We start from the raw sequence: 72,089 nt of genomic DNA, 5'->3' as shown, positions 1-72,089 counted from the left end.
AAGGCGCATTGGTCATTGCTAATGTCTCTCCGTCCAGTGTGGGATGTTGGGGTGTGATCTTTAGGAGGTAGATCTCTGGGGGTGGTTGGTTGGTAGTTCCCCCTTTGGTGTTCCCGTCCTAGCGCTATACCCTGTATCTGGGCTATCATTACCCTCTCCTTTAAATCTTTCTTCTTTTTCTCGGACGCCCTATCATTCTCATTCTTTTGGTGCTCGTAATACTGAGCCATCTGAAGGATAGCTGCGGGTTTGGAGGCCCCCCAACTACTCTCACTCGTCTGCAGTTTTTGGGAGACTTCTTGTGTTAGTCCCTTTACATAATTTTGCACAAACAGGTGCTGTTCGGTTGCGGTGGTCATGTCTTGGCCACTGTAGTCGGAGAACACTGTCTCAAATCGGGAGAAGTATTCTGACACATCTTCCTGGGGTTTCTGTCGACAGGCCGTGACTATCGACCAGTCTACTTTTCTTTCCGGGACCAGGGTTTTTAACTTCTGAACCAGTTTGTCTGGGAGTTCCAGTATGTCCTTCACTGGTTTACTCCCCGGCTCTCGCTGTCTATCTAGTTTACCGAGTTGGTCCCAGGTATGTCCAAACAGATCCGTGTGGTCAGCCTTCCGGATTTGCTTCCACACATCAGCTGGCAGGCATAACCCAAAGAACAAGTCAATATCTGCTAAAGTCATTATTGTCGAACCCAAGGCTGTGCCTAATTCGGTATAAAATGCCGTCGGGTTCTTTCTTAAGTCGGGCAGGGTTTGCTTAAAGGTTAGGATGTCTTGTCGGTCCCATGGTTGGTAAACCCAATTGTACACAACCCTCCCCTTTGCATTTTCATTATTAATATCATCGCTCGTTCCCTGGCCCCGTGGCGGGATCCAGTAAGGAGCCGCTTCTCTGATAGGCATCATAGTATTGGCTACTTCTGCCGAGGTTGTTTCAGGGACCGTAACCTTGGCTTCTGGCTTCTGTTCCGCGAGGTGGCGGAAGACCTCAAGCATTTGCATGAAGAGCTCCGTCGCCTCACGTTCAGTCCCATCTCCAACATCAATCTTCCTATACAGTGTTGTTAGTTTAGCGGGACCCTTACTCTGATACCTATCTTCATACGCGCTCAGGGTGTGGTAGCTGAATCGCAAAATGAAATGCCGTCTGTGGCTGTCGGCATGTGAATTATATATGCTCATTGTGTATTCTTCGCTCTCCCTTCGTTCTACCAATGTCTTTGCTATTTCGTTGATCCCATCCCGCTATCTTTGCTTAACCTACTTAGCCTGGCTGATGATTGTTTGCTAGCCTCGGGGTCGTCTGACGAAGTTGTTAATATGGTTGGTGCGGAGGCCGCGAGGGCCGGTGCACTAGCACTAGGGTCACTTTCACTCACACTCGGGGCTTGCAGGTTTTGCTGGCTGGGAGCATATGGAGGGGGCATGTAGATGATTGGGGGACCTAGCAGTAACTCATCGTTTGCCCGTTGTTTGGAGGGTAGTTCAGGGTAGAGCGCAGAGGGGGTCCTAACAGGACATTGGCCTGTTGACCCTGATTCTTGGTTTTGTGTAGCTTCTTTTCTTTCTTTTATTTCTTCTTCTAGTTGTTTTGCGGCTAGGTGGGCTGCCTTTCGTAATTCTTTCCCTATTTTTGCTTCTTCTCTTTTCTTTCGTTGGTCCGTTTCTTTGCGCCACATGCCGATACTGTCGAGCATAGTGGGCGTGGTCTTATTCTTCTGGAGCGCTATTTCTAATGTTTTTATTTTATTTTCACTAAAGGAACCTATCAGTGGCCACTGACTTTCAGGGTTCTTTTTCGTATATTTATGCCATAGTCTAGTGTAAGCTATAGCGACTAGTCCATACTTAGTGAACATGTCCTTATTAGGGGTGCCCTCCAGTGGAGCTGGATGGTTCATCTCTAATAAGCGGTCCGGGCTAAACAGGCTACCAACCAGTGGGGAGAAGATAGGCATGACGGCTTACACCGGGGACAAAAAAGTCTGCACTACCTATCTTATCACGGCGGGCAAAGACTAGACAGAATATCTCTATTCTCCATTGTTTGCCGGCGGTGAATACCTCAAACGAACCAATACCGAACAATCGGTCAATCAAAACAATTCAGTGGGGAGAATAAGAGGGCACGAAAAGTTATCGTTACCCACTCTTTCTCTACCTGCAAAGAGAGACCTTGTTCTTCCCTGTTTGCAGACAAAGAATCTCCAGACAATAATCCACGAACGACAGTTCGGGAAACAGTGGGGGAGGAAGATAGGCACGACGGATTACAACGGGGACAAAAGTCTGCGTTACCTATCCTTCACTGTTTGCAAAGAGAGAGCCTGTTGTTTTTCTCCGTTTGCAGACAGCGAATCTCCAGAGGTTTCAACAAAGCGTAATACTAGTATTATCCAAACAAAAACATTTTTCCTCAATTCGTCGTGTTTACACGACCTTACCCGGACCGCATGGACGGTTTCCTGTCCTCTGGATCCAGCGCCCGATCGTCCTCTCTCCTTCGTGATGTTCGCGGCACTCCTGATGGTTCCCAGTCAGGACCGTAGATCACTCGAGAGAGGTCTGTTCAGAACTAGTGAAGGTCGGATGATCGGCTGTCAGACGAGGGTCTATCGGACACGAGCTCTTCCCGATCGTTGCAGTCGTTCACTCTGTCATCGGGACCTCTCCCACTGGATCCACGTGTCGCTGATGGGCCCCACGCTTTGGGACGCCAATTGTGGAAAAAAGTAAGGCTAGGACCTTTCTCAGGATTTGCCCGGCGCTAACCGCCCTTGTACCATTCAAGTTTACCAAGCAATGAGGCAGGCGCCGGAGACCAGAAGGCAGGAAACAGAAGTTTATTCCGACGGAGCAGAACACATCAGATCAGACAACAAGGTATCGTCTCGAGGTGCTCTAACAGCCTCTCGGAGGCCTGGCCTCTTATACACTGGTTTATGGCATGTGACCTTCCTTTATTACAATCAGAACTTTGTAAAGCAAGGGAAAGACATCCCCGTAACCCTCGTGTCAATCCCACCCCCATATACCTTCACAATAGAGGCCCTCAACCTGCTGATAAGAGGAGGGGGTCATCACGCAGCTGAGTGTTCCGTCGAGTCTTAGGATGTGTGCGCCTGATCATATCACAGGGGGTGGGGAGGCCTGGATCAATAGAGGGACCCTTGAAGGAGAGCGACCTCATACAATAAAGGGCAGTAAATGATATCTCCCGGCTTAGGCAATGGCCTCGGACCTGTGTGGTCAGTCGGACACGGGGTGAGGGGCCATCAATGGAGTGGTATTCATGCTGCGTGGATAATCCAGCGCAGGAGGGAGGTTTGTCAACAGAGGGGCATTCATGGGAGGAGAGGAGGTGTTGGTCAGGCGCTGGCGTGACTCCCAAGGACAGGGTCATGCAGAAGGGTCATGCTCATAAGGAGGAGGGAGGGGGAGCCAGGGTGCGCGGAGGATGCTTGCTGGGTCAGAGGGGCGCGCTGGCGATCGATCGTGGACAGGGAGACCATGATATCTAAAATGGCTGCCGTGCACGTAGTACATAGGTGACAAGCTGGCGCAGATGATGTTCAGATCGCAAATTAAAATTCCACACCCTGGGCACCTGATTAACCCCTAGCCTAGAAGTAAGGGTTATGAGTGGTTGAGGGTGGCTGTAGTGCTGAGGAGTACAGCCTATTGCCAAGTTGGGAAGCCTCAGTGAGACTCTGACAGAGTTTGGCCAAGAAGAGAGAAGGGTTAAGGCTGTAGGTTCGTTTATTGTGACCCCCTTGATTGGCTCCTTAAATCAACTAAGGACGTACTTGCCTTCAATTCACCCAAGCGAAGTTTTCCCCTCATACCTGTGGTGTCAGGATGCTGGTGAGGATAGCGGCTCATCAAGGGAGAGGAAGGCAGGGACTCTGCAGTAAGGGCGGAGATTGCAAGTAGCGTGGGCGAGCAGGAGAGGCGATCCTAGCCCTCCCTGAATCAGAGTGAGAAGGGTAGAGGCTTTAGTTGAGGGAATCGTCCCTCTGAGCGGCGCAGCCCTGGTGCGACAGCCACTGGTCCCGGAGTGGGCGGAGCGGAAGAAGAAGAGCCGTCGGAAGAGAGCGGGCTCGGGTGTGGAGACACTACACCCCCGCGCATGCCTGGTTGAGCCGACTGGGAAAAGGACTCAAATAATATGATAATGTTGCTGCACAATGGCAATGTAGGTGATTCGAAAACAGACGAAAGGCAAGTAGGTGGTATATACACTGGAAGAATATATTTGAATACCAGCCAGATTAATTACTGATTTTACACATATAGACAATATACACATATTATATACACTTATACATTTAGAAAACAGTGAATTTGTGTCCCAAGTGAATGATTTTAAACAAAAAACAACTTATTTACAAAAATTCATACAAAAAAGGAAAATAACATAGGGATTCTGTTTTAAATTCGTTTTTTGAAAAGAAAGAAAGCGACCTATTGGTTCATTTCAAAATTAATATTCAAGTTGACCAATAATGACAACTTAAAAAACAGTCTGCTTCTTTACAAGTTGTCGACGACGTTTCGACCTTGTATGGATAGAAGGTCTCTTCAGGACTGACTGTATATGGGGCACCTGAAAAATGAAATTTAATAAAGATTTTGAAAACTATGGACCAACGCATTTTATGGGAAACTAAGTATAATTACAGAAAAAGGGTTTAAAATACCTGCGATTTGCTGGTAATTATGTATATACAAGGACAGTGACACCGTGATGAAAGTGAATGGAAGCAACTTACAGAGATCCCAGCCGGGACCTAATTGTAATAAAAAACGACAATTTTGAGGGTTAGTAACTGCGGGTGCGGTCAACAGCCAAGTATGCACGTGTGCATTGGAATGGCAATCCGAACTCACCCCTGTAGTGACTCAATTCGATGTACTCGTAATGTTTTATTCGATTTCTGAAACTTGTCACCGGTTCAAAACAACCTATTAATGCAAAAATAGTGGCAGAATAACGTGTCTAGTCATGTCTGTGCAGTGCCATAGAATAACACCCGATGACCATTTACAATTGCGGTACTAACCTTTGAGCACTTAATAGTGCTAAGGGTGGATCAAGGTTCAAGCCAACAAGGTGGCCGAAGTATAAGGGGCTCAGACGATGCTGGCTCTGTAATATAACAGAGAGACCCGTTTTAGAATGATACGATCTAACTCTCCTTAGAATTACTTATTAAAAACGGCCCCCTCCTGAGAATTCTCACCTTTGATACAATTCGTGAACTCTGGGCAATCCCGTGAGTGATGGCGGCTGCACAATGGCAGAGCTTACCGATCGGCAGTGCGGTGAGCTGCAGACTTGACTGAGGGACTAATAAAAACTCTACACTCGATTGCAAGTTCTGTCGTGTGAGTTTCAAAGGGCCCTTAAGTGTCACTGTATTTTCAATTACCCGTATATTTCTGCAACCGGGAAGTACTTTGATTTATTCTATTAATTCAGGGATGTCAAAAAAGGTTTTTCTCTGTAATACTACAACCGCTAAAACGTGGCGCTTGGGGGAATCGAATCTGTGAAGCGTTGTTTCAATAATATATGAAAAAGTCAGACAGCGTTAGTGCCGTGAGCTACTAGGACCACTGACGGTGACCCTTGCCAGAATAATATTTGGAGAGAGCTAGAAGACAGTCTATATATAGGCATACCGGAAAAAACTTTTTTGTGTTAGACCATACATGATTAATTATAACTACGCATCAACAATGCTCAATGAATAACAATTTCTATATGGGCAGCTACAATCAGTACAATTAACTCGGGAACAGCATCTTAAGGCATTTACAAGACTCTTTTCATGTATTGCACATACACATAACCAAATACATATGAATATTCAAACATTTCAACAATTGATGTTATCTCAATTGTCAACTAGAAACACACTGTCTGAGGCAGATATACCATAGATGAGGCTGTCAACCATTTAATAATAAATCCCTTTTCCAGCTGACTTTTACCAAACTCGCTAACATTGGTACAATTGAAGCCATGTACTTCTCCATTTCCGACTCCGCGGCAGTTATCCTGGCTGGCACACTAGTCTATAATCCCCCCCCACCACCTCCCCCCCCCTCACTGCCCTCGTCCACCTACTGGCTGACTTATCTCTTAAACACCAATACTTCATTGTCTTGGGCGATTTTAACCTCCACATAGACAATCCGCTCTGTGTGAAGGCAACCAACCTGCTGGAAACTATGGATAGCCTTAATCTTAAGCAATTAGTTGTAGGTCCCACTCATGTGGCTGGCCACACTTTGGACCTCCTATTCGCCAATTTCCCACTTATCACTGTCCTCCCGCCCCTCCCTCTTACTTGGACTGATCATTATCTCATTCCATTCTCTCTCACCCTGGGACGAAAATCTGCTCCTATGGCCCCTAGGAAGGAGCTGGGAAGAAAATGGCACAAGGTTACATGCGCCACCTTGGACCCTTTATTCCATTTTCAATCGGAGTACCTCTCCCCGGACATTGATGAAAATGTCTCTAGGCTGAATACTACCCTCATTGAAGCGATTGATTCTATCGCCCCCCAGAAAATCATCACCTCCACTAGGTCGCGACCCTCTGCTCCCTGGTTTTCCACCTCCCTCCGGGAGGAGAAAAGCAGATGCAAGGCTCTCGAACGCAAGTGGAGATTAAACTACGATCTCGAAGCCAAACTTTTATATAGAACGGCCTTAAAAAAATTCCTTAAACAAAAAAAAAGCGCGATGAAAGACCACTTTGCCTCTCAAATTAATAAAGCTAAAAATTCATCTAAAACGCTCTTTAGCATTGTTAAAGATTTTATTAATCCTCCGGCCAGGGCTTCCCAGAATACAGCGAGTCAGGCTCTCTGCGAAGGACTCTCAGACTATTTTCTCGAAAAGATCAACAAACTTTGTGTCTCCTTCCCTACAGGGCCCGCCACCTTGCCTCTTCCCACTAGTCTCCTAGAGTCATCGTCCTTCCTTTCATTTAACAAACTTACCCAGGACGAGGCTATCAGACTACTTATTCACTGCAAATCCGGTGCCCCCTCTGATCCTGTCCCCGCAAAATTCATGGGAGAACTGGCGCCTTCACTCGCCTGCCCCTTCCTCTCCATCTGGAATGCCTCCCTTCACCATGGCTTCTTCCCTACCACCTGGAAGGAGGCCTTGGTGATCCCTATTCTAAAAAAAGCAGACGCAGATCCCACTGTTTTTGCTAATTATCGTCCCATTTCCCTTCTTCCTAAACCTGCCAAAGTTCTGGAAAAAGCCGTGCAGCTACAACTCACGGAATACCTAGAAAACCATTCTCTGCTGCATGGATCACAATCCGGATTCAGAGCCGGATTCAGCACTGAGACGGCCCTGTTGGAAGTATCCGAAACAATTCGAGAATGCGTGGACAGGGGCGAGGAGGCCATGCTGGTTCTCCTCGACCTGTCCGCAGCATTCGATACGGTTTCTCACCCCATCCTTCTTGACCGTCTCAAGCAGATAGGCATTGGTGGCACTGCCTTCAGCTGGATTGAGTCTTTCCTCTCATCCAGAAGTCAAAGGGTACTGTTGCGTCCCTTCAAGTCTGAGAAAAAACCTCTGTCATGTGGGGTGCCGCAAGGCTCCGCCCTCAGCCCCCTGTTCTTCAACGTCTATCTTGCCCCCTTGGCCGACGTTGTGGAGTCCTACGGAGTCAGGGTGGTCTCTTACACTGACGACACACAGTTGGTGTTCTCCTTCAGGGACCACACGGACTCCGCATTCGTCAATTTTCGCCAATGCCTTAACAACATCAGTGGCTGGATGACTGCGAACCACCTCAGATTGAATGCAGATAAAACGGAGGTTCTGTTTTTTAATCAGAAAACCTCCATCCCCTCCTCTTGGTGGTGGCCCACGGCGCTTGATCCCGCCCCGTCCCCCGTTCACTCGGCTCGGAATCTAGGTTTCCAATTTGACGACTCCCTGTCATGCAAAACCCAGGTTAATAAAGTCACCTCCGCCTGCTTTATGAAACTGCGCATGATAAGAAAAATCCTTCCCTATCTCCCCCTGGATTCCCGCCGCACAGTCACCCAAGCCCTCATCACGTCCCACTTGGACTATGCCAATAGCCTCTATGCTGGTGCCCCCCAGTATCTGATAGGCCGGCTGCAGATTGTCCAGAATGCTGCAGCCAGACTGATCGGTAACATCCCGTACCGTCAATCTGTCTCTGCTTATCGGAGGGAACTCCACTGGCTTCCAGTAGCTAGCCGCATTCAGTTCAAGGTCCTCACCCTCACCTATCGAGCCGTCAACGACTGCGGACCTACTTATCTGAAAAAACGGGTTGCGATTTCCCGCTCCACCAGATCCCTGAGATCTAATGACCTCCGCCTCCTGATCTCGCCCCGTTTTAGATTATTTAGAACCGGTGGCAGAGGGTTCAGTGTCATTGCTGCCAAATTGTGGAACTCCCTTCCAATTGAGCTGAGATTCTGTCCCTCTGAATCCATCTTTCGAGCCAAACTTAAAACCTGGCTCTTTTCCGGACTTTAGTCTCTCCACTGCTCCCTCTCCTTCACTCCCCCTTTCCCTTGGTAACTCTGGATTTTAGCGCCGGGACACCCCTTCGGGGGTAGCTGCGCGCTCTACAAACCACATAAAATAAAAAATAAAAATGAGGTGACGAAACCACGCCACTCCTCCGCCGAATTTAATCCCTCCTCTATCGAGTTGACGCGCTCAATCCATCGACACTCTAATCTTTGGAGTATCTGTTTGAATATTCATATGTATTTGGTTATGTGTATGTGCAATACATGATAAGAGTCTTGTAAATGCCTTAAGATGCTGTTCCCGAGTTAATTGTACTGATTGTAGCTGCCCATATAGAAATTGTTATTCATTGAGCATTGTTGATGCTTAGTTATAATTAATCATGTATGGTCTAACACAAAAAAGTTTTTTCCGGTATGCCTATATATATAGACTGTCTTCTAGCTCTCTCCAAATATTATTCTGGCAAGGGTCACCGTCAGCGGTCCTAGTAGCTCACGGCACTAACGCTGTCTGACTTTTTCATATATTATTGAAACAATGCTTCACAGGTTCGATTCCCCCAAGCGCCACGTTTTAGCGGTTGTAGTATTACAGAGAAAAACCTTTTTTGACATCCCTGAATTAATAGAATAAATCAAAGTACTTCCCGGTTGCAGAAATATACGGGCAATTGAAAATACAGTGACACTTAAGGGCCCTTTGAAACTCACACGACAGAACTTGCAATCGAGTGTAGAGTTTTTATTAGTCCCTCAGTCAAGTCTGCAGCTCACCGCACTGCCGATCGGTAAGCTCTGCCATTGTGCAGCCGCCATCACTCACGGGATTGCCCAGAGTTCACGAATTGTATCAAAGGTGAGAATTCTCAGGAGGGGGCCGTTTTTAATAAGTAATTCTAAGGAGAGTTAGATCGTATCATTCTAAAACAGGTCTCTCTGTTATATTACAGAGCCAGCATCGTCTGAGCCCCTTATACTTCGGCCACCTTGTTGGCTTGAACCTTGATCCACCCTTAGCACTATTAGTGCTCAAAGGTTAGTACCGCAATTGTAAATGGTCATCGGGTGTTATTCTATGGCACTGCACAGACATGACTAGACACGTTATTCTGCCACTATTTTTGCATTAATAGGTTGTTTTGAACCGGTGACAAGTTTCAGAAATCGAATAAAACATTACGAGTACATCGAATTGAGTCACTACAGGGGTGAGTTCGGATTGCCATTCCAATGCACACGTGCATACTTGGCTGTTGACCGCACCCGCAGTTACTAACCCTCAAAATTGTCGTTTTTTATTACAATTAGGTCCCGGCTGGGATCTCTGTTAGTTGCTTCCATTCACTTTCATCACGGTGTCACTGTCCTTGTATATACATAATTACCAGCAAATCGCAGGTATTTTAAACCCTTTTTCTGTAATTATACTTAGTTTCCCATAAAATGCGTTGGTCCATAGTTTTCAAAATCTTTATTAAATTTCATTTTTCAGGTGCCCCATATACAGTCAGTCCTGAAGAGACCTTCTATCCATACAAGGTCTAAACGTCGTCGACAACTTGTAAAGAAGCAGACCATTTTTTAAGTTGTCATTATTGGTCAACTTGAATATTAATTTTGAAATGAACCAATAGGTCGCTTTCTTTCTTTTCAAAAAACGAATTTAAAACAGAATCCCTATGTTATTTTCCTTTTTTGTATGAATTTTTGTAAATAAGTTGTTTTTTGTTTAAAATCATTCACTTGGGACACAAATTCACTGTTTTCTAAATGTATAAGTGTATATAATATGTGTATATTGTCTATATGTGTAAAATCAGGAATTAATCTGGCTGGTATTCAAATATATTCTTCCAGTGTATATACCACCTACTTGCCTTTCGTCTGTTTTCGAATCACCTACATTGCCATTGTGCAGCAACATTATCATATTATTTGAGTAATTTTCCACAGGAGCCATTGTTTTTTGTAGAAACACTTTTACCCAGGCTCCCAGTGAGTAGGGTTCCCCTGTTAAATTCCTGACTGGGAAAAGGAAGCGGGAGATCGGAATCGGCTCTCATCAGTTGTGGTGAGCCCTTCGCCCCACGCCAGCTCTGAAATTGAGTGGCTGGTCAGGTGGGAGAGCAAGCAGCAGTTTCCTGCACAAAGGGAGATCCATTCCCCGATCCTCCCCGCGCCAGCGCTGAGAGCGAGTGGCTGGTTGCGCGGGAGGAAGCAGATCAAGCGGCCAGAAGTTACCGGCTGGGACTTCTGACGTGGTTCCCCTTTCAGCTCAGCTAACGGAGACTTTGGCCTCGCAGTCTCCACTGTGAAGTAAGGAGTGTGGGGTGGGGGAAGACCGAATACCAGAGATATATTGCCTCAAGAGACTGAGGAGTGGTTCCACACAGAAGGTCTTTTTGTGTGGGGAGAATTAGTCCTTGTGCTCTTAAAACTACCCCAGGTACACTGTTCGCTCCCCCTACTGAGTCCTGGAAGGTGGTAATTGACATGATGAAGTAATCCTTTTTGGTTTCAGGTCCAGAGGAGAGCAGCCACTGAACCATGATCTGGGGGTAGTACCAACTGTCGAAGTATTGCTAAAAGTACCTTCTGTCGGGGAAAAGTGTAAGGTCCTCATAGGAGTTACAGGTGCATATGTAATTTTAGGGAAATCACTGACATCCTCCTCTGGCTGTATATATTGTTAGAAAGGTGGGGTGAGACTGGTATTGTACCTTGATGTAAATGTACTGAGCAGAATAAGATGGAGTTGTAAAGTGTAATACATTACTTGGATTGAAACTGATTAAGGAGAAATACTGGTGTAAAAGAGATAAAGAAGAACAAACCTATTTTTATAAAGCAAGCCATATTTTTCCAAAACGTTGGTATAGCGTCATTTTTGAGTGGAATTGCTTTGAGTTACTGCTGGGTGGTTGGCAACCTTTACACATGTGCCTCTGTTTAGTGATTGTCTTACCCTAGGCCAGGCTACCCTAGGTGACCTGACATTTCTAGGTCCAACAAAATGCATCAAAAAAATTCACACTGATAGGTCGCAAAGTGCCCAATGGTGAAACTGCATGCTACAGTGGTGTGTCTTCACGATGATGTGTAAAAGTATGCCTGGACGTTATTGGAATAAGTTTAAGAGCATTTAAATTTACGTTACTGTTTATATTTTTCCAATGTCTTGTACATTTAATGCATTGTGTATTACGTGAAACTGCATCATGCAGTTGTTATAAGGAAACACACATTAGGGGAGATCGTAACTCCAAAAAACATACATCATGGGGCAGATTTACAAGTCCCTAGCGCCTCTTAAACTCCGCAATTGGGTCCCTTTTTGTGAGGCAGCTGTGGCGCAAAGGATACCCAATGCAGCGGGCTATCCTCAAGGTCATGCATCATTGAGATATGTAAAGTCCCAAAGCCCGGGCCCAGAAAGAGGGCATTCATGCACAGGAGGGGATGTTGCGGTGGTGGAACGCCGCATGCAAGTGGCTGATTTAAATCTACTAGATTCCTGTCACTCACTATTGGTCCCATGCTTCGTCAGATCCCTGTGCTTGCTTTGAGCAGGCGTAAGGCTTGATGCAGCATTGGAAAAAAGGGGCCCCAAGATCAAGGGCTGCGTTCATCCGCGGCCAGCAGTGGGAGTACCAGCAGTGCAGAGACGTGGGGAGAGTGAGGGGCAGGGTGGAGGGTAGTAATGCATGTATTACGGAGCTTCCCAGGTAACTAAACATGTAAATGAATGAGACAAATATTTTTAGTGCACTGCATCCACAAATGGGATGCAGTGCGCGCAACAGAATTTGTTTACTTTTTAAAAATGTTCACTTACCTGTACAACTCCGTAATCCATACATTACTACCCCCGCCCTGCCCACGTCACAGCCCTGCAGGTACTCCCACTGCCGGCCGCGGCTGGCTACGTTGCACTTGCAAACCCACTCCAGCAATGCTATACATTTACGGCAGAGATTGCTCACACATCGTTTTCTATTTTGGACCATGTTGCGCCGCATCGTATATGCATCACATTCATGCTGGCTGAGGCGTTGTGCACAATAACTGTGGCATCCCTGCTGACATGCAGGGATGCACCAGTTATCGTAATTATGACCCTTAATGTCTGACACTGTGGGCCTTAGAAAACATGTTGGACGCTATGACGTAATGCAAGCAACCGTAAGTAAGGATGACCATATGCGACGATGGCTGACAAAGGCCGCCCGATTGCCAGTGTCAATTAACATCACAGGGCATATCATCAAGCAAGGTGTTAACAGAATCTCAGCTCAAGTGCCCGTTTCCTTGTACTAAAGCAAAGCCACTTAGCTATGTCCTCATGCAATTAGGGCACTGTGAGACCACCATGTTTCAAAACAACTGTACCGAGGCAAAATCTTCTATTTTGTCACCATTTGGAAAAATAAATGTCCTCCCATCCAAATCAGTAGGGCCTAACATTGTCCTGCTGTCTGAAAGTTTAACGAACTACTGCATGATTGTTGATGACAAAGACTCATGTAATTTCTCTCCCATATCTCATTTCAGAGGGCGAGACAGCACCTCCTGAACAGCATCCTGGCCTAGAACCCGCTGATGACTTGGACGCGTATGCAAACATCAACATCGACACCCTGCAACTCCTGCTCGACAACCTCAACTCGCCAGCCTCTGGTGCAGGGCAACCCAGCAGCCCTCGGCAGACCCCACCCCCTGCTCACACCACCAAGCAGCAGGCACCTACTGCCCCAGCTAGTTCCCAGGAGCCAGATCCCACAACCCGCACCTTCCAAGTGCGGATCATCGAGCTCCAGGAACGGTTGGGGGAAAGGGTGCAGGTGGGGTTTCAGCAAATGGTAGACCAAATTGGGGGCCTACGTGGGTGCCTCAGTCCCATTAGGGACTGCATGCAGACACTCACAGACACCCACAGCCCCTTCCATGCTCTCCAGCGGTCCATGGCTGATATTGCTGGAGTCACGATCCTGAGGCAACAGTCACTGTCTGCTCAGGGTGGTTCCAGCAGTGTCAGCGAGGATCTGGACAACATCCGCCGGATCATGGAGAGCATGGAGCAGATGCAGGCCCAAGAGTTGGCTGCCAGGGCTGAACACATGTGCCAGGTTGCTGGGATCTATAATGCCCTGCACCTGCTTGTTGCCTCCTTGCTGCCACAGGGTTTTGTGCAGATGGACGCTGCAGCGGCCTCCACATCCTCAGCTCTAACACCAGGTGTGCCCATGCCTCACAGGGCTGCAGCCACAACACCAACTGACACCTGTGAGGCACATGACACACAAGATGGAGATGAGCATGACAGCGCATTTCTGCTGAGGAGGAAGCAGTAGCATCCCTCTGTGCCAAAGCCCCAGTTTCTTGCTGTGCTCAGAATCGGGCCACACATGCACTTCTTGCACTTACTTCCACTGTCCCCTGGAACATCCTTGGACCCCCCATGGACTGCCATATCATCCCATTCCTTGCCACTTCAACCAGCCTGTGGACTGAACTATGCCTCTTCCTTTGGACCTGATAACATCAATTTTCGCTGTCTGGCCCGCCAATGGGCACCCTCTGCCCTATATGCTCACCACATTTGTAAATATTGTAAATAAATAATACTTAAATCACAAATATGTGCTTTTGTCAAATGTCGTAAAGGTACACACTTGGCAAATAGGGTCTGGAGACTGATACATCCAGAAGGTACACCAATGTAAATACGAGCAGTGTACATGATGAAACAGATCCATAGATGATGAAAAATAGGTTGATATGTGTAAACATGTGGTGCCACCATTGCACCAATGCAATGCTATAACAATGTCACGATGTCAATAGCCCATCAGGCAAGGTAATCTATTTGGACATGCCATTGAGCGAGTATAAGCAAAATGTGATGGGAGAACGCCCCCTGTTCCATGTTTGCACACAGCGAGGCAAGTTCTACTGGCCCCATGTCTAGTATGCCATGCACTGCTACATACCAGTGTTTGATCTCTATTTTGATGTCCACAAATTAAAAGGGTACCCCCTGTCTGACCTTTATTTGTTTCACTCCTGCATACACTGAGTATCCCGTGGCATCCCACCGTCACAGACAACGACAATGTAGATGTGCCATTTCTGCTTTTAGACAAATGATTTTCCTGTAGCTGCACTGGCTCTCTATGGTGTTGTTTGATATTGGAGTAAAATGACTAACCACATGATGGAGTGTGTATGCTCCGGACATTCCATGTCCCACTTTTTGAGGGAGGTCATAGTAGGCAAAGAGTGTGTTTAATTTGACGTTGCAACTATTAAATGTGGTCACAGTGTTATCTACCATGGCACTGAAAGTTTGTAAGTTGAATCTCTACAGATGTTAGATGGCAATGCAAACAGTTCCAAACCCATAAGTGATCACAATCGGGCAAATGTGCTACAGTCAATCAACAAAACCTTGTCCAAAGGCAACATTCACACACTGACAGAGGTGTGTGTGCAACGCAGCGTATTATGGACCAAGGATATGCAAGTGTCTTGACTGGTTCTTGTGAAGTTCACAGCTGACAGACAGTTGCAAATGGGCATGTGCAGCACAGTGCTACATCCCAGCCTGAAGATACCTACCAACATATGTGAAACGTGTGGGAGCACAGCTTGGGAGTGAGAGGGCCCTCTGGCTTGTCATGGAGTCAGTGATTGTGTCACAGCCAAAAAACAGGTATGTGGGAGTTCGCATGGATTGTGACACAAGACAGTTGAGGAAATGCATGCCATGACTGCTGGTCCATGTTGTTCCCAAGGGTGTGCCACCCAAGTGGCGCACAAGTGCTGCTTTTTAGGCGATGTAACTACACCTTTGTAGAGTGACATTGGGCAGTTCGTGAGAGTATTGAGATGCCTGTGGCTCTTTGGAGGAATGAACGGGGCTTATCTTGTCCTGTTGGCTCATGGTAGAGCCAGGTGGTCCAGTGAGATCCTGTGATGTCCGCTGTGGCCGTGAGTACCTTGCAACATTAAATCTGTGCTTTGCTCAATGCCAGTCATGCAGATTGTAAAGTGTGAAATTGCCTCCGTGTTTGACCAGCATTGGTTGTGTGGGAGGATGCATTGTGCAAATGCTGTTGCGGATAAGTGGGCACAGTTTTGGTGTTTGCAGAGGCGTATGAGTCCATCCAATATTCAGCCTGTCATAGAATTTTGAACAAAGTGAGTATTTCCCTTTGCTACTACACGTAGACATGCTGTGAACAGGATAGGGTCCAGAAGCTTGTCTTGACTAACACGATCCTTGCTGTCATGAATGTGTATCTGTGTTTAGTGACCGGTGACGTGTAGTCCAGGATGAAAATTTAGAATGATTGACAACCTGGATATCTTTTAGTTGTGAACTTAACTGCATTATGGCATCCCTGTCCCTGTAGTTGAGGATGTTGATCTAGACGTAGGTGGCTTGAAACCTGTTGCCAATGGTCTGATGGGCCCCCTGATTCCCCGTTCCACTATGGCGCATTATGAGAGAGTGCCTTCCGGTAGCATCTATTTGGGTCAAGTCGCAGTGTAGACATCCAGATCTTGACCCTCCTGGCCTTCTTCCCAGCCCACCATGCATACATTGTAGTTGTGTCTGCCCATCAGTATCGTCGACTATGTCTTACAGCACTCAACATGGTTGAGTATGTTTTGTATATTTAGGTCTGCAGCTGCAACATGCATAGCAATTTCAGCAATGTCAGCTTCTGTGTGAATGGTGCAATATACCAGTTGGTGTTAATCTGCACATAGATGTGTGAGGTCTATAGCCACCTTAACAATTTTTTACATTGAGGAAGAGCACACTCGCCGTATTGACTCACCCAGCTGTTCAAATGGTACTGAAGCTGTTTCTTGCTTGCCAGAGCCATGATCCATTGTGATTTTCATTGGCATTGAAGTTGCTTTGCAAAGGCAGGATGGAGGGGAGATCAGTGCACCTCCGCCCCCCCCCCCCCCTTGCACGAGTGGCGTGTGACATGTGGCTGGGGTCTCAGCCACATGATGCCACCTAGTGTGGACTTCTTGGGGCTTTGTAATGGACACCCGTTGCAGGTGTATCAGCCACACCAGGGCAGCAGCATTCAGCATGGTGCGCAGGCTGGAGTGTAGGGCAACAGTAGAGCTACATTGCAGGCGTGACCACATTTCTGGGGTTGGTGGACAGTGTCCAGCTGGAGAGTGAGATGTTGTTTGCTAAGGCACAGCTCTGCGTGATGCAATTGTGCAGTTTGTCCTATCCGCCTGCCTCTGTATCACAGGGGTGGAGGCCTTACATGCACTACTATGTCAGGATGAGCATGCAAGAGCTCCCGTCTGTGTGCACAACACTGTGCTCCACATCTGCAGTGTGAGTAGGGTTGGCTGGCAAAGTGTCCATTAAAAGTTACTTGTATTTTTCCAGTATGTCACTGGTACTGAGCGTCTGTAGACAAACCTATCAGTGTTTCTCAGGTATCGAGTACTCACTGTCACACTTGTGCACCTACGCCAAAGGCACAGCAGTTGGTGAGTGCAGGGACATGGACGTAGTCATAGCTAGTCCATACAGCATAGGGTAGCAGAGCAGGTGGCAGTGGGGCTATACAGAGACTGTGTAATGCAGCAGGGCCAACAGAGGCACAACCGCACCACCCCAGCATGCAGGATCAAGACGGACCTTCAATTGTTTCCCCGCGCTGACCAGTAGATCCAGAGTGGCCAGGATCAGAAAGTGTAAGCTCAGGAGAGGTCAGGGGTGGGTGGGGTTCTGGGAAGGGCCTCAGGGATGTCCAGATGCACTGTGAGTCATCGTGACTCACCACAAGTTTATCTTATTTCTGCATCCCGACTTTCACCAAGCAAAAGTTTGGCTGCAGGACTCTTTGAGTACGCCGTAGTCCATCTAGATCTCTCTTTCACAAATCTGTGAGCGTAGTGTTCTGTCACAGGATGTAGTGTGTGACCATCTGGGTTATCCGCCCATGATTATGCGTCATTGTGCAGGACCGCGCAGGCAGACCGAGGGTTCAAGTTACTGCAATGGTCCAGTCCTGTGGATCAGATGTCCATGGCAAACTTTGCAATCCCCTGTGCATTGTGTCCCTAGTCCTCCTCCCAGTGGCTTGGTACTGGTAACTGCACCACTTGCCACAGCCTGGGGGGCGGAGCTCATCCGTTGCCTCACATGGCCTGCGCCTCACATATTTTATGAGTGTAGTCCGTGGTTCATGAGTCCGTGGCTCGGAGGTACAATGAGCATGCCTTTAATTGCCATTGAATTGGGCTAAGGGCTACAGCATGTGTGTAGTTGTGCCGCCACTCACCAACATGGGCAGCAGCTCAGCATACTATGAATGTATGGGCACATACATATATATTAACGGGAGGGTGGTGACACTCCTCTACAGCAAGCAGGTTCTCTCTGAGCACCTGCACTCCCATGCCTCCATTTCGAGCTCTGTGGGAATACTTTCCGAGCGATGGCACCACCAAGGTGCAGGCTTCTTGGGTCTCCTGGGTAAGAGCGCCGCAGTGCTGCATTTGTAAAATAAATGAAAAATAAGAAATGCGGCAGGTGCAGTGATTTTCCTTAGGCTCCACTGCCGCCACTGCTAAAACCCAAATCTGCGTGGCCTTGGTTTACCCTCGCCTCTCTCTTCCTCGCCTACATATACTGCTCACACTTGCAGGTGGCTCCAATCCTGCCTTCTCCCGGTGTCACTGTTACATGTCTTTCTTCGTCTATCCTTCTCATATTTTACGCCTTTCTCCCTCTTACCCTGGTTCAAAGTTTGATGATGAAAAGTAAGTCCTAGTCCCGAAAAATGAGTGTCTCCTGGGAGTTTTCAGCAAAGATTCATTCAGCAGGTCTGGTGACACCGTGCTGCTAGGGCGTCCACCCCGCCCATATTATGGCTTTCTTTTACCGTCCCTTTTCCCTCGCTTTTATTGGGACACATGTGTCCCTGGTACCACTGGCAGCCGATGCCGACCGCCGGCCTGAATTTATGGCTGGGCACTGCCCGTTTAACTGGGCAGCAGCGGCATCACTATGGTTGGTGTCATCCAGGGCAGGAAACTCATGGTGTCACCCCCTCACGACTATCTGAGACAGGTAACTGCATGGGCCCAAGATCCCACAATGGGGAGAGGCTGCGGTTACACAGCAAAAGTTATAGGTTTTCAAGGCGCGGAGATACTCCTTCGGGAGGTGATCCTAGCGCGGTATAAACCCGTAAATAAATAAATAAATAAATAAATAAATAAATAAATAGAGTAATGGTTCCTTGGTTTTAAGTCCATCCTAAGAACGCTTGCTGCTGTTATAAAATGAACAGAAGGAGAGCAGGAAGACAACACAAAATATTTGGCGTAAGGTAAAATAAAAAAAAGGTGGTTCTTTTCTCTTGAATGCAACTAAATTCCTCTGACCAATGTGTGTAAGTGAATGTGAATGAGGGCTGTGTTAGTGACAAATGGCAGTGCACGTTGTCATGCGTGCGCAAGTATTTCTTCTTCAATACAGAATGTGATGTCTGTCGTGCATCGTTTGCCGCCTTTTCAGTGGCACTTCTCTAAAAGAGAATACACTGTGTTTAGTTGCCAATCGTAACATACTAAGCCATTCCTGGACGTCCCTTACCTGTGCAGCGCCTTGCATTATAGACCGCGTAGTTACTAATGAAAGGCATGTGTGTAAAAACGCTGCATTTAAAGCAATGGGGATGACATGCCTGGAGTGACAGGCGTGATAACACGACGTGAATACTCTTGTCAGCCCTGAACTCTCAGTTTTACTCAGGAGGCGCCCCACTCCTGCTTAGCCGAGGTCCTGTTGGGTTTTAGTGGCGAATAACACCACACTGGAAATGTTTCAAACTTTTCACAAAGCCACACGAAACTCAGCAGTGCAGATTTGCGTAAGGTAAGGCTGTATAATTTGTGGCCGCCAAGAGCCCCCTTTCAGACATGGGCAACAGGTAAGGAGCCTCTAAAGTGTGGACGGGGACTGGCGGTGTCACCCTATTTGCTGGTGTCACCCGGTGCGGTCCGCACCCCCCGCACCACCCTAGTGACACCACTGCTGGGCAGCGCCCGCAAACCTGAGCACTGGGTTACCTCAAAAAGGCTTGTCACACATTACCGGGACCTCGGTCCGGCATGGCAAGGGCGAGTCTCCAGACTGCGGGCTCCAGCACCGACCACCATGCCGCTCCCCTCGCCCACCCCCGCCGATGGGGCATGAGCAAATGCGACCGGAGCTCCCTGCTCCCCCTGCCGTGTACACTCACCAGGGGCTCTCAGGCGGAGGCTCCTCTCTCTCTTGGGCGACGGAGCCTCGCGGTTCTCGGGGCCGGGCTCTGCTCTCCTGGGCGGCGGGTCTCCCTCCTCGGGGGAGCCTCACAGGGGGACAGTGTTTCATTCTTCTCTCTGCAGGAGCGCGGGGTGGCATCCCGACCGCTTCCTGATTTCTGCACTTCCTGCTTTGGGCAGCCAATCATGGCGAGCCTCCCGGGCCCCGCCCACAACCAGGCGGCGGCCATCTTGAGGCGGCTCGGGCCGCGGCGTTGATCTCGGGGGTAAAACGAGGGGTGGGCACCCTCGAAATTAAAATAAAAACATTTTAAAATAAAAGACAGAAGCCCCACAAGCCCCCCCACCCACCCAAAAATTTTTTTAACTAAAAATCGCGGGGTGCCAACACTTCTTCGATGAACTGCTGACAGCCAATCAGATCTCAGGATGAGATGCTGACAGCCAATCAGATCTCACGATCAGAGATATGTGGTTAGGCTCCGCCCAGATATATAATTTGATTCTCTTCTGATTTTCTCAGGAACTACTGGAGGGATTTACACTATTTAACCAAAAGCGTGATCTGCGTACCAGACACAACCATTGTGACAAGTTTGGTGTAATTCCCTTCAGTGGTTCAAGCTGTAGCCGAGTCTAAAGGTCCTATGGAAATGAACATGGGGAACACATGTTTTGGGACCCCCCTTTTTTCTCTTCCCCCACTTGACTAATCCCCCCCAAACTTTCAGGGAAGGAGAGGAGCGGAGCGAGCCATCTTCTTTGAGAAATTTGTGAAGATTCATTAACCAGCGCCAAAGTTATTCCCAATAGAATGTTGGTGATTTCCTATGGAAAATAGGTCCTAACTATATATACCTACTGGCTACAGCCAGTAGGTAATATTACCTACTGGCGATAGCCAGTAGGTATATATAGTTAGGATTTTTTCTTTATGGAACTTTTGAAAATTCTATGTCTAATAACTTTGGCGTTTGTGGACGGAATCGGCTGCAATTTTCAGGAAAATGGCACATTTTGTTTCTGAGCAGCCCCTGAAAATTTGGGGGGGTTCTGTCAAGGGGGGGCCGAGAAAAAAGGGGGGTCCCAAAACACGTTTTTCCCATTCATTTTTCCTTAGGGCCTTTGGCCTCACTTTTAGCTCGAACGGCTGAATGGATTTGCACGAAACTTGGCAAAATTGTAGGGACTGTTAGCCCAATGTGCCTTTGCTGGGTCTCAATATATGTGCTCCAGTGGATTTTGAAAAATTAACGTTTAAAAAAACAGATATATCTGTGACAGCATCCTGGATAGCGCACTACTTCGCGTACTTTTCGCGTAACGGAGCTTTGCGAAGCGAAGCTGATTGGCTCTCCGGCGTCTGTCAACATTCTAAACAGTCCGGTGCGGCCGCCATCTTGTCTCTCGGTAGGATCGAGAGACAAGAGGAGGAGAAAAACGAAGGGGGAATTTAATGAAAGGGGGCAAGGTAGACCCCTCTTGACCCCCTAGGAATGATGTTGGGGTTAATAAAGGGTCCAATGGGGAAAATAAAAAAAAATAATTTTTCGCGGTAGAAGCGCTTCCTGGTTCGCGAACCGGGTCGCAAACTGGTAGCGAAACGGGAATTCGCCATTTTGTGTTTCGATTTTATTAAATTACTAGATGGAGGAAAAACTATGTGAGTATTGGATATAAGGGGGTACGGGAGACGTATCCTGACCCCCTATGTTTTCTGAGGGTGGTTGAGGAGGCTCATATATGTTGATACTTGTCTTCCAGCGGTTGCGCGTGAGCGTTTTTTTGGTTTTTTTTGCCGCTTGACTTCTGTTAACGTTCGATTCGAAGGAAATTAGGAAGTGATGATCGCCATTTTGACACTGCGAGTAAATATATTGTTAAAAATAATTGTTATAAATGAATCTGTATTGATAAACATTGTCTGCGCCATCTTGCTTTTTTTCCAATGCCACACTTTTGTCGTGCACAGCAGCCATTTTAGATGCCTTGACCAGACCCACTCTCTGCACGACGCCGATCCTCAGCATGGCTCCCCACCCTCGCAAGCATCTCCCCCACGCACTGGTCACCCCTGCTCTCTCTCTGATGCATGGGCCATAAACTTCCCCCCATCTGCGCTGCTCTTCCCTGAGTATCACACCCTGTGCCCGCCCGACACCTCCCTTTCACCCTATTCACTACCGCACCCTCTGACAGTCCTCTTCCTCTGTGTCTGATTGTCCAGGCCGGTCCCAGGCTATCACCTAGCCCTGCGGATGTAGTTTATGGCCCCAACTGTAAAGAATCACCCCTGTTCAAAGGAGTTACAGTAGATCAAGGTCGCCACCTCATGAGATCCGTTACACCACACGCGTTCCTACTATCTGATAACGATCCTGTATTGTGATTGGGGAGGGGATTCTCACTGTAAGGGTGTGTGGGACCGAGGCTGAAGCGGAAGATTCCAGGGATGTCTTTTTGTACATCAAAGTCTTCACAATTATGTGTCACATTAAAAATATATAGCACTCCAACAAAGTTGTAGGATTATAACACTTTAATAACTTATAAATATATACAACGCTCCAACAAAGTAAACATGTTAAAAAAAAACATTTTAAACAACTATTTATATGACATTGCTTTAACCAGGATAGACAAAGAAATGACACAGTGATGTAAAAGTTTCTGAAAGAAATGCCAAGAACGTCCCATGTGAAAGTGAATTTTATCTGGCAATTTTTTTCTTTTCCTTCTCATTTCCTACTATCTGATAACGATCCTGTATTGTGATTGGGGAGGGGATTCTCACTGTAAGGGTGTGTGGGACCGAGGCTGAAGCGGAAGATTCCAGGGATGTCTTTTTGTACATCAAAGTCTTCACAATTATGTGTCACATTAAAAATATATAGCACTCCAACAAAGTTGTAGGATTATAACACTTTAATAACTTATAAATATATACAACGCTCCAACAAAGTAAACATGTTAAAAAAAAACATTTTAAACAACTATTTATATGACATTGCTTTAACCAGGATAGACAAAGAAATGACACAGTGATGTAAAAGTTTCTGAAAGAAATGCCAAGAACGTCCCATGTGAAAGTGAATTTTATCTGGCAATTTTTTTCTTTTCCTTCTCATGAAAAGAGAGTTAATGCCAGGTTCGTTACCTGCTTCATCTGAAAAAAAAAAAATCTCGAGAGGGACCGAAAAAAAATATAGCTATGGTAATCATACCATGCATCGGCACATGGAGAGGTGGCACCCTCCTAATTATTCTAAAGCACAACTTCGAGATTTGGTGGATAACCCCCGACTGGCAAAAACATCCATCAATGACTTAGCAATAAGTGAGTCAGAGGCAAGGGAAACGGTCCCAAATCTGCAAAAGAACTTTGGGCAGATGAGATTGACTTGTGTAGCATGTGGAAAATTAATTTCATGCGGAGAGATGAGTATTACTTTAATAAATAGATCATATGAAAATCATCAATGTCCAAAACGTCCTAGAAAGTAATTTTTGTCATTTTTGAGGAAGAGAGATAACCTACAGTGGTACGGGGTCGTTTCGTTCGTACTAGGGGGGACAGGTGACATTCCTTCGGGTTGGCTTAGGGGCATTTAAAACAACTTCCCTGATACAGGTAGCATATAAAGTAGAGGCTAAATACCAGGATCTTTATCGATTGCTTTATGCTGTACAAAAATGAAAAACACATTCAACAAACCTGAACCATTCATATTTTCAATGTTTCTGAGTACTATACTTTTTAACCCTTAACTAATTGAGCTGCTTCATTTCACCTGCTTTAAAAAAAAAAAAAAGAAAATCGGAAACAGTGGCCATTTCTTCGAAACTTACCAATGTACGCTTTACAACTACGTTTGCTTTTTCAAAAACCTTTAATAAAAATGTTGGTGCCCAAATACGGGCCTACAACCGGCCACGGAGCAGGCTGGAACTGTAAATGGGGGGGGGGTATTTATTTGTGGAAAACATAACAGAGTCACTGGTCGTTGATTTCATAGTAAAAAGTGCGACAAGTGCAACAAAATGATATCGATAATTCATTGTGAGCAAGTACCATTAGTGTCGACAATTCCAACCTTCAATAATAAATACAAGAATCAATGATGCATTAGAACTTAATATCAATTCATTGTTCGAACGTGTAATCAGTCTTATCCTATATCAATTCATGTGGTAAAAACTGCATACATATCTCATGATATCAAGGCTGAGCAATCGGGGCACAACAAGGAGTTGGGAGTTTCATTTGTACCGGCGCCATTTTGGGTGAGGTCAGGAAGGTCCAAGTATAGTCAAAATGTCTCCACCTACTCGTGGTTGGACCGGGACCTCTTTCGGTAGTCCAAAAGTTTTTGTTGAAGGGTAGCAGAGGGGACTGGCGACATGAACCATCAGTGAATGTGGGGTGGGAGGAAACAATCTCTCCTACCGGGTCATACTGATGTCCCACCGGAACTGATCAAGTTGGTAGTCTTGCAGGATTTTGATAATCTCAAGACTGAGGCCGGCGCCGGCATGAGCGCGCCGACGTCCCTCGGCTACGTCGTGGTCGTTCCGTGGGTGATCATGGCAGTCATTTCTCATCGGGGGTCGGCGGCCCCCGTGGCTCCTATAGAATCTTCAAAGTTGAGGAGAACGTTTTTGGACGCAGGACTCATTTTCAGACTGAACTAAAAAGCGTCGTTGTACCGCAAAAGTAACCGAGACTGTCGGGTGAGTGCAGCGCCGCTGTATCGCAAGAGTGGAGGAACCCTTTTGTTGGGTGAGTGGAGCGTTGGGGGTGCAGCTGAGGGGCCCCCACCTGGGGGGGTGGGAGAGGCTCGTTCGCGCCGCCTCTCCCTCCCAGCGCACCCCACGCCGACACCTGGCGTTGATATCCGTGATGTCCCGACTAGGCGATAAGAGGGGGGGGTCGGAGGCAGAGGCAAGACATCCCCCCCGTGGCCTGCAGGGCGCCGCTTCAGGACCTAACGGGGAGCTCATACCAAGCCGGGGCCAGACCAGGAGATACGAGGGGAGGGTCGGTGGTATTTGCAAGACATTCCACTGCAGTGTTGTCGCAGCTAGAGTTCCCGTCGGCCTCGGCTCCTCTCCTGGTGCACCTTACGTGACGACCCTTTTGTTGGGTGAGTGGAGCGTTGGGGGTGCAGCTAAGGGGCCCCCACCTGGGGGGGTGGGAGAGGCTCGTTCGCGCCGCCTCTCCCTCCCAGCACACCCCACACCGACACCTGGCGTTGATATCCGTGATGTCCGGACCAGGCGATAAGAGGGGGGGGGGTCGGTGGCATGTGCAAGACATCCCCCCCCCCGTTGTTGCAGCCAGTATTTTAGAAAGAAGAAGAATCCCGTCGGCCTCGGCTCCTCTGCTGGCCCACCTTAGGCGATTACCTCCCCGGCCAACGGCTGCCAGCAGGACCCACCCTACACGTGCCGAAGGCCTCGTCTTCCGGATGGGCGTAGCCGCGAACCTGTTGCACTTCGGGAGTTTCCGGAATGGGGCTAGGTATCTGCTGATTTGTATCTATTTCATGTTACCGTTATTGGGCGTGGCGGGCGGTGGGACAGACATGCTTGGAGCAGTGGGGGGGTGGCGGAGCCTAGCTACCTCGTGGCTGCCGTAACGTCAAGCTTGACTTCTCTCACCACTTTCGTGTTTCTTATTTCTAGCGAAGTCAAAAACTCATCAGTGGCCTACTGATTTTGTTCGATTTCTCTCCCTTCTTTTTCAAGTGTGTTTCATTGTAAAGTTTCTGTTTAACAGGATATAGTTTTTACTTCGTATTTTACATATGTCTTCTTTATTAGGGGTACTGTCCGGTTGAGCCAGATGATGTACCTCTAATAAATGGTCCGGGTGGAACTAGTTTCTCAATCAGTGGGGAGTAGATGGGCATGACAGATTACAACGGGGGACAAAGGTCCGCATTACCCACCCTTCACTACTTGCAAAGACTAGACAGAATATTTCTATTCCACGTTATTTGCAAACAGAGAATACCTCGTTAGAACTATTCCTTGAACAATAAATGTCCAGCCAATCAATCAATCAGTGGGGAGAAAAACAGGCATGACGGATTACAACTGGGGACAAAAGTCCGCATTACCTATCCTTCACTATCTGCAAAGGGAGACAGAATATTCCTATTCTTCTCTGTTTGTAGACAGGGAATATCTCAAATAGCAATAATCAATAAAAAATTAACAACTTTAAGGTAAATACTCACAATATGACTACTCAACGAAGTTAAAAAGTAACGGATATAGGTACTTGAGAGGTTTTCGGTGGCAGATAATCTACAATATACACTTGTACATATGATTCTGATACAGGGCGGATCTCTGTATAACTATGGATAATTAGATATTAGGATGGCATACTTTGACTTGTGATGTTTGATCTCATTTAGTCACTTCAATCTAATTTTAACCACTAATTTTTCTTTTTGTTTTGCAGATTAACTACAATACTTAATTTGGACTCCATATTATATGTTGTTTATTATATTGTTTTGTTACTTATAGTTCTAGTTATTTATTGTAGTGTTATCTTTTAGTTATAGTTCCGGTTATTGTTTTAATAAAAGTTAATTAAAAAAGTACATACGTCTGTTTTTTTGTGGGGGTAGCAGTCATCAATAGAAATGATATTTATAATTTGAACTATAATGCTGAAGCTCACTCATTAGTAACATATTGTGGTGAAATTTTAACCTATGTGCTGACGTAAGTGTTCCATAAACTACTACTATGGTAACAGGCAAAATACTGTTTGGGGGTAGGGTATAATACGCAGGAATGCTGTAAAAATAAATGGGCAAGGGCTGTTTTGTTTTCCACTGTTGCAACATAAAGTGATCGATAAAAATCCAATAATCAGGCCTATCAGCGACTAAGACAGCAGGCCGAGTCTCTTTTGCTCAACGACGCCCTCATGGGACGAAGAAACGCCCTTTTTCACGAAATAGGAATATTTTACTTGCAGGACAGTTGTTAATTTCCCGTGAAAATACATTAGTCTGGTACATTGTTAGTGATAAACTGTAAATGCATGTGGGTCCTTTGCTTAAAAAAAAAATATAAAATATATTTGTGAATTAGAATAAGAATATATGTTACAGCTATAGATATTTGCTATTAAAAAACCATTGAAATTCACTGAAAAAACCATAGGTTTTAGGCCATATATAGTTAGGGATTAGCATTTACAAAACCTTAATTTACTCGCACAAAACCATAGAAATTCGCATATATAGTTAGATGCAATAACTATATATCGCGCACCCGCAATCCACTGCTGATGATGTCACATATTACATCATTCATGACATGGTCAGTGACATCACTGATGACATCACTGATGACAACTCAAATGACATCACTGATGACAACTCAAATGACATCACTGACAACATCACTGATGACATCAATCATGTGATAATACGATCAACCTCTTCAGACTCTAATATAACCTTAGATACACTCAGTGTAAACAGACACTCACAGATTGTCACTCATCCATGGAGTTACTCATACACCTAGTCAGTCATGCAAAGAATCAATCACACCTCCATTTCCTCAACTATACAGTTATACACACCTTACTTATTCAAACATATTCTAACACATATTTACTCTCTTATACAATCACTGATACAAGTTTTCAATGATCCATGCAGCTACTCACACATTCACTGGCTCCTATACACAGTAATTTATATATGTCAACTCTCACATGTACTGTGTTTTACATATGTACTTACTTTGACATGTAGCACTGAGATAGCCATTCACTCACCAATACACTCATGCACACAGTCAACCACCCATACAGCTGTTTCCACATGCAGTTTTGAACCGATACATCTAGTGAATCAACTGTTCACACATCTATGCACAGAGTCACACACCTCCCAGCCACCCACACACACACTCACTCTCCCATACAAATACTTGGGCAACCAATCAATAACCCATATAGTTACTCATATAGCAACTGATCAACACATGCAGCAGTTTACAGAACAACAGATATAATGATGCACAAATTAAGACAGTTTAGTCACTAACCCATGCACTCAGTGAGACACATTTAATCACTCTCTCATACAGTCAGTCATGCACCTACTAAATCCTTCATCCAGACACTTATACATCCACTCATTCTTCAATATGTAAGACATATTTTATCTTTACAGAAAAATACAGTCACTGGATGATGTCATCAGTGATGTCATCAGTGATGTCACTGACCATGTCATGAATGATGTAATATGTGACATAATCAGCAGTGGATTGCGGGTGCGCGATATATAGTTATTGCATCTAACTATATATGCGAATTTCTATGGTTTTGTGCGAGTAAATTAAGGTTTTGTAAATGCTAATCCCTAACTATATATGGCCTAAAACCTATGGTTTTTTCAGTGAATATATATATATATATATATATATATATATATATATATATATATATATATATATATATATGCGCTGGCATTAATTCCTACCTGTAAGTGCATTCCCACCTAGGTGGCAACCTTTTCTTCCATACATACATATATACATATATTAGCAAACACCATTATAACTATTAAACACAAGTGATCCAAAGCAAATTGATTTATTCCATAAATCAGCACAGGCCTTTTTCGGAAAAAGCCTAGGTGTGTGAACAAGACTACGTTAGTAGTCGAAACGTTGCATTTTGGAAGGCACAAGGAATAAATAACATCTTGCCTGGAGTACGTGGGGTCTGTCTCTTCTTTCGCCGCTGCCTGAGGAGGTTAGAAGATTTTGCTCATATATATATATATATATATATATATATATATATATATATATATATATATATATATATATATATATATACATATACATATATACATATATTAGCAAACACCATTATAACTGTTAAATACAAGTGATCCAAAGCAAATTGATTTACTCCATAAATCAGCACAGGCCTTTTTCGGCAAAAGCCTTGCTCACATGGGGGAATATTTTTTTGTGGGATTGAATATGAATATTTACTAGTAGCAATTTTACTAGTAGTAAAGTTACTAGTAGTAACTTATCTTTGTGAAAACCGAAAAGTAGTAAAGATAGACTTTTGGCATGAGTTAGACTTTTGGCCTAACTTTACCTTTCTGAATCAGGCTCAATGTTGGCAGATTCGCTTTGTGGTGATTTTTCCTCCTATATGAATGCAATTTCAAGCAAAGCTGCATTCGAAAGAAACTATTCTCCTCATGGGTTGATAAAACTAGCAAGCAAAATACCGAAGCAGATACAAGTATCCACCCTCCTCATGTGAACCAGGCTCTTATATTTCATAAAGCAGCCCCATATAACCCTGACTTCATAAGGCTTTGGCCTTTTGCTAAGGTATCATGTGGAGGAGGTATTTTTTCTTCACGTTGTGTATGGCCTGAACCCACTTGAGGTTAGGTGCTAGATTATGTTACATCATCAACTTGTTTGCACAATATCAAAGAGTGTATAAAAATAATATCTGTAAGAATAACTGCTATGTTAAAATAGAATTCGGTTTGAACATAATTCTAATGTATTTCCTAGACTCTTGTGCATTATGTGTAGCTGGCTGCATCCCTTTCTCATAAACTAAAGTTGTGTTCTTGTCTAGGAGCACTGTGGAAGAGCCCGGTGTAAGTTGTCACTTCGTGGAGAATAGGAACCAAAGGAATCCCCCCAGCACATAACATGCATGCGTCAGCCAATTATTTCTCGCCAAGGCTGGATGAAGAGAAATTATAGCCAATAGAATTTGACATTCAGATTCGTATTAAATGATTACCCTAATATGGCCGCTGACCACGCTGTGTTGGCGTATCCCTGACTATAAAAGCGTCCCAGGTCCACCGTTGTCCTTAATCCGTCACTGGCTCACCGACCAGAGGTAAGTGAGGACATGGCGTTCAGACGTACGAGAGATGCGTCCCCTACAATTGCTGTTCCATAGAAAGCCTGGCCCGACCCTACACCTATTCCGCTTTTAACCGATGTCATCTATGCATACGGAAATTATTTGTTTCGCTATGCGTTATGTGGAGAGCTTGTCCAAAGTAAACATACACCCTGGTGCTGTAAGCGACCCCGGAGGCGCGCTCAGCGATGGATGCCAGGATGCTCTGTTTGTTTCCCTTTTATTGCGCACAACGCGGGGTTTCTTAACGGCGTGGCGCGCGCGCACCGAACGCTAACCAGAGCAGCCGGGCCTACAAACACCTCTCTTGTCTTTCAGCCTTCGGGGTGCCCGGTTCTTTGTTCTATTCTTTTTTACACCTGGGAGGCGGCATAGGTAAGTGGTATTTTCAAAACACAGCCTGGTTTGGTGTCTGTATGGGGGTGAATATTGATAATGGGCAAGTGCAATTGTCTCGCTCTCTGTCGAATTAGAATGCAAAAGCAAGAGAAATGGATTACAAGTTGTATACTGGTTTATCAAGGACAACAAAAAGGAAAGAGTATATGATAATAGTTAATTATGGCAGAACCAGCCAAATAAATAATACAGGAGATGAAAGTAAGGCAGCTAGCCAGCTGTTTGACGATGCACCAGTTATGGGTCTTGTGTTCATCGCAGAAACCCTTAATATCGGAGTGCACACAGGTGTGCTTGGGATTCGAAAACAGGAACACAATAGAAAAACCCAGAATCAGTTTGATAGGTTGAAACTTCTGTGAACTTTGAAATGCTTTCTAAAGGCTTAACAAGGTAGTCTTCCATCCACGGTACAAAAAAAAGGATATTTATAATTTGTGAAATGTGATGTAGGTACCTCGGGGATAAAAATGTTGAAAAGAAGTGCTCGTAATAAACACAATTCTGACTTTTTAAAAAAAAGTTTTTAGAAAGTCAATTACAATGAAGCAGCATTCAGTTTAGGATTTCACCGACACATCGTGGCGGTATGACTAACAACCGTAGGGCGTGATTCGAGCACTCTACCTCCAAGCACAGGTGCTAGGATTAATCGATAATGTATTGATCTCTGGCAGCAGGCGAAAGAGTAGCAGAAATGACCTGAAAACAATCTGACTCCCTGTGGTTCATGCACCACTAACCATTGTTACTAGTCCCAAGGTCCTCATATTCGGTTACAGTAACTCTTAGAAGATGCTTCTCGCGTTGCACGGGTTCCTCAGTGCGCAGTCCCACCTGCATGCATGGCTGGATCACCGAACTAGGAACCTAACTAGTAATTTCATTGGTTGTTCAGCGTGAGAGATTATTTTGAAAGTTTATGGTCCTGGGCAGGAATAGGTTTGATGGAGAAATATTTGCGAGCTCTGCTATGAAAGACTTTGTTACTATCATCCCATTTCTGATTGTCATTGTGAGATGTCAAGAAGTTGTCACAGTATGTAACCTGTCCGGACCTGAAGTGGTGGACTAAATTAAAGTCCTCTGTTGGCCAGCAGCGTTTGGCAGATCTCTTCAGTTATTTCATGCCTGTTCAGTTGGCGATGGGTGGTTTATTGCTGTGAACTGATACACCACAGGCTGTAAGACCTAACCCATGGCAGTTTTGTGTCATGAGAATGTGAAAGTGTTAAGCATCATAAGGCAATTGTTATTCCGACTGTATGAACTACTATCCAGTCCAGTGAGTTTTATGGCATTATTTGGGGGCAGGGAGGGTTATATATTGTGTTTTATTGTAGTTGAATTTATATTGCACTTACTACCCCTGATGAGGCTTTGAAGAGGTTTACACTGGACAGCATCTTCCTTCGGAATCGGAGGTCATTCGTTAATCTAGTGGTTAATAGGATTAACATTTTGTTCTCAAGAAAACCATTCCATGGATTTACTCCAGTTTCTTTGTAATCATTTAAATAAACAGGAGTTATGTATGATTATAAGTTGGGAAGAGTATGTGATGTCTTGCAATTGGATGATGGGATTAACGGATAGAAGGGATTTTATAATGTTAGGTTGAGGCATAACTTTTAAGTAAAAGAGGATGTGATTTTTGAAATTCTGGAATGAAATGATGGCAATTGGCATAAATATAGTAATATTAAGGCATGCATGCATTTTTAATTTTTTTATATTATCTAGTAATAATACTTCACATAATAATCAAAATGTCCAAAAAAACAAGTTCCATAGAGCATAATAACAAATATATACTGTCTGCGTCAATAATGGACGGGATCCCAATGTGTCAACCATGGTTTTTTTTTGAGGGAAGAAAAAAAAACATTGAGAACTTTTTCAAAAGTTACAGGGTGTAACGAAACACGTGTCCGCTGCCATCTTCCCTAAAAAAAACCCATCGAGGACACATTGGGATTACGTCCACTATTGACGCAGACAATATATATTTGTTACTATGCTCTATGGAACTTGTTTTTTCTGACTTTGTGATTATTATGTGAAGTTTATTACTAGATAAAAAAAAAGAAAACAAATGGAATGCTTTGATAAATTACCCTACAAATGACTAATTGATATCTTTAATGTATTGTGGGCAGTGTCAAAGACAGAGTCTAGACAATTTTTGCTTACCAGCATAGACTGAATTATGGACATTAACCCCTTCGCTGCAGGGGTTATTCCCCCGCTGTTCGGGGAGGGAGGGGGGCGCGCACAGTGCCCCCATGCTCATGACGAGCTCAGCTCGTCATGAGCTACGGCGCTCCGGTGCTCATGACGAGCTGAGCTTGTGACAGGTGCATTGGCTCCCGTGGAACACTCAGCACAGCGGGGGAATTCTCCCCGCACCTGAGCGTTTGACGGGCCATGGCGAGCTGAGCTCATTATGAGCACCGGAGCGCCATGGCTCATGACGATCGCAGCTCGTCATGAGCGTCGAAGAGGTTAAGAGTGCCGAGACACATTGTTTGTTGTTCTATACATGTGACTTAAAGCAGGCTGATCTCAAAAAGAGGTGACATGCAGATGATGGAACGTAAGGAGGGGCACTCATTAGAAAGAGAGAGGAGAGTTTTTCATGATGGGTTTTGGGAATACTGAGACGGCTCTTTAAGACAGCATGCTATCTGAAGACGCAGAACTGTAGAAAGAAACAATGTAAATTCTAAGGACCATGGTACAAATTACATTTTGCACATGTCACAGACCATGAACTCCATAAAGCCTCCATCCTATATGCAGATCTTGTCTTGCCTTTCTTGCTGCACTGAGGAACCTGATTATAGTATTCTTGCTAAATATTGTAAAGGTTTTGATAGGCATGTAAAATGGAAAGGTGGTGGCTAAAAGTGTTTGAAGGCAAACACATGCACCTAACTGCCTAATCTGGTGCAAGAAGCACTCGCATTGTTGACTCAGCCATCCCAAGACTGCCTGTGCAACTGTACCTCATACTGTCTTCTATACAGAATGAGGAAGTAAAGTAAAGACATACCGGAAGCGCTAGTCTGAGAGTGCGAAACAGAGCATAGCTATGCAGGGGATGGTCCATCACTGAACATTAACAGATGTTTAAACATTTGGAACCAACTGGGGAATTACTTGCACACCAAACCTAAATTATGTGATTCCGACTCCGACTGCAAGACGACAGAAGTGTCAGACAGCCTAGAATACCACATGGGAGCTGCCAATCAGTAAAATGAATTCAAAAGTGCTCAGAGCTATTTTCAATATGCTAAAAATCCAAGCATTGATTCCTACGTGTGCAGCTATATTTGGTGGCCCCAGCTTACCGTTCTCCCTCCTGCACTCTGTCTACAAAGTGTTCTAATGTTGGGGGTTAATCATGGAAAGAGTACTTGCAGAACACTAGACCTCACATGTGTAAAAACTTGCATTGTCACACCTGTATTTATTTACTCATTTGTATGGCGTGACGAATCATCCCCAGGGGGATCTCTCGGCGCCTGAGAAGAAGACACCCACTGAGCAATATAATCTTAAAACAGCCCACTCTTAGGCATTTTATTAAACCTCGAACCTCCATTCCTAATTTCACCTCACTCCTTTAATACCAACAGGGATTCGTCCATTTGATCTGGACCTGGGAAATATCTGGATATTTTTATATGATTAATGAGCTCTGGTCTTATCCATTAACGTCTGATTGATAGATCTAACGTTAGCTAATAAAATAACATAAACAATGTATGGTACTGTTGTAACTTAATGTCTCCTCCCCAGCTTTCCGAGTCCCTGCTGCTGAGACAGTTTGTGAGGTCATGTAGAATGTTGGGAATGTTTTGAGTGGGATTGAGGGTCAGTTGAAGATATTGGCTGAGCGACAAGGATGCTGCTCCTGGTGGGGCTCAGCTATTTACTTACCTACTTCTAACTAAAATATAATACATCTTTTTCTTATAATCAACAAAATATATTAATATATATATATATATATATATATATATATATATATATATATATGTATATATATATATATATATATATGTGTGTGTGTGTGTGTGTGTGTGTGTGTGTGTGTGTGTATATATATATATACATACATATATTTATTTAGATAGACAGAGGAAAACGTGTGCTTTATGTTTACATATTTCTTTCTTTCTCTGTTTTCTGTTGTACCAATATGCTACCTTACAGGTAAATGAAAGTGTTACACTATAACTACCCAGTGTCATATTGGTGGGCATAGATGGGCATGCTAATTTATATATAACACGTGATGATTAAATCTCAACAGATGTTAAACAAATGTCTCATATAGCAGGTTGGCCACTAAAAGGAAGAGCTGTTGTGTGGTTTGTGGTCACTTCCTTATTATGGATTTTCTTTTAGAAAATATGATAGGGTGCATATCTACACTTTTCTGACATAGAAAGCTATAAAAGTAGGTAGAATGATGTATAGCTAGATTGGCGTGTAGATAGGCTGATGTACAAAATGAAAGATAGAGAGACAGATGGATATAAATTCAGATATGCATATTCTAAGTCACAAGGATAAATAGTTAAATGCATAATGATTTTTTATTGAAAACCATTTCACTTTGACAGGAACTCTGCAACCATGAGTTCAGATGCTGAGATGGCCATCTTTGGGGTGGCTGCCCAGTTTCTCAGGAAGACTGAGAAGGAAAGAATTGAGGACCAGAATCGTCCTTTTGATGCAAAAACATCATATTTTGTGAGTGAGCCAAAGGAGATGTACCTGAAGGGTGTCATCCAAAGTAAAGAAAGTGGCAAAGTCACTGTAAAGACACAAAGTGGTCTAGTAAGTAACACCGGACAAAATTACTGACTCACTAAAGGTATGATTCTCCGCACACAGTCTGGCAAACCTTTGACTGTTTCTTCTTACTCACAGACACTCACAGTGAAGGATGATCAAGTCTTCCCGATGAATCCCCCTAAGTATGATAAAATTGAGGACATGGCTATGATGACTCACCTGAATGAAGCCACCGTATTGTATAACCTCAAAGAGCGCTATGCAGCATGGATGATCTACGTAAGTCTAATGATACTTTGTAGTGTGAAACAAGCTATTCAGCTCCAGACATTTGATCTAAGTTTACTCTTCAATTTGCATTGTCTGTCACTGGTCCATCTACAGATAGCCAGTGACTTAGATTGGATCCCATGACCTGTTCATTGTTGGAAGTGGTCAACCCATCTCCTTTACAACCGTCTAACAGCACTTAAAGTTTTAAGACACTTACACCAATTCCTTAGGCGATGCTCTGCACTTTTTCTACCGCCATCTGCCCCTACTCATTACCTCAGTAAATGTTTTTCTAACTGCCAGCCCCTCACTGATGTCAGGTCATTAGTGATCCTTTTAATTTCTGCATTCATGGCTCACAGTAGAGATCACAGCGCAGAACAAACAGGTTTCATGCAATTATTTCTTTTCATTTCGTGGGCATGTTTCAGAGTCTCTACAAGGCTACCTGATTTAGGGACATCATTCTTACCGCAAACAGACTTATTTATGTTTACACACAATCATACACAAACACAAATACTAATTTCTCCTCAAACATGCTTCCAAAATGGTTTTGCCATATTTTGTGAACCTGCACTGTCAAATTCTTCTTTATGTGTCACTCACTACCTTGCCCCAACCAATATACACCAATGCATTCTTCTCTGTTTTCCCTCAGACCTATTCAGGTCTATTCTGTGTAACTGTCAACCCCTACAAGTGGCTGCCAGTGTACAACCCAGAAGTGGTGAGTGGCTACAGAGGCAAGAAGCGTCAAGAGGCCCCGCCACATATCTTCTCCATCTCTGACAATGCCTATCAGTCCATGTTAACTGGTAAGTAATCTCCCAGACCATAGGCTGAATCTTTGTTTAGAGACAGACACTTCCAGGAATTTCATGCAGCAACTAATGCATACAGGCATACAAGAGTATCAAGCATAGGTAATGTAGGGTAAATACCTGAATAGAGTCAGATGTCTGCTATCTCTATTTGTCTGCCAAAAAATAACTTTTCTATGAATTCTTCTTTAGAAGAAATATTTTCTGTTACAAATATTTGACTTGTTCTGCATTTTAATTGACTATTCCTAATTGTTTCCAACCATAGACCGAGAAAACCAGTCAATCCTTATCACGTAAGTGTGCTTTCATTAATATAACTAAATAGGCTGCATTATTGAATTGCATGTTTTTTTCATAGCCTTCTTTGTATTCCACAGCGGAGAATCTGGTGCAGGAAAGACTGTGAACACGAAACGTGTCATCCAGTACTTTGCATCAATTGCAGCCTCTTCTGACAAGAAGAAACAGGAGCCACAACCTGGAAAGATTCAGGTAAAGCAGAGGAACCTTGCTAAATGTCCTTTCATGAGGACATTGAACTAGAATAGTTGTGTCATTCTGCTAATAACTGATGATAAAATATTGCATCATTACAACATTCAAGTGAGGTAGATAAATACATCTTGCTCCTTCAGAAGAAAGTGTGGGCAGCAATATTTCCCCATTCTTTGTCCTGCCTCTGGTGTGGCTACTTTGGAAATGTTCAATATGTTTGAGGGAATCACCATATGGGGAACACTTAACTACATCAGAGCTGTTGCAGCTGGGCCTTCTGCAACAGCAAGTTATGCGTGAAACTTTACGCTCACATTTCTGTTTCCTCTCGGGACCAATTTGTGCTCAATTAGTCTCTTTTCAGAGTTTAAAGCCTTTATGTTGGCACATTATAGTTAAAATTGGCTTGAGCATGCTAAGTGAACAAGGGCGGGAAGAACTGTAAGCCAGAGGTTAGGTTTCAGCTGGTCATAGAGAGCTCTGTGAAAACTCACCATACATAAGAGATATGGAAGGTAGACACCTCTACCAATGTCTCCTTTGCTGACTACAGATAAGTGAAGAGGTTGGTAGAAAAGTCATGAGCCTTCATAGTAATCTAGTTAAGCCCAGTCTCAGCAGATACCCCTAGGAATTACGTATTCTATTTTAATAAATATATCCCTCAACAATGTTTTTAATGATTAATATATTTAGAATAGATGTATTTATTCATACTCATATTGTCACTGTTATTTGTCCTTCTGCTTACTTGGCTCAACCCAAGTTTTAGTCCTCCTTCTGAGTCCCAAGGTAATCCTGATTTTTGTACAAAAGATAGTTTTGTCCAGAATCTGGATTCCAGGTAGTGTGGTAATTATTACTCACATGATCTATAGAATTTAGGTGGAGGAATCTATATGATCCCAAGTTTCCCAGCGAAATATACAGCAGAAACATACAATGATACTGCTTTATCTCCCATTCTGATGTTCTTAACACAGTATAATACTGTAATACCCACCAGGTAATCAAAACGGACATTATAAACTTGACTTAGTCCATGTTCTCTTCATGTGTCAGCACTCGTTACTGTGGAACTCACATGTTGCAGGGAGAGTCCATATTGAGTGAGTCAGACACAGGTATAGAAGAGAGTAAGATCATATACTACAAGACTCAGCAGAGTCATTTTTAGAAATCCATGATCTACAAAGGATGTTGAGTTTGCACTCCTTAACCTTCTATGGACCAATATGACAGCCCTTTGATCATTGTTAACATTTTTAGAAGATGAGGATCTAGGATCATATTTTACTTTATTGCAAATTACTTTCTACACTGGTCTTCAAGAAAAAATATAGACATTATTACACAGTGGAATATTCAAAATGGCAATTCACAATTCGAAAATGTTTTTCTTGTAGGGCACCCTAGAAGATCAAATCATCTCAGCTAACCCGCTGCTGGAAGCCTTCGGTAATGCTAAGACTGTGAGAAATGACAACTCATCACGTTTTGTAAGTTTATGACTGAGCTATCTTCTCTCCATAGATTATTTCAGTCATTTTCAAGTAACATTAGCAAATGCTTTAGTTAACTCTTCTCTGAGAAAATTATTCAGAGGGATGGAACCCTCAGACTCTGAGTTAGAGAATAAATTATACATAGGAAAGACCCTCACAAAGTGATTTAGCTGTGGAAAGCCCCTCAATTCTTTGAGTCAGTGTATATATTTAGGCCTATGGACGTTCATCACATCTTTTAGTTAAAGAAACAGGCCACTCACCTCTTTCTCATACTTAAATTATTTATCTTGTTCACTTTCTCTTCTCCTCCCGATTGCTCTTGAGCTCTCTTTCCCTGTCTATACATATAATCCTTTTTTACTTTATCCTCTCTCTTCCTTGCCCCATCTACTTTCTCTTGCCTTTATTTTACCTGTACACTCTCTTTTTCTCCTTTTCGCTCCATCTATCCCATGTCTATATTTCTAGGATCCACCTTGACTCTTACTGTTATTCCTACTGTTTTTAAGTTTCACTCATATTTAATGAAAGATTTGTCTAAAATGAGAAAGAGCAGTAAAAAGTTTGATAAAATCCTGTTTCACAATACCATTATCTGGCGAGGCGCATACAAACATATGCATATAGATATGTGTGCGCATATATATATATATATATATATCAGGAGTTAAATGTGTACCCCATCCTCTTAATCAGGTGTCACATACAATTGATATTTCATTGTCTACTGTTATGTGTATTCTTTAGGTCAATCTGTTAAATGTAATTCGGAAGAGCAGATATCAAATTATTGCAAGACTGTGTTTTACACAATTGAAATCATCAAAAGACCCATATCTTTATTTAATATTATGACCTAGATGGGAACTACTGTTCACACCTATATGAAGAATTACGCAAAACTGTGTGGGAAGAGTTAGGCTTACATCTCCCTGCCTTTAGACCATAAGTCTTGCCTGCAGTTCACTACAGCCCCCGAATCACACACATTTCCACATCACAGTGTATGTTGAAGCACTGGATAAGGTGAGAAGAGGACATAGAAAGGGACATAGTGAAAAGACAGCATTTACATCAGAATCCCCACTTCAAAGTGGAGGACCCAATTATCTACCTCATGCTCCCTTATCCATCAATTGCCCACCTTGAAATAGCTTGAGAGATTTAGGGGAAACCTCCCAACATTGATCAAAAACTACCAGGAATTTTACCCTACGCTGAGCATAGCAGGCATACATCTTCAAACAACACACAATGCTTCATATACAAGTGTGTATCTGGGAATAATCAATGATCTTTTGTAGTGGGGACCTTGGTTACTAGAGCACAGGCAAAACAGCATGTTTTTTTAGCAGTTTTGTATTCTAATAAGGGGAAAACCCTGTAAGCAGAAGCACCACACATTATGAATCAAGTATGCAGAGCATTTGCATGATATCGGCTCCACTTGCTGTCAGCACAAGCGTGAGCTGACATGTTTATATTTCATTTTGGCCAGGTTCTGTTGCTGTGCCTTTTGTGAAGGCTAGCGACAGGGGTCTATATTTTCTATTTTTCTTGTTGTGCATTACCTGTCATCACACGAGTCATTTTTTAATACCTTGCTTTGAAAAAAATATATTATTATGTGTAGTTCCAAAGAAGATGAAAAAGCACTTGATATCACTGTACCATAGTGGACGTTTCAATGCGACATGTATTTATCATTATTTCATAGGGTAAATTCATCAGGATTCACTTTGGGGCTACAGGAAAACTGGCCTCAGCTGATATTGAAACCTGTAAGTTATAACAAGGTAGTAGAGTGGCAAATTTACAGATCAATGAGAAGGATGAAAACAATAATGCCTTTAATATTTTTTTAAATTTGGCAGATCTTCTGGAAAAATCCAGAGTCACATTCCAGCTATCAGCAGAAAGAAGCTACCACATCTTTTACCAGGTCATGTGTAACAAGAAACCAGAGCTTATTGGTAAGTATGAGTCTGCATGGCTCCATCCATGAAATCTAAAATTAAAAACACTCTTCATTATCCACTTTGATTAATACTAAACATCACCACATCTCTTGTAGATATGCTACTGATTACAACCAATCCGTATGACTTTGGATATGTGAGCCAAGGTGAAATTACTGTAGCCAGTATCGATGACCAGGAGGAATTAATGGCTACTGATGTAAGTGTTAACATTGACATACCTTTTCTAAAATGTTTATGAGCCCCTGCTTCACCTCTAAGTTCCAGAGGATAGTAAAATTAAATCAGGAGTATCAATGTACATATAACAAGTGACAGTAGAGTTGTTGTAAGTTTTTAGGCCTTTCTGAAAACTCGACTGGAATTCCCCATTCTATGGTTGTCTAAATGCTGACCTAACTAATTAATCCTGCTTTGCTTGGGAAAAACATTCTAAAAAAGGAGGCCAACCTGTGATGAGGTTTCAAAGTCCCAATGATGCAAAACACTGTAAGAGGAAATGTTGAAATTTCACACCAGGCGAGTCTCGCCAGGCCCGTTTCTCAGAAACCCTTTAACAAACCTTGCCAGATTCACACTTGCTTATGCAGCATTAACACTGCTGGGTCTAATCTTCGTCTGTGGCCTTTTGAGTTTCTGTGTAGTTCTTTAGTCTGGCATGTAAACATGCTTATTCTTCAATAACACTGCAAACAAACACACAGTTCAAAGTGGACGATCTCATTCATATAAGACAATCACATAATGTTGGGTAATAAACAGTACATGTGCACTGTAGACCCACATTATTGAAAGAAACAATCTATAGTAAAGTATTAAATTTAACATCCATCACTGAGAGATGCTTATTATTAAACAGCAAGTGTTCTCTTTCTAAGTTGTGCACTGCATCCTGACCCTCCCAGCATGTCTTTAATGGAACTGTGTTTTATGTACAGAGTGCCATTGACATCCTGGGCTTCAACACAGATGAGAAAGTGGGAATCTACAAACTGACTGGTGCAGTCATGCACCATGGCAACATGAAGTTCAAGCAGAAGCAAAGAGAGGAGCAGGCGGAGCCAGACGGTACTGAAGGTAAATGTTACACTGTTCTGTCGTTTTCAGTTAACTTGGTATTGGATTTACACATGTGTTATAGGAACTCTCGGTACAGAAATGTTAATTTTGCCAAATCAAAAGCTGGCATTAAAATAGAGCACCACACCTATGCAATCAATATTTTCAATCACATTCTTTGCTGTCTTCTGCTCAATGGTAACTACTCATAGCGGAATTGACAGGAAAATAGATAACAGAAAAATAGAGTGAATACACACATGTTCAGCTAGAGTCCTTGCTTTTAAACACACAAAAGAAAGATACATGCTAAGGCTGGCTTTTCAGAAGAAATATGGATTTTATGAATGGTATGGAATAGGACTGTTGTGATAAAAAATATGCAAAACCTTTCATAGCTAAATCCCTATTTTCATCAAAAAGTTAAAAGGATTAATTATGTCATACAACTTTTCCTCTTGGCTTTCCATTGCCAGAAGAAAAGTGGTAGCCCAAGCTTGGATTAAACTCATAAAGTTATGACTGTGAATACCAGAAGCAAGTCTGTTATGCCCTCCTTATTTTGCCGGAAAAGTGTATGTAAAAGAGGTACATTGCAGGACACTCATACACCATATGTAAAAGAATCTCTCTCACAGTTCCAGGTTTGGTTTGTGGTTAGCATTATTTAGGGCTGGTAGCATGTTTACGTGTGTTTTTGAATATTACAGATAATTTGTGATAATTCTCGGGTATGTGCAATTATTTTGACTGTTCCAAATATCCTCAATAAGTGTATTTTTATGATTGCAGTCGCTGACAAGATTGCTTACCTGATGGGTCTAAATTCAGCAGATCTGCTTAAGGCTCTCTGCTACCCAAGGGTGAAGGTCGGGAATGAGTATGTGACCAAAGGCCAAACTGTTGCACAGGTACCGTAGTTTTGTCAGTGCTTGTCTGTTGAGCGCTAGCAATGAAAAAATGTGCATACTCATTAAAATAATATTTCTACTAAGGTTTACAACAATGTTGGCGCGTTGGCTAAGTCAGTCTATGAGAAGATGTTCTTGTGGATGGTTGTTCGCATCAACCAGCAGCTGGACACCAAACAATCAAGACAGCACTTCATTGGCGTCTTGGACATTGCTGGGTTCGAGATATTTGATGTAAGTGGAATAGAAATATTGTGAGACAGATCTGTAACCTAAGGAATTTGAAGATGAGTACTTTTCTTATACTTCTACTCACAAACACATGTTGCCTCTTCGTTGTTCAGTTCAACACACTGGAACAGCTGTGCATCAACTTCACCAATGAAAAATTGCAACAATTCTTCAACCACCACATGTTCGTCCTGGAACAGGAAGAGTACAAGAAAGAGGGGATTGAGTGGGAGTTCATTGACTTTGGGATGGACTTGGCTGCCTGCATTGAGCTTATTGAGAAGGTAAAGTGATGTTGTTACTCTACTAGAGCTCTATTGTGTTCTTTGCTAGACATCTAATGCGATGGATCCTTTAATGTTAATAAGAGACGCTGCCGCCCTTTGCATAGTTGATGCTATTAAGCTTGTTAACTCCATTGTGTAACAACATGACCATTAAACAAAGAAAAAATGATCAGTACTGTGACTGTTACATCTATCCCAAAATCTAGAAATAAAAAAATCTAAATGACTAAACCTTTCATTAATAAAATATACCACAGAAAGAAAAGCAAAGTTGTACAATTGTCTATTGATACAATGACACAAACTACCTGTCAAGCATACTATCCAGCACACGCCAATGTTGCCTAATTCAGTCCTGTTTAGCACTTATATCTGTTCATTATACATCAGTGGCCGTAGCTTCCCATATGGGCACTGACATTATACTGTTAATTCATTATACATGGTAATAAAGATTACTGTTGCCCTACAACTCCACACTCCCTCTTACAAATTACAGGAAGTTCACTTTACTAAGCCATTTTGTCATGCTATTTATTCAAGTATATCTGATGCCTAACCACTACATTTATATTTTCTCATCCTTCAGCCCATGGGCATCTTCTCCATCCTGGAAGAGGAGTGCATGTTTCCCAAGGCATCAGACACTTCTTTCAAAAACAAGCTCTATGACCAGCATCTGGGCAAGTGCAACAACTTCCAGAAGCCCAAGCCTGTGAAAGGCAAAGCGGAAGCCCACTTTGCACTTGTGCACTATGCTGGCACAGTGGACTACAACATCACTGGCTGGCTTGAGAAGAACAAGGACCCTCTGAACGACTCTGTCATTCAACTGTACCAGAAAGCATCAGTGAAGCTTTTGTCCTTCCTCTATACTTCTTATGGTGCTGAAGGTATAACATTAGATGACATATCTGTCTATCTATCTGTCTGTCTGTCTGTCTGTCTGTCTGTCTGTCTGTCTGTCTGTCTGTCTGTCTGTCTGTCTGTCTGTCTATCTATCTATCTATCTATCTATCTATCTATCTATCTATCTATCTATCTATCTATCTATCTATCTATCTATCTATCTATCTATCTATCTATCTATCTATCTGTCTATCTGTCTATCTGTCTATCTGTCTATCTGTCTATCTGTCTATCTGTCTATCTGTCTATCTGTCTATCTATCTATCTATCTCAGTTCTCCTTTGTGGATGAAAAGAAGGAATTATGCAGGTCTCACCTAGCAAGGTCTGAAGAACTTGCAGCATGTAATTGTTATAGTCAGAATATATTATGCTGCTGACCGGTGAAGGTCTTTGCTGCATCACCGAAGGGGATAGATTGTACGTTAAATAGTTGCAGGTCATAGTGAACATCTCATATAATTATATATAATACAAGACTCCTGCCCAATGCAATATAACAAATTACAATTTCACAAAAACTAACAGGTGAAGTGTCATATCAAGAATGCACTGCTATGAAGTGAACCATTTCTTTGAAGGATGCTTTGCAATTATTAAAAGAATGGACAACTTGGAAGCCCATTTATTTTCAAGAGCAGGCGGTAATGGTTAACCTTATATTCATTTATTCAGCGCACTGAACCAAAAAGCCCACTTGGGACCGGTGTACTTGTATTGAGACCCTAAATGTGGGAAAGATCACCTTTCCCTCCCTCCCCCATACACATATGCCCAAATGACAATACTGCTTAAGGCAGTAAGGTGCAGAATTTGGTAGATATCACCGATGTGTTTTCACACTTTATCAGATACATTGGTTGTCATTCTGAAGGCTGCTATAAGAATGAGCTTGAATCACAATTAAAACTTGTGCACAAAGGTTACATTGACCATGGAGTTCTTCACCACACAGATTTTGCTCAATAAACTCCAACAATGCTGGCCACACAGATTTTGCAGAATAAATGCCAGCAATGCTGGAATGTGCATGGGTAAAAAAACAATTTACTGAGTATGGCATCTTCAAAAGGATGAAAACTTGTGGAATTACTGTGTGATCCCTCTTTCTGAACTACGGCACTGGGAATGGTTAGGTAATACTGCACAAGAGGAATATCGAATTCCATGGTATCTCCATTTTTGTGGGTGTTATTGCACACAATGATGCCACAATCAGTGAAGTCCTTAGAAATATATCAGCAAAGTTTCATAATAAAGAATGGAGCAAAAATAAAGAAACAGAAAATTTGACACTAAAAATGACCACTGTGACACTATGGTGTTGCTTTTTGCCTGCTTAATGGGACACAGTATGTCATACTTTTTGATCTGTTTGCTCATGTTTACAGCCATAAATTATCATGTCAGTTCTTTTACCTTGTTCCTCTTTTCAATTAAGATACCGCTGGCAAAAAGGCCGGCAAGAAGAAGGGTGGTTCTTTCCAGACTGTGTCAGCTCTGTTCAGGGTAAGCCACATTCACAGATTTATTTATTTTTGTTTGAACATATAGCGAAATTAATGCAACCATTATTCAATGCTTAAACCACAGGAAAACTTGAACAAACTGATGTCCAACCTGAGAAGCACCCACCCCCACTTTGTGCGTTGTCTCATTCCCAATGAAACAAAGACGCCTGGTAAGAGAACATTGATTTGCCAATTGGTAGGGAGAAGACTTTGAGAGATTTTAAGGAAGGCTATAAATCCTTCATTCATACAGTGAGTCCGTGTACAATTACAGAGGAATAAATGAACTTACAGTTGCTTAGTATCCTTTTGTGTATAGCATATGTAACTATTTTGCATCAAAGGGTATATATGAATAACACACGCTCATGGTCAAAATGGCTCTGTGAACCGGGCTCTACATCATGGGCTTAAGATTTATCAATATGACAGAATATTTATAAAATAATGATTTATGTGTTTACAATGTAAATGGCGCTGATATATACAATTTGGTACATGTTTAAAAGTACGCTTTTAGTTTTAAAGCTATTTTTTGTTTGGATTTCTGTAAGGCGCCATGGATCACCATTTGGTTATCCACCAGCTGAGGTGTAACGGAGTGTTGGAAGGTATTAGAATTTGCCGAAAAGGATTCCCAAGCAGAATTTTATATGCTGACTTCAAGCAACGGTATATGTTACATAAATATCACCTTTGTTTATCATTGTATTTCTCTGCTATTTTCATATGTCACTTCTAATGTTCAATCTAGGTGGGTTTTATACTGACACCTATTTCATGTCAGCATCAATTGAATATTAAGAGAGCAAAGAATTAAGTCACATTTATATTGTAAGGAGAAACTTCTGAGAAAAAAGTGCAACTTCCCCCAGGTGTGATACCTACAAGAAAATATGTTAAAAGGAAAACCTTGACAACTTTTTGTTCAAGCATTAATCAAAAATCAAATACTAATAGAAAAAGTCTATATGAAAAGTCTATAGAAATCTCAAAAGGGTGCGTTCATCTATTGAACTATTAGCAAGCAAAGCAACATTTTTGATAAACCAAAAATGGATTGAGAATTTGGAAAAGAATAATTTCATGATTACAATTAGAGCGTGTGTCTAACCTAAGTGGGAATATATAATTAAAATGTGCAAACATGCCTGTATTCCTTGTTCCGTAGTACTAGGTAGGATCAGTGATGTAGGGCTGTGGAGATTATCATCTTGGCCAATGATGAGATGGTATATATTGTTCCAGTTGAGTAGATAATATGTTCATTCTACACATTGTTTTAATCACATTAATCAAAAGGGTGTTAGGTGGGTATTGATTGATGTTCATGGATTTAAAGATTGCACGGTGGCCAGGCTGGTCAAGGTTATGGTTATACCCTCTCCAAACATGAAGGGGGACGCACAGGGTCTAGCAAGTCGTACATCTTTATTCATCAGAATGCAGATTAGTGCTGATATGATCTGGCTAATCCACTCCATCATTTATGAACAAAGCATTGTCCTCTCTTTTACTTTATTTCAGGTACAAGATTTTAAATGCAAGTGCAATTCCCGAAGGTCAGTTCATTGACAGTAAGAAAGCTTCAGAGAAGCTTCTTGGATCTATAGATGTTGACCATACTCAGTACAAATTTGGGCATACAAAGGTAAATAGCTTTTATTAATGTTTTATCGCATATTCTGTGAATATATATAATTTATGCTACAATAAATACTAAATGTTATGATACTTTTGTTTTTTTATTTTGTTATATAATAATATATTACAAGCAGATACCCACATGTGCTTAAATTGAAAATATGTTGCTGCCACATATCTTAAATATGTGTTCATTTATTTATAAATCATGTAATTAGAAACAAAGTCCCCAATCATCGATCTACATTGCTCAGGGTTTGAAATATCAGTGATCTACTTCTTCATATCATCTTGTTTTAGAAACTAGCTAGATTAGAAGTCAACCAAAGATATCTGTAACTTCAGCTAATGTCAATAAATAACTATGAATGTGTTAAATATCTTCTTTAGTGGGCAATAGATTGTTGACATTTATGTCATTAGAATATGGCCCCATAGAGGTACAGATTTTGCAAAACATTCTCTGGCTATTGGAGAAACATACCCTTCCAATCACCATGCAAGAGACTGCAATTCTTTTACTTGCTAGATGAATTTCAATTCTCTTTAGAATCTGTTAGCCTGATAATTATGGGTAGGAGAATAGTGCACCCAACATGGTGAAAAACACGTTGAGTACTGATGCTATGGGATGATTGTGTCACACTAAAAAAACAAAGGCACAACTTGCTTTCTTGTTGGTAACTTACATTACTTACACATCACTATTCTCTGTGCCTTTTGTGCTTCTATATCTGCTGCACACAATTATTGCATCACATTGTGTAAAATTACGTTTTTAAACAACTTACCAATATGTATAATATTTGGTAAAATCGATGCCTTGGCAAGTTTCAATTTCAAATTCCAATTATGTACATACTTACTATCGTTATGGTTTCTGCATTTTGTATATGCTGTTACCCAACCTTTCACTCTGCACAATAGGTTTTCTTTAAAGCTGGCATTTTGGGTACCCTTGAAGAGATGAGAGATGAACGCTTAGCCCAGTTGATAACTCGCACTCAGGCTATGTGCCGTGGCTTCCTCATGAGGGTAGAATTTCAAAAGATGATGCAAAGGAGGTGAGAACTGAGTAATATTGTGAAAACATTTCTCCTGCATGTTACCAAGCACTATGTCAAATCTAATGTATTGTAATGTATTTTGGCATCCACTAAATCAGGAGTCACTAATATTACAATGCCATCATCAATTCCATGTGATACTGACATGCAAAACACATACAGATTGCATGTTTAGGTAAAAGGAAATTAAATGTAATAAATGATACAATACTTAGGATCACTGATTCAATCTGCATCTTTGTAAGTGTTGTCCGTAATCTGGATAATTCCATAAGTGAGACGCCTTTAAACAAAGATCAGTTTATCTCACAAAATCAGCCTACAAAGAAAAGACATTAGCAATAACATTCCTATTTATTTTAGAGAGCCCCCCACATGTCTCAATGCTTAGGTTATACACACTATCATGGCTGCCATACTCCCTGAGCCCTCATCTCAAAACGCAACTACATTTATTAAATTGATATAGTAGAAAAACAGAGCTATAGTAAGCATTTAATTTCCGATCATCAAAGGTCACTTCCAAAATCTTTCCTAACAATCTACAATCAATTTCAATGCTGTATAGAAAGTGTAAATTTTACTTGTTGGACAAATACGAGGACAGTTAATACAGGCAAATGGTTTAAGATACCTTTGGTTTCAATCTTAGGAATGGCTACCTTGCATTCATTCTGTCCCAATCCATCACTTATGTGCTTTAAATGCTATAAATGGTAAATACAGGAGGCTGAATGAATGAATGAGCATTTATGTGGCCTAATGCCTAAAGCCGTTGACATTGAAGATGGGGAACCGGGTTCGAGTCTTGGCATGGATGCTCAACCTCTTGTGGTTCTGGGCAAATCACTTAATCTCCTTGTGCCTAACAAAAATGAATATGTCCATCTGTAAAACAACTGGTGCTAGAGTAAAGTGCTCTGATACATTTGGGACAAGTTTGTGCTATATAAAACTTAAAAAAACAAATGACTGTATGATATTTCTAAGACACAATCTGGTAACCCTGAAATTAGCCGTTCTAAGATTTCAAACATGAAAAGCAAATATTAAAGTAAAATTTAGCTTTGAACTGTGTTAATTTGAGGTAAGTTAGATTCCTAGTTCATTCCAAAGTGTGGATCACAGTACAAGTCACTTTATGTACTTAACACTAAGAATGTGTACTGGCATGAGAAGGTGGTGCTCTCATTGACTGAATTCCTACTATGCACCTGTTCCATATATGCAGATAAATTACAGTATTTCTCAACACTTCATATATTTCCATACATTTTCCTTTTATTCTGCACACTTTCTATCAGTGATTTCCTTGGGTTGTGTCTTTCCATCAGACATTAGCCTGTTAGTCCTTAGGTAAAACAGTGTGAGAACATATCCTGTGTTCACCTTCTTCCCATGGAAAAAGGCAACAGTTTAAATGACTGGGAAGTCAGGAGTAACAAGAAAATTATATATGGGCTGAGTACACTAGGGAAGGATGAAGTTTTCAGAAAAGCATTTGCCCACATCGGTAACATAGAATAGAAGTCATGTGGATTGACTATTGAAGAATGTTTATTCTCTTGTTTCTCATATTACTGTGTTAGATTAGAACAGTGTGGTAATCTAGGGAAATCAGAAAAGGGAAACTAATATAAACAGTACTTTGAGAAGGTGACTTGTTGTGTAAATGTAACTTTACATACCTTTTAAGTGCATTATATTACTGTGAACATAAAGGTTTAACAATAATGTGCTAAGATATTTTCCTGTTGTTTTTATCTGAATACCTACCAATTTATGTTATTAACTCTCAGGGAGTCCATCTTCACCATTCAGTACAACATCCGCTCATTCATGAATGTCAAACATTGGTCATGGATGAAGCTGTACTTCAAGATTAAGCCGCTCCTGAAGAGTGCAGAATCTGAGAAGGAGATGGCCAACATGAAGGAAGAATTTGAGAAAACCAAAGAAAATCTGGCTAAATCTGAGGCTAAAAGGAAAGAACTGGAAGAGAAAATGGTTGCAGTTATGCAGGAAAAGAATGATCTGCTTCTCCAAGTCCAGTCTGTAAGTAACTGTAAAAAGCTAATCTTGATGTGCCTCTAAATCTCAAATTAACCCAAGCCCACTGACATTAATTCGAGTACTTTTAAATGAGGGATATGTTTATAAATTAATTTAAATAGGAAAAACTCAGCATATGCCTTTGACTGACAAATATTTTCAAGGATTATTTGACATCAATTGGCAAGGGCTTCAATCTGTGGATCTTCTACTTTGCAACTTTAAATGTAGTCTTTAAAGTGATACTTTGCATACCAACCAAGTGATTAGCCACATGGCTTTTTAGTTGATAGTAGGAGACCTACAGTTCAGGCAGACCAATTAGACTTTTAGTCTAATTGGGCTAATATGTCTTAGGAACAATGCACACATTAAGATCAATTGGAGATGCGATCTCAATACAGATTTGGAAACGATGATGTTCTCTTAGCAGCTCCATGTATATACTGACCTTTCAGTTTACTTCTCCAGTACATTGTTATTCAGCACGTGTTTTGACTTGTTACATTGGCCCTACAGCTTTCGGTATGGTACTAGAATATCATGGACCAAATATGTTCTGACAAAAATATTGTTTAGAAACATATCTCTCCACTTGATTAAATAATAGAAAATCTCCACCCAATTAGATAACATTTTTGCAAATAGTAATTAGGACACAGCATTTATATTCAACAATATTGTTGAGAGTGATTTTGTCAATTCACCCCAGCTTTCTTCTGCAGTACTTATTCAGTGCCATTTCAATGGTTCTAATGCATTGCATTACAGAATTCCATTACAACTCTTAGTGAATTACCAAGTCAACATTTATGTAACAGTTAGCACTAGTTCGAAATTACTTGATATAATTGATTTTTCAAGTACTGAGCTGTTCAAAATGCATATTGAATCAGTTGAGTCAGAGTGTGAAAGTCTTATCTCCCTCAAGATTATTTTCATATGTATCTGTGATACGCATGTATGAAGATGGAGGGTGTTACATGGAAAATCTATATATCTGAGAAAAGAACTAAAGGTCATTCAGTGCACATTAAGGTAATATGAGCTCCCATTTGCCCTCCTTTGCAGTTTTGTGGCATAAAAAAATTCTTACAGTAAAATGCCCTAACTTGCTTGATGCTTCAGGCACGTGGCATTACATACATATAGGATGAAAATACAAGATGACACCTGAATATTCTTTCTCCTTTGAGAATTGAGCAGGCTCAGTGTCAACTGCGAAAGGTTATGTTGTGAATTGTAGGCAATAGTGGGGATGTTATCATAAAGTGCCAGCTAATTTAATCTTCAGGAAGGTAGAGTTAGGTAAATACCTGTGCCAAGTAAGGAGGGACATGATTAGAAAAGATAGTATGGTTAAGGCAGAGGCTAATTTTAACGATTTTCACCACAACATGAGTCCTTATATCTGTTGCTTCAGCATCCACCAAAAGGCATAAGCAACCACATAAAATGTTATGTTTGATACTTTAGATTTTTGGCAATACAGCATTATATTTTGAATCTGATGTTTTACATTTCTGTTTTACATATATAAGGAATCGGAAAATCTGTCTGATGCTGAGGAGAGGTGTGATCAACTCATTAAAAGTAAGATTGGTTTTGAAGCTAAAATCAAGGAAGTGACTGAAAGGCTTGAGGATGAAGAAGAATCCAATGCTGAGCTAACAGCCAAGAAAAGGAAGCTTGAGGACGAGTGCTCTGAACTGAAGAAAGACATTGATGACCTTGAACTGACACTGGCCAAGGTGGAAAAGGAGAAACATGCCACGGAGAATAAGGTATGTCATACTGAGCAGATGCTTCATTAGAAGGTGTCCAACCTTTGAACACTGTGTGATACAGAAATGTGGGCACATTGTTTTAAAGAGAAATGACACATGCAAATGCTCCTTTGTCTTAGTGCTGAAATGCAGAACCATCATCGATCTTTCCTTGGGCCATGTCATCGATCTTTCCTTGGGCCATGTTGATGCCACATTTTCCTTTTTCATCCACATACATAGATTGGGTCGAGATAGGTTACTTATATCATCAGAAATTATCTGGCAGATTGGTGATATCTAGACGAGATTTGTATGCGGTTCACTATTTAATCATTAGGTTAGTGTCCTCAGTAAACAGATTCAATTAAACATCAAGTTCCTTTGCCTATGCATTACACCCATTGTACCACCATGTGTCCCTCAGTTGATCATAAAACTAAATATGTCACCATACTTTACCTGTTCTCTGACTAACTTTAAGAGAGATTGACCTGTAATGCTGTCTTAAATTGGAAATTGCAAAAATGTATGCTGGTAGCCAAAACGTATCTTGCCCTTTCAGTTAAAATACCACGCTGCTACTTTTTGCTTAATTGCTAAAGATAAAATACATTGTCTAAGCACAATTACAGGTACAATTGTTTTAAGGAGTTGTGGAAGGCCCATGAATAAAAAGTAAATAAAAGGCATACATCACTTTTATTTTAAAATATGGATACATATGCAAATCTTTCTATCATGTTTAGGTTAAAAATCTTACTGAAGAAATGGCTGGCCTGGATGAAAACATTGCCAAGCTCACCAAGGAGAAAAAGGCTCTTCAAGAAGCCCATCAGCAAACCCTGGATGATCTCCAAGCTGAGGAAGATAAAGTCAATACCCTAACAAAAGCGAAATCTAAACTGGAGCAGCAAGTGGATGATGTAAGACATATACTGAACTAATGGTAGCAGTTGGCAAAAATCTATATCATGTCGCCAGAATAATGATAGTTTGTGTTTTTTCTGTTTCGTTAGCTTGAGGGGTCTCTGGAACAAGAGAAGAAGCTGCGCATGGACCTTGAAAGAGCAAAAAGGAAGCTTGAAGGTGACCTCAAACTTGCCCAGGAGTCGCTGATGGATATGGATAATGACAAGCAGCAACTGGACGAAAAGAACAAAAAGTAAAAACATACAAAATATAATGTTGCTTTGACATTGACAACAGTAACGAAATATGATAGCCATTGTCAATGCTCTGTGGTGGTGGTGATTGGGGGTTCTAGAATAAATGGCAAAGCCTAGAGTCTGACAGATGATGAATAAATCATAGTCTACCTCTTTTAAGGGAATATATCACTAGTTATGGTGGAAAATATTGGTGTGAAAATACCACCTGAGTCTCAGACCTTTTCAAGGGGAATAATGGCTCATTTATGATCCGGAAGATACTCAGGGTTGTGATGGATAAACATCCCTTAGACAACATGTTTGCTTTGTAATAAACACACACAAACATTATGTTTATTTGTTTTCCCCTAAAACAGGAAGGAGTTTGAGATTAGCCAGTTCCTAAGCCGGATTGAAGATGAACAGGTTCTAGGGGCTCAATCACAGAAGAAAATTAAGGAATTACAGGTAATTCTATGTATGCACGCTTACATACATTTATATTATTCAAGTGAGAGGGGCAATATTTACCCAAACCTTCAGACAAACAAGGAAAAATATGGAGAACTAATAAGCAGAATGAATATCAACATTTTATTTCTGTTTGTGTGTGTGTGTGTAAAATGGTGTGTATATATGCATCCGTGAAATTTTGAATAACCATTTTTACCTCTTTTCCAGATAAAAGTTTTACGTTTTTAGAGATCTATCAACAAGCTTTTTCAAGTTTTATGGAGTATTTGTTAATTACAAATGCTAGTTTGAAGCAGAGGCAGTTTATGGCTATACAACTGAGGGTAATATTTAAAATGCTTATTATAGGCTCGTATTGAAGAACTTGAAGAGGAGATAGAAGCAGAACGAGCGTCTCGAGCTAAAACAGAGAAGCAGAGATCAGACCTTTCCAGGGAACTTGAAGAGATCAGTGAGAGGCTGGAGGAAGCCGGTGGGGCCACCTCAGTTCAGATTGAGATGAACAAAAAGCGAGAGGCAGAGTACCAGAAAATGCGCCGTGACCTGGAAGAGTCAACTTTGCAGCATGAGGCAACAGCAGCCGCTCTGCGCAAGAAGCATGCAGACAGTACAGCAGAACTTGGGGAGCAAATCGACAATTTGCAGAGAGTCAAGCAGAAACTAGAGAAGGAGAAGAGTGAACTGAAGATGGAGATTGATGACCTCGCAAGTAACATGGAGTCTGCCTCTAAAACCAAGGTAATTATTTTGTTTCTCAATCCCAGGGAGTATCATGAGTTGCAGCTAAAGTTTTGCAACATGTTTATCTAAACTCTTCTCATTTTGCTTCAAAACAAAGGCTAATCTGGAAAAAATTTGCAGAACTCTGGAAGACCAATTTTCTGAGCTTAAGTCAAAAGATGAAGAACATCAGCGCCAAATTAATGATTTAAATACCCAGAAAGCTCGCCTGTCAACAGAGAATGGTAAGTACACAAAGGGCACGTGTAGTGTACATTTCAATATTATATGCACAATGAAACTGTTGTAACATGGGTAAAAAGAGCTGATTTTGTGATAAATCTGGTTGTAGGCGAATATTCTCGGCTTCTAGATGAGAAAGAGTCTTTAATATCTCAGTTAAGTAGAGGCAAGCAAGCCTTCACCCAGCAACTGGAAGAGCTGAAAAGACACTTGGAAGAAGAACTAAAGGTAATTGATGTAAAACAGCATACGTTGCTCTTATCTGTATTCTCATTCTATGCACATTAACCTTATTTCATGTTGATACATATTTTTGTGCGTGTGAGCTAATCCTTGCAATTCCATGTGTATCAGGGAGTGAGCTGCTCTTTGTCATTGAGAACCTTAATGAAAACTCTGGTCCACTTTGCTTTCTTCTTTGAATTGGAATACGTTTAGGCAAAAGTAGGGTGGAAGAATGTGAAGCACACATGAAAGACCTAGTAGCTAATTATCGGTGAATGCTTGTTCAGCAATTCATTGCCATATCCTATAAGCACCACATACATGTGTCCCCCACAATGACTTTGGATTATTTAAACTCAGACAGGGAGGAGAAGGTAAAGGCAGATCCAAGCATATATGCATCGTGAACCAGGGTCAGCGGACTCAATAATTCTCGCCTCGGTGCCTAATCTAACCAGGGATCACACTCGGCAACTCTGGCAATTAGCTTGCCTTATCTCCATAACGGCCCCCCACTAACGCCGGGGATGCCTGGTTTCACCTTGGAGATACCCAGGAGGGAACATCACACAGGGAAAGCCAGGACGGGTTCCCCAGCGGTCTATAGCGCCAGGACGCCTACGGGTAGCAGTGCGCTTTACAAGACACACACATTTACATTTACATTTACAGTATCTCCGGCACAAGTGTGAATTATTTGAGTGAGCAGGCAAGTAATGTTTTTGATCCTGATAACAAGGTGCACAGCCACAATGCTCATTAAGTGCACCCAATATGGGGGTTTGCACTCCATCATTTATAGGGCAGCCAAGCTCATTTTCTGCAGACAGTGACTGATCTTTTATGGCGCTTCATGGCTAGCACACTGTGGTGAAATGTTGAATATCATAAAATTGAATGAAGTAAATGTAATTGAGTATTTTTTTCAGACTTTGGCTTCTGATCTCCATGACTCTTACTGAGGGAAAAGAGCACCCTGCATGTCTACATTTCTAGTTGCCTTGGTGCTAGAAAGCTTTTAGTACCTTTTGGACAATTTCTTTCACAATGCTCAGCATTTGTCAGGCTCCGTTACCCACACTTATTAATGAGGCAATAGTCTTTTTAAAATGATTATACACTGCTTTTGAATGTATTTCTGCCAGTATTTTCACTTATAAAATGTATTCACATTTGCATATGTAATTGGTGGAAAATGGCACCTACCCCTGTAATGTGTATTTTGATGTTTTAATTGTTGAAAGTTATTTGTTTGTCCATTTTATGATCCTGACTGTGGTAAGTAGAGGTTGATAAATACAAAAACAATAGTTGATGGACAGAATGCAGAACAATGTCATACATTCACCCCAGTACAGAGATCTGGGCCTAAATCCATCGTGTTTGTGCACTCCACACAACCCCAGTTCAGACATGGCCATATGCAAATCAGCCTTGACCTTGTGCCTCATGGGAACAGTCCAGCCCGAACTGCCAAGCCATGTCTTTGCTGGACCGGAATCAAGCATCCTAGGACCGGTTTCTGGCTATCAGCCGTCTTCGGCCAGTAGAGGTTGATGTCAGCTACTACATATTGAACATGTTGACATTTCCAAGCCTTTAATTGTAGACTTGTACTACACAATTTTGTTGTTTTTAAAAGAACCATGAGGGTGACTCCCTTAAACATTTTTGATCCAAATAAATCTTTTATGTCATATATTTTAGGCTAAGAATGCACTTGCGCATGGTTTACAATCTGCGCGACATGACTGCGACTTACTGCGTGAACAATATGAAGAGGAGCAGGAGGCCAAGGCTGAGCTGCAACGAGCCCTGTCCAAAGCCAATGGAGAAGTTGCTCAGTGGAGGACCAAGTATGAGACAGATGCCATCCAGCGCACCGAGGAGCTGGAAGAGGCCAAGTAGGTTTCTGTGACATTTGCAACTGCTTGCATTCCTATTTCTATATGTAATGACAGAAAATCAGTTGATTTATCGTCGAGAAAAGCGACAGCACTTTCATATTTTCAAACAATTGCACTAGAGGAAATCTGTAGATGCCGGAATGAACTTTGAGATCCAGTCAAACAAATGTTTGGTAATTCCGTTTGCATATGAGTATCTGAGTGATGCTCAAAGAATCGTCATGCTGGGTTCGATGCAAACATTTTTGCACTTTGGCATAGTTATTTGTATACAGCTGATGCAAACCAGAGACGCACAGGGAGCTTATTATTTGCGTCATAATAAGTCTTTCTGATTAGTATCAAATGTTAACAGACTTTATTTTCAGGACCCATATTCAAACAAATATGTTTTATGTATGTCTAGTATTGTCTTGAGTATCACTGGATTAGGCCATGCGAGAGTTAAACATAAGTAAAATGTTCTTGACTTAAGCAAAGGTGTTTGACCTCTGTAAAACGTATGACAGTTACTTACATTTATGATTCTGGATACAATAAATGGCTATTTCAGGCTTTAACATTTCTTCTTGGGATGCTTTAAAACATTATATTTAAGATATTGTTCTCAATCATAAGAGCTATTTTTTCTGCAAAGGAACTTCTGAGGTCTTGATAGCGCAGGTGTCAAACCAGCCTTTTTAGATCTTAAGTTGATTTATTAAAAGATATTTATGTGAACAAACACATAAGACTCATGAAGGACCGGCACCATTTCTGACGGTTGAAAACTTATTTTTGTAACCAGAAAATATTTAAATGTATTACTAAAATGTAACAATTTGGGAAATGATCTTGGTCAGTGAAATACTCTCAGAACATCTATAAAATAAACTCTGATAATAAAAATCCAACAACTCCCTATGTAGGTCTTATGCCTTCACAATTTGATAGCTTTTAGTCTAGAGCCAAATACTGCACATTTAAAAAAAAAAATTGTGTCTTTCACTGTTTTGAAATACCTTTTTGGTTCAAGGGATTTATGTATACAAATCATGAAACAAATGCACCAGAGTACAGTCCATATCTTCTTATCCACATTAGGAAGAAGCTTGCTCAGCGACTACAGGATGCAGAAGAACTAATCGAAGCAGTTAATTCTAAATGTGCCTCATTGGAAAAGACAAAGCAGAGACTTCAGGGTGAAGTTGAAGATCTTATGATTGACGTAGAGAGGTCAAATGCAGCCTGTGCAGCTCTAGACAAGAAGCAGAAGAACTTTGATAAGGTGATTTGGGAAAACCTTTGTGGAATATCTTACATTTATACATTACTGAATTCCTCAAAAACTTTAGCACAGTGTATTTAGGAAAATCTATAAGAAGAAGTTATTTTCTGTAGATACATTGTTTTAGGTGGGAAACATCGTTTTCTTTTTGTTAGTTAAAAACACAAAGTTTCAAATTCTCTTCTATGCAATTAGGGAGGTCCAATATTGAACTGTAATTTAGAAAAACGCCCCCAAGCTAATTTTCCTTTATGCAAACCAGAAACATTGAATTTACATTTTAGTTTACAAATTAGATCCTAATATGTCATGATCCTGAGTTTACTGTGTAATTTGAGAAGATGCTCAGGACGAAATTGTAAATAAGCACCAACTTCTAGCTCTTCATGCCAATTACAGACAATAAGCTATTCTGGCTCTACCTCTAGAAGGGACCATTGTTCATTGTCATGACTTCAGACTTCAAGATGGACATATTTAAGAATACCAGATGGCAAGAATACATAATGCAGGTTGTGGATTCTTGTAGAAAGGTTTCAGAGGAGAGGATCTGAAGTCTAGCTGTCCACAAAAGTGGACATCTAAACAAGAAAGCGTCCCTCTTCTTAACAACACATCAGAAACAAGGAACTATAAATGTGCTCTTACTGAGGGAAGAGAGTACCACATTTTATAAGTGTTTCAAATAATGTGGTGCTTTACTAAAGGCATTAGAAAGAAGTCTTAACACACTCATTTCCATAAACTGGAAGGTCCTTTTAGTGGACACCTTATACTTCAGCATTTAGGAATGCTAACTCAGGTAACACAGCAAATATGCAACCTCGTTGCACTCTTGGCACAGTTGGCTATTTACCACTGTTTGCCAAGGTAAATATTCACTCAAGCACATGCAGTTTCAGAAGGGTGACATTATGGGACTGGTCTATGACACAATAATCAAAACTTGTGAGAGAATATGAGGATTGTGGAATTGTGTCTCCTTCTGACATCTAGACCTTGAAGGCAGTCAACTCATACACTAGTTTTCCGATGCAATGAAAAGACAAATCAGGCCCTTCTGCACAATCCTAAAAAATACAAGTGGAGGCAAAATATGGAATGACATGTTGTAACCTGACATACAATGTTGTATGCACAATAGAAGCAAAAAGTTCAGGAGAGCTCAGGAGCACACAGATGGCATTTGGGTGATTTAGGTAAAAAATAGAATAGTTATTTGACTTTTGGTCTGAGAGATAACAGATATTCTGAGAGAAACTCTGATAAGATTCAAGTGTAACGGAAGATTAACATGTGTTCTACAACTTGTAAATGGTATGATTCCATAGGTTCTGGCAGAATGGAAACAAAAGCATGATGAAGCCCAGGCTGAACTTGAAGCCTCTCTGAAAGAGACGCGGTCCTTGAGCACAGAACTGTTCAAAATGAAGAATGCCTATGAGGAATCCTTGGACCAGCTTGAGACTCTCAAGAGAGAAAATAAAAACCTTCAGCGTAAGTGCTGGATTCAGCCAGGGTGTCCTTGCTTTGTAGGCATAAATACATATTTTATAGATGTACGTTTTTAAAGCTAAGTGCACAAATACATTTCATTACTCTTTCAGACTTTTCCTCATCCTATTTGGGTTGTCTGGTATGATACAGTTTGTCTACTCATATAGGGGTTACAAACATACTTGAAATGAAAGTGTGGTATCCTTGGTTAGTACATGTGGGTTGTAGCATGTAGAATGCTTGCTTAGAATGTTACAGAGCTGTAAATGTGGTCAGTCAGGTATCTGCCGACTTCCATTATGGATGGGACATTGCTGATGCTTCTCCCTACTTAATAAACTATGCTGTTAATACTTGTGCCTGCTGAATGTTGTACTTTTCCACAGAATGGTTAATTCATAGTTTATAGCGCTGAAGCTCTGACATACCAATGCAGATATTTGTCATGATTTGTGCTTTGTGTTGCACATATCCCTTTTACTGACTAGTGGTGTTTGCACAGTCCTGTAACAATTGAAATTGTAACAAAGCATAAAGAGACCATTTATGCTAGACACATGTCTTTGTGGTTTGGTCTTGTCTTGTGACAGGGTAATTATGTCAGCAGTGTCAATGGGATAAGGTGTTCTGACCTCATTGAGATCATCATGCACATCATTACAGTGGGCTGCTCTAGCCTCCTCATATTGACATCATCCTGATGACTATATGGTGGTGCCTCATGATAGAGCACTTTTATAGTATAAAGATCGAATGGTTCAGCCTCTGATAGAATGTGGATCTATATTGTAAAGTCAACTTGGTATATCCCCTGATAGGATAGCATACCGTATATGAATATTTGGTCTGATAGACTCAGACTGTGTTGTAAAACTATAAGACTAGTGCTCTACTTTTATGATTATTGACTCTTATGTACATGATAACAATAGGAGTTTGAAGCATTAAAAGATAACTCATGTACTTTGAGAGAGCTGAGTGCAGTAATATCAGATGTAGTGTAGGGTACGGCAGATGTTTAATAATGGTATTAGGAAGCAGCCTTAGAAGGAAACCTCAGTGGATTATGCGTTTTTTGTATTGCAAGTGGAAATATGGTTTCATATATGTCACAAAGGTGGTGTATATACCTTTAAGTGGAATGCACATTATGATTTTTACGCGTGGTAGTTTTAGAAGCAGTCTCCAGCACTTTAATGAGGTAAATGGGGGTGAAAAACAGCACTGAGAAGAAGTCCCAGGCATGTTACTAGGTTGGGGTGCTGTATCATCATGATGAGATTCATGTTTTCAAAAAGTAAGTGTTCAGCTTATAAACGTTAATATCCTTAGATTGTCATGATATTTCAAGGCAGCTGTAGATAAGAAAGCATTTTTGTCTTTTATTGACATTTCAAATAACTGGAATACTCATAATTTTCTAGCATATATCGATAACAAATCACAACTGTTGATCTTAATAATATATTGTGTAATTAGTGCTCCATTCTATGTACCGAATGGCCGATTTTAATAATGAAATGCCAGATGCAACAACGCATGTTTTTTCACATTCATAGAGGAGATATCTGACCTAACCGAACAAATTGCTGAAGGCAGCAAAAGTATTCATGAACTGGAAAAAGCAAAGAAACAAACTGAGCAAGAGAAATCCGAACTCCAATCTGCCTTGGAAGAAGCAGAGGCAAGTACATACAGTTAAAGCCATATTGGCCAAAACTATTTATGTCTTTATGTAGAGATTAATTTAAGTGCTGCAATACTTCTTAATGTTTTCAGGCATCCTTAGAACATGAAGAAGCTAAAATCCTGCGTGTACAACTCGAGCTAAACCAGGTGAAATCTGAGATTGATAGAAAGATTGCAGAGAAAGACGAGGAAATCGATCAAATCAAGCGGAATAGCCAGAGGGCCATGGAATCCCTACAAAGCACTCTGGATTCTGAGATCAGGAGCAGGAATGATGCTCTCAGGCTAAAGAAGAAGATGGAAGGAGATCTCAATGAGATGGAAATCCAGTTGGGACATGCCAACCGCCAGGCAGCTGAAGCACAGAAACAGCTCAGGAATGTGCAAGGGCAACTCAAGGTAAAGGATCCAATTGACTGTCTTTACTTTTTCTGAGCTGTACTACCAACTGTCAATAGATGGCAAATCACACTCTGTTTATTCCATTCCACAAAGGATGCCCAAATTCACCTGGATGATGCTCTTCGAAGCAATGAAGATTTGAAAGAACAGGTGGCCATGGTTGAGCGAAGAAGCAACCTGATGGCTGCAGAAATTGAGGAGATGAGAGCTGCTCTGGAACAAACTGAGCGTGGGCGCAAAGTAGCTGAACATGAACTTCTCGATGTCACTGAGCGGGTGCAGCTGCTACACACTCAGGTATACTGAAAGTTTCTCGGTGCTGACATGTTTGCTCATGCGCTTTGCTTTAATATTAATGCTTCAATTGACAATGACCCCTTTACTTCCCAGAACACTAGTCTCATCAATACGAAGAAGAAGATGGAGACAGATATTTCTCAGCTACAGAGTGAAGTAGAAGAAAGCATCCAGGAGGCAAGAAATGCAGAAGAAAAGGCAAAAAAGGCAATCACTGATGTAAGTACTTGTTGTCTTTAGCAATTTTGTAATTCAATTGGGAATCAGGATTTGTTTTTAAACTTGTTTAAGGTCGGTGAAGGGCATGAATGGAAATACATCATCGGGGTGGCTCCTAAAGTAAACTTAATTCAAGTAGGGCACCTGCCTCTACCAAGTTATTAACTTTAAATTTGCAAAGGAGTTTATTTTCAGCAGAGCAGTGCTTAATTTAGCCTCGGGTTTCAGGCGGACAGGAACAAAAAGGTGGAAATCATGGACAAAGAAAGCAAGGATGAGAAAAGAGCCAGAAAGTGCTACATATATGGGCAGAGAATGTCTGTGGTGGATGAAGGAGACATGAGGTGGATCCGGATTAGGCAGCCTTGGCGTGTGGCATCTTTGACATTTGATAAAGCTGGGTGCCTACTTCTGAACAAAACATTTAGCACGGCCCCTATTCTTTAACAAATTAGGCATTGTGGCAGAGCATCCAGAGGTAAGCATTATACTGAAAGTGGATTCTCGGGAAATAATCCCAGTACATTCCCAATGTACAGTTTGGAAAAACATGATGTCTTTCAGTGACAGTACTTTAGCAGAATTAAGGGCCACACCAGACTTTTTTTTACCAGTGAATTCCTAGTCTCCATTGCAATATCATGGCATTGTCTTACACTGATTCATCTTCACTTTATGGATTAAAGTTCCCTAAGGTGCGTTTTAAGTGTAAAAGCTTGAAAAATCCCAAAGTGTAGGCAGAATTATAAAGATGACCAGATGAGGTAGCAAAAGAAGACAGCCGTTATTTCTCTGAGCTCCTCTTTTGTCAGTTGCATCTGGCTTTCAGGAAAACCCTCAGTAAAGAGAGCCTTCCTGCTGGAAGGACTGAGGAGTACAGCCTACTCCTCTTTCCTCTGATCAATGGATGATGACTCTTGGCCACAGCGGTGTACTTTAGTCAACCCTTGCCAGGGTTCCGCGGTGACATCACAGTTTTTCGAAAAAGGCTATTGAAAGATAGTTGTAATTTCATTGCTGTGCATAAGGTGTGTTAAATATTGTCCCCCCTCAGGCATAAAAAGAGTTTTAATGCAGCCAAAACACATTTTCAGCTTCACTGTCTCAGAGCTAGTGCAGTAGATGTACTCATGGTCACTGCTGATATCTCAGCAGGTTTTGCTAAGATGTTTACATCTAAAATATTCTTAAGGTACCAGAATATCGCAACTAAAATACCATTTGACATAAACATTGTTTCCTATACATTGTTATAAAAATATTAGCCAATTGCAATAAATAATGGAAAATCCACAGACAATGGGTTGATATTTCTGTAGATGCTATTCCTATCAGACAATATTTTTGCTTATGATAGTCTAAATCATTTCAATTAAGATACTATCACGAACACCAGTTGCCAGTTGGCTAAACTGTTCCCTCTTTCACTTCCATCTACTTCTCAGTACTTAAGAGTTGAAGCAAGTAGCTTAACATTATATATGCATTATGAAATTGTGTTCAACACACTTCATTTTTCAGTGAAACATGTATCAGGAAAGAGGTGGTACTTGTTTATTACGGCGTTTGCTTTCCATACACAGGCAGCCATGATGGCTGAAGAGCTGAAGAAGGAACAGGACACAAGTGCCCACCTCGAGAGGATGAAAAAGAACTTGGATCAGACAGTGAAGGACCTGCAGCACCGCCTGGATGAGGCTGAGCAGCTGGCATTGAAGGGTGGCAAGAAGCAGCTTCAGAAACTGGAAGCCAGGGTATGGACCTCTGATGCCTATGCCATTAATAGCACAATACATACTCAGTTTGGGGCACCACTCGATCCATCATTCTTTTCAATGTCTCCTCATCAAAATATTTATTCTATACACATATGAGTAATACTTACACAATCTCTTTACAACATTATCAATATCTGTACGACATTATCACAAACATTTAAACTATCAGTATAAGTAGAAATGCTGGCTATATCGAAATATAACCAAGGCAGAGGGAAACAAAGTCTTCCCTATAATACTTTGAGGGGTTTGACTGTAAATTCATAGCTGTTTTTTACAGAACGTGCATTTGCACTCACAACACAAATTAAATTACACACGCACATTAAATGGCATGAGTAAATGTCCTCACAGGAGCAGAGAGTGGGTGTTGATGGATTCAAAAGTGGGGAAAACTTCACAGGCATTTGGTACATTGCCTGTCTAAATATGACTTACTATTATTCTTGTCAAGGACAGGAGTAAATCTGCAATCATTGTGTCAATTGATGAGATGTACACCCTGGGTTGGGCAAGAAATGGGTTTCTCCCTGGAGAAAAAGTAGTTTCTTCTCAGGGTGAGTGGGTAATAAGGAAAATGTGAGCCATAAATTGCAGGTACCTAAATAGTTGTGTAAATATACATCTGCTACATTTACTCATTCTGATGCATATAAGTAATTCTCAGTAGCTGTACCTATCACATCTTCTCAAGTTTTTTTATACATTTCAAAATATTTAGAAATTAGCTCCAAATAATGGAGTAAACTCACAAATATAGACAAACGTTTTAATTAATTGTTCTCATATGGTCTCTATTAGTGAATGAAAGTGCCATGCATAGACATTGCCATACAGCTCAAGAGGATATGTCTGGTCATGTAAACCTGTCAAAGATGTCCCTAAACATACAACCAGTCCTGACAAGTTGGCCAGATGTTAACGAGAATGAAGACTAGAATAACATTTTGAAAATTTGTCAAAGCAAAAAAACTGTTCAAGAGTACTAAATAAAATAGTAATTTCACAAAAAATGTAATCCTGCAGGTGCATGAACTGGAGAATGAACTTGAGGCAGAACAGAAGCGTGGAGTAGAAGCCATTAAGGGAATGCGCAAGTATGAGAGGCGCCTCAAGGAGGTCACCTACCAGGTAACTACGGTAGACTGGGTTTTGGCAGCTTTGTTGGGCAATAATAACAACAAAATGTTGTCATTTTCTCACATGGAATGACAAACTGTGCTTTTACTTACAGTCTGAAGAGGATAAAAAGAATGTCCTTAGGCTCCAAGACTTGGTGGACAAGTTGCAGTTGAAGGTGAAAGCATACAAGAGACAAGCAGAGGATGCTGTAAGTATTTGATACAAATTACAACTCACTATATACCATAGGATTGTATCATCCTTGACAAGCTCTTTGTAAGACCACAATTCCACTTTTTAGCTGAGAGCTTATTGCAACCATTTCAGTCAAATATTTAGAAAATATTTTTTTTTCAAAATGAGTCATGGACAAATATGTATTCCAGTTATGCCACCTACTAAGCCTAACAGTGTTAGTATTAAGAGGAGTCATGTGATAATGCACTGGCAAGCCTTTTCTAGAGCACTGGGGTAGAAAAAGCTATCTTAGATCGTTGTAGGTAGAAATAATAGTGAACCGCAATTAAGCTTATGAACATACGCCCAACACACTGGTGTTTCCATTCTGGATCAAAACTAAGAGAGGAAGGAAAATATCAGAGTCTGGAACATTCTAAGGAATTACCTTTCTTAGAGGAGAACATACGCCATTTCAGTTTGTCCATAGTCATATATAAAATTGATGGTAAATGTGATTTTGAGGCATACAGTAGAATTGAAACTATGAAATGTACCATTTTATGAAGATGTACAAAGGACCAGTTTCAGGGCAAACGTTTTTGCCCTAGTAAGTGTGTGGGGTCTGATCAGCTACGATGTAGGAAACCAATGTAAGTGTATGTACTCCTATATGGGTTGATGTGTTCTTAAATATGTTAATCTAAGATCAGTTATGTAGGTGCATTCACACCTTCTGATGTGCTCAGGCATCTTCTTTGTTACACACAGTATTGTTTAGATGTGAATAATGGAACAAGTGAGCAAACGGGAAGTCATACACTGAAACATTCTAAGCTGATAATGAGTTACACTTACTCAGACTGCATTAACAGAACACTATGTTATACCGGTTTCAGGAGGAACAGTCAAACACCCACCTGTCTAGATTCAGAAAGACTCAGCATGAGCTGGAAGAGGCTTCAGAGCGCGCAGACATTGCAGAGTCTCAGGTCAACAAGATGAGAGTGAAGAGCCGTGACATTGGCATGGGCAAGGTAAGAGCTGGGCTTTGGGTATTCTGTTGAATTAGAGAATAAAGTACGTATGGCCTGGAAGACTTGCACATGAACAGCGGCTTTGCCTTTGAACTGGGTTGCATGCACCAATAAATCCATAGACGATGCTTTTGGAAGCATGCATACGCTGGCAATGCCAGCACCAAGGGCCAAAAGGGTTGTTTCACAGGGAGCATGGAATCCAGAATATCACACTTTATAAGTCTAATCTTTGTATAAACTAGTATTTGATTCCATATCTGCATATGCTGCTGCCATAATAAATAGATATCAGCCATTCCACATGTCACAGAGTTTGGGTTGTAAGGGGGCAGAATGACAGATTATCACTGATGACTGAGTTATCATTTAGCACATCCTTTACTACCCTCTGATTACAAAACTGAAGAAGTGCTATCTCAAAAGGGTTCTTGCACATTAATTGAATTATTTATCACTTAGCATTATTATTCTTTGTTGAAATGGATGTTTACTATCCTTAATTATTGTATTGTTATTTGCATTCCAGAAAGCTGAATAATGAGAACGCCTGGCCGTTGGAAGCGGAAGAAGTGCATAGAATATGAACTTCTTTGTGTTTATACTGTAAATCTTGTCATGTACACACAAGTGTAAAGGGTAATAAATGTGAAGCAAACTTTATAATTCATTGTTTTTGGCTGTTATTTTTGGGATGTGGCTGGAGATAACCAAATGCTCAGATAATTTGTTTACGAAAAATTGGCAGGTTTTACAGTGGGTGGTAAAGGGAATTGTACATTGACATTTGAGTAAATCTCCTTGCAGTTTAAGTTTTGCATAGCCCACTGCATCTATGGTATTATCAGCTAAACATGAAACACGATTGTAAAGTCATTAAGCCAAGGGGAAAATCTTTACTCTTCGATACTAGTACTTCACCTAGTCCGTTAATGTAAAGGTTAAAAAGGAAGGGGACCAGAACACAGCCTTTTCTGCCGTCTCTCCTAATAGGAAAACTCTTAGAGCACTCCCCACCCAGACTGTACCGCACACTTGAAACAGCTCCACTATATAAGCGTCTTAAAAAACAATAATATGGGGATCCACCCGTGCTGCCTCAAGGACCTCCCACAGCCTTTCATGTCTTACAGAGCCAAAGGCCGCAGTGAAGTCCACAAAAGCCCAAAACAGGCTACCCTGTTTGGCTCTAGTATATTTGCCCACCAGGATGGCTAAGTTCAGACTCTGTTCTACTGTGCCAAGCCCAGCGCAAATACCATACTGTAGGTCAGATAAAATCTGGGTGTCCTCTGCCCAATTTTGCAGGTGCTCTAATATAACCCGCCCGGCCACTTTCACCACAGAATCCAACAGGGAGATAGGTCTGTAGCACCCCGGGTCATGGTGGTCCCCCTTTTTAAAAATAGGAATAATGGTGGATTCCACCCAGGTCTTGGGGAAACTTGATTTAATGCTGGCGTTAATGACTTGGGTCAATAGGCGCCCCCAAAAAGGCATGTTACATTTGTTATGTTATGTTATGTTATGTTACTAACTTTTATTCGGTGCACAGCTGCCCCAGCGAAGGGGCGTCCTGGCGCCTGATCGAGTACCACAACACAACAGATCAATGCTGGAAAGAGAGGGAATCAGTCAGCAGAGGCAAACAGGTGGGTTTTTATGGCGCGTCTGAAGAGAGTCAGGCTATTTAGGGCACGAATATGGACGGGGGGGGGGAGTTCCATAGTCCAGCCGCCAAGACACGAAAGGAGCGACCTCCCATCCTACTCAGTCTGAACCTAGACTTAATCGCCAAATGACGAGATTCCGACCTGAGAGATCGCGTGGGGACATAGGGAGAGACAAGGCCCGCAAGGGCAGGAGGAGAGGAGAGCTTCAGGATCTTAAATGTCAGACAGAGAGCCTTGAATTTGATTCTCTGTCTGACCGGCAGCCAGTGAAGGGAGGTTAGGACTGCAGAGACAGAACAACGTCTCGGGAGGCCAACAATGGCCCGTGCAGCGGCATTCTGCACCCTCTGCAGCCTAGTGGCCTCAGCCTGATTAACTCCAAGCAGCAGTGCACTTCCGTAGTCCAGCCGAGAGAGGATGGAGGCCTGGACCACCAGTTGCCGAGTAGGAGGGTCGAAGAATTTGAGGATTGGTCTCAGTCCTCGCAGAATACCATAGCAGGTAGCTGCAATCTTCTTTGTGTGGCTGGTAAAAGAGAGGTTAGAGTCCAGCCAGACCCCCAAGTTCTTAACTTCGGCCGCTGGGATGGGGGACACCCCCAGCTCAGGAGGCCACCACTGATCTCCCCAAATCAACTGGTACCCCATCTGGACCGCGTGCCTTGCCTCTCAGACTAAGGGCCAGGGCCCTGTTCACTTCTTCCAGGGTCATTTTAAGATCGACCCGGTCGTAATTGTCACTAGTAGTGTCAATGTCGACCCCTGGTTTCCTGGTCACTATACAACCCGGAAAAGTGGGTAATACAAGTTTCTTCAAAAATGGCTATGTCTACAGATGGGCCATCATTAGAAGACAGAAAAGGGGCCCTCAGAACTTTCCAAAAGGCAGCACTATCCTTCAATTACGCCACACTATGAAGGGAGTCCCATGCTTCATTACGTAAAGTACGCTTCCTCTCTAAGACCTCCCCTCTATTTTCTGATATAGCCTGTCTGAGTAATGATCTGGGCTGCTTATGCAGTTCCTTTTTCATCTTAGAATAAGCTTTGGTGCATTTCCTTTTGAACCACCCATGCTTTATCTTAATTCTACGATACTGAATCGTTAGCAGATTCCTAACCTCCTTGGAAATTTCATAAAAGGAGGGCACAATCTTAGCATCAGGCGCTAAAACACTTATGCAGGTGTCGATTGAGGACTTATAATTCGTAATCACATTTTTAGCCAGGGTGTCAGGATATACTTTCACCCACCTTAAGGGGTATCCATTTGTTTTGTCCGGTTTGATATTTTCTAATGCTTTTATAGTCTTGTTAGAAATTTTAGGTCGCAAGATGGGTAACTTAGCCAATAAGGAAAGGGGGAAGTGGTCGCTCAGGGCATTTTCCCCCACGGTAAAAGAGAGGGGCATGTGCGCGTGCGAACGTGAGGCCAAAATAAAGTCTTTGGTAGTTGCTAACCCTCTCCCGTTGAAAGTATGTGACATGGAAACAGGGATAGCCAACCACCCATTAGCATAACCTAAATCTAAAGCAAAAACAAGCTTGTTACATGGGCCGCCCACTCTTATTTAACTTTCAGTTTTGTCCATTGTTAGTTGCCACAGAAATTGCACCAAGAGCCTGGAACCTACATGTAATAAGTGGACTGTTGTGCATTTATACGCCACCAACATATGTCACAAACATATATTTATATATATGACTCCAGAAAGCACCATTGTGCTCTGGCTAGGCTGCCCTACAGCTACAAAAAGACAAGAAAATGTCTTGTCATGTGTGGTCATGTGGAAAAACAATATTTTAATATAATGCTAATTTACCCCTAAAGCATGGCTTGAAACCCAGAGGGGTAGGTGCTTAATGTATAAAAATGTGACATGTGCCTTTCCAGTGAGTAAATAGTCAAATGCGGTTTTCACTCTATAGGTGAAGCTACATTCTCTATGAAGTGGCCTTGGTATAAATAAAACTCTTTTTCCACCTGGGAAAGTTCTAGAAAAAATATAGAAAGTGATTCTCCACTAATTCTGAAATGGTAAACATAGATTTCCTGAGGAAAGTAGTGTTTTGCTATGTTTAGTGTAGAAGTAACTTTACATGAATGTACTTTGTGGTGCCTATCCAAAACTGGCTTATAATACGTTTTTTACTTATCTCACCTAGCTGGAGTTACCTCATGCATTAGAGGAAAATAACCTTTGCTTTGGGTTCAGAAATGCCTGGGTGTTGTCTAAAACTGCCCACTTCACAGAAATTAACCACTATCAAATGAGACAGGAATAGTATGGAGAAGGGATAGCCTTCACACTGCCTCTTTTCACTTGCAGGTGCCAAATTGGGATAGCAGGATCTGCTCCCAATCATTCCCTGTGTCCTCCTAAACTCTTAGGCTAGCTCCATTCCCAGCAAGAGGAAAACAGTTTTTGACCCTTACAATGGGAAGATACTTACTCTTAAAAGGAGAGTGGTTTATGGAGAGCCAGAACCTCTTCTGATGGTGGAAGGGATTAGTCATTATAGACATATGGATTATAAGAATGTGTACAGTAAAGCAAAGTGGAGGTGCTATAATAGGAGGTAGGTACAAAGAAAGACGTAGACAGGAATAAGCAGGAAAATATTCCAGTCACGGGATAGTGCTCTGGATGCTCTAGATAGGCAACATCTGAAGAAAAAAGACCTTGCTGGAAGAAAAGAAATTAAAATACCCTGCCTCCTACTTGCACCCAGGGACTTGACCTTCTCCCCAAGGTTCAGGTGGCTGATCTCTTGATTACCTGCTCCATAGACAGAAAAAGCAGAAGTGTTCTGGAATTCAAAAGGGCACACTTCGCCACAGAGGACTTGACCCTGCAATTTCCTTGACTGCAGAGAGATCTGGTGCCTAGAAGCCAGCCTGAGGACCTGAAAAACATTTCAGGAGTGACATTTAATAAATTATTCAACCTTGAAACAGGAATGAGGTGTCAAATCTACATCAGCAGTAAAATGACACTAGCATCTATGAAATTGAGCAATGAGTTCAACAAGAGTATGCCATGACATATCTGGCTGCGATGGACCCTCACCTGCATCAGCTTTGGACCATACTCCATGGAAAATTTAAACTTCCAAATATGATTCTGTTTCAGAAAGTACAAATTGTGAGTAGGATGACCCACTTGCTATGTCTGCTCGACTCCCACTTGCAACTGTCCTAATATTTTTTAGAGTGCCAGCATGGGCCTGGACAAGAATCCAGAGCACACTTTGTGTATCAAATTGAATTTCAAACTTTAAACGGTCAAATGGTTAAAGCGATGGGATAGATCATACACGCATAAGTATTTCAAAAACGAATTTTATTGTTCAACAGTGTTCTTTCCTCAGAATCACTGTGTGTATCACTCTAGCCTACACGTGTTTCATCACAGCATGTGGCTGTGAATCTTCAGGGCTGATCTGAATGATCAAGGCGCGTTATCGGGAGACCGGTGATAATTCCGTCCCGGTCCTAATCGGGATGTTTACGTGTAGTGGGAGAACGGTACCGAGAGTAATCGGTTGCCGTTTCGTCAAACAATAAGGATCGTGTGTACCAGTTCACACAGCGTCGGTGCTATTCGAGCTGTTAGCCCGTGGGTTGAGCCGAATGCAGCTCCTGTTTCCGAATGCGGGAACAGGAGCTGCATTCGGCTCAACCCACGGGCTAACAGCTCGAATAGCACCGACGCTGTGTGAACTGGTACACACGATCCTTATTGTTTGACGAAACGGCAACCGATTACCCTCGGTACCGTTCTCCCACTACACGTAAACATCCCGATTAGGACCGGGACGGAATTATCACCGGTCTCCCGATAACGCGCCTTGATCATTCAGATCAGCCCTGAAGATTCACAGCCACATGCTGTGATGAAACACGTGTAGGCTAGAGTGATACACACAGTGATTCTGAGGAAAGAACACTGTTGAACAATAAAATTCGTTTTTGAAATACTTATGCGTGTATGATCTATCCCATCGCTTTAACCATTTGACCGTTTAAAGTTTGAAATTCAATTTGATACACAAAGTGTGCTCTGGATTCTTGTCCAATTACATTAGAGAGGGGTTTCAGAACCTCTTCTCTCACAGAGGTTAAGGTTTTCCTCTGCCAAGAAGCACCTAATTCTATACCACGAGACTTTAATACTTACCGTGAGAAGCTGAGCGCCATATTCCTGAACACTTAAAAACCTTTTCTCTGACTTTATAAACTGCCAGCATGGGCCTGGCTAAAAGTTTAGTGGATCAGTCTTCCCTTCATTGCGAAGCCCACGCCAACAACCTACGCAGTCCCCAAGTATCCTGCATCAGCACCACCCAGTTCAACAACTATATGGCCCCTCTTCGCTTCCATCGTCAAAGCAAAGGGACTCAACATCGTATCGTACGCAGAAGACAAACAACTCATCCTCTTCCTATCCAATGAACCCCATATCTTTAAACTCAACTTTCAAGAAGGAATGGAAGCTGTCGCCAGGTGGATGAAGAACAGCTACCTACAAATGAACACAGACAAAACCAAAGCACTCATCTTAGGCCCACATTGTGATGCCTGTAACGATACCTGGTGGCCCCCTTCCCTCGGGAACCCACCCGCACCCATGGACTATGCA

General features: G+C 42.0%; 1 protein-coding gene across 1 annotated transcript; it reads left to right on the top strand.

Annotated features, from left to right (window-relative positions):
- The first annotated feature begins 29,730 nt into the window (after positions 1-29,730).
- Positions 29,731-66,440, top strand: LOC147701931 (myosin-4). The gene is made up of 41 exons (XM_086930557.1): positions 29,731-29,813; positions 30,159-30,215; positions 34,877-35,093; positions 35,187-35,330; positions 35,986-36,142; positions 36,417-36,444; positions 36,529-36,643; positions 38,053-38,145; positions 39,872-39,935; positions 40,029-40,127; positions 40,229-40,332; positions 41,072-41,210; positions 41,985-42,103; positions 42,188-42,337; positions 42,448-42,618; positions 43,211-43,514; positions 44,971-45,038; positions 45,123-45,210; positions 45,595-45,712; positions 46,568-46,691; positions 47,612-47,748; positions 49,551-49,806; positions 51,345-51,587; positions 52,319-52,495; positions 52,589-52,734; positions 53,098-53,188; positions 53,543-53,932; positions 54,033-54,159; positions 54,267-54,385; positions 56,090-56,286; positions 57,373-57,556; positions 58,888-59,053; positions 60,613-60,737; positions 60,833-61,141; positions 61,238-61,441; positions 61,535-61,660; positions 63,244-63,414; positions 64,465-64,569; positions 64,673-64,768; positions 65,637-65,774; positions 66,304-66,440. Exons 3-41 carry the CDS (start codon positions 34,890-34,892, stop codon positions 66,313-66,315), a joined length of 5,808 nt encoding a protein of 1,935 aa, XP_086786683.1. The 5' UTR covers positions 29,731-29,813; positions 30,159-30,215; positions 34,877-34,889; the 3' UTR covers positions 66,316-66,440.
- The last annotated feature ends 5,649 nt before the right edge of the window (positions 66,441-72,089 follow it).

This window comes from Lissotriton vulgaris, chromosome 7 (genome assembly GCF_964263255.1).
Source record: "Lissotriton vulgaris chromosome 7, aLisVul1.2, whole genome shotgun sequence".
Classification (NCBI taxonomy): domain Eukaryota; kingdom Metazoa; phylum Chordata; class Amphibia; order Caudata; family Salamandridae; genus Lissotriton; species Lissotriton vulgaris.
Note: the sequence above shows the minus strand (reverse complement) of the source record. Positions and strands in the feature narration are given on the sequence as shown.

Bases quoted from the DNA above. Each gene is read 5' to 3' on its own strand.
- LOC147701931 (XM_086930557.1), top strand. From the start codon at position 34,890: ATGAGTTCAGATGCTGAGATGGCCATCTTTGGGGTGGCTGCCCAGTTT. The intron at 42,338-42,447 runs GTAAGTGGAATA...TTCGTTGTTCAG, and splicing joins CTGGGTTCGAGATATTTGAT to TTCAACACACTGGAACAGCT. The intron at 52,496-52,588 runs GTAAGACATATA...CTGTTTCGTTAG, and splicing joins TGGAGCAGCAAGTGGATGAT to CTTGAGGGGTCTCTGGAACA.